General features: G+C 36.4%; 3 protein-coding genes across 6 annotated transcripts; 2 read left to right on the top strand and 1 right to left on the bottom strand.

The window, feature by feature from the left end:
- Window positions 1-14923: 14923 nt before the first annotated feature.
- Dhfr (dihydrofolate reductase) lies at window positions 14924-58685 on the bottom strand. 4 transcript variants are annotated; one of them, XM_081735818.1, is made up of 6 exons: window positions 58667-58685; window positions 32675-32792; window positions 28294-28449; window positions 23235-23358; window positions 22568-22677; window positions 14924-15050 (listed from the first exon to the last, which is right to left on the bottom strand). In XM_081735818.1, exons 2-6 carry the CDS (start codon window positions 32755-32757, stop codon window positions 14975-14977), a joined length of 549 nt encoding a protein of 182 aa, XP_081591944.1. In that variant the 5' UTR covers window positions 32758-32792; window positions 58667-58685; the 3' UTR covers window positions 14924-14974. The 4 variants fall into 4 exon arrangements, with proteins under 4 accessions (XP_081591944.1, XP_081591943.1, XP_081591945.1 ...); XM_081735817.1 differs by lacking the exon at window positions 58667-58685 and adding an exon at window positions 58169-58591; XM_081735819.1 differs by lacking the exon at window positions 58667-58685 and adding an exon at window positions 57912-57930.
- LOC145667626 (uncharacterized) lies at window positions 44396-45610 on the top strand. The gene has a single exon (XM_081735088.1). The coding sequence runs from the start codon at window positions 44396-44398 to the stop codon at window positions 45608-45610; it is 1215 nt and encodes a 404-aa protein (XP_081591214.1).
- LOC145667625 (uncharacterized) lies at window positions 45672-47514 on the top strand. The gene is made up of 2 exons (XM_081735087.1): window positions 45672-45768; window positions 46286-47514. The coding sequence occupies exons 1-2, from the start codon at window positions 45672-45674 to the stop codon at window positions 47512-47514; spliced, it is 1326 nt and encodes a 441-aa protein (XP_081591213.1).
- Window positions 58686-58937: the final 252 nt, after the last annotated feature.

The following is a 58937-nucleotide window of genomic DNA, read 5'->3' as shown; positions in this document are numbered from 1 at the left end:
TACATCAGAAATAATATGTAGGGGAGTGTGAAAAATAATTTTCATTTCAGTGTTCCATCGTTTTTCTTAAAAAAAAAAGAAAAAAAAGAAAAAGAAAAAAGATATAAATACAAAGAACAGTTGTCCTGTAGAATATACAGTTACATCTAAATATAGTAGGTTGCAATAAAAGAAATTCTAATGTAGTTATAAGCCTTGTGTTGCAGTTTCATGATAGGACGATCGTAACGATTGGTGAAGCAGTTCTATAGTAAGGATTAGCATAAGTGATTCGTGGGGTTCCGAAACAGTGTGTATTTAGAAGTAGTGATAACTGACTCGGCTCGGTTCAACTGAGCCAACAGCTTGAGTCGGCTCGATTGGAATAAGCCATTGGCTTGGATCAGCTTAGGTGAGCCATCGACTCGGCTCAGATGAACCATCCTCTCGAGCCGGCTCGGTAGACATGATGTATGAGCGGTCTTTGAGCTCGGCTCTGTGGTGTACAAGCCGTAAGCCGACCCATTTAAACCAATTGCACCATTAGAGTCGGCACGTTTAAAATGGATTGAGTTTGGTCGATAGAGGTTTCATCGCTATAAATTTATTGTATAGTTATCCTGAAGAATTAATGGATTTAAAACAGTGTTTATTAGCTTTCATCGGTTCAGGTGAGTAGGGCCATGGTTTTTTTGCTCCTCCTTTGGTTATGACTCCAAATCATATCCTTAACTTTTAAGAGCTTTCTGAGCATACAGAAAACCAACTGAAAAAGTAATAAATTCCTGCTACCGCTTGTTGAAATTGAGGCAGGCAAGCTCGCCGAAAATAGTGATATCAACCAGATCGGCTCAGCTTGAGCTCCGACTCGATTCAACTGAGCCAACAGCTAGAACGAACTCGATTGGAATGAGCCATTAGCTCGGGTAAGATGAGCCACCGGGTTGGTTCGACCCAGCAACCGAGGGCTCGAGCTGGCTCGGTTGGGTGAGCTGTTGGCCTGACTCATTTGTCGATTAGGCTCGGTGGTGACTGAGCCGAGCCGTTGACAACACTATTTAGAAGTATAAGTCTTACAAAGATGGGTGATACATGAAAGGAAACATATACTCACAAAGTTTCAAGTAGGTACATACTACAGATGTTCAATGTGTGCACCACTGATCACACGTCCACATGTTAATCCAGTTCCTTCCATACGTTCAATAGCATGTTGCCATCCATGTTCGTCAAAGCAGTTATGATGCGTTACTTCAATTCTTATAGTGTTGTTGGCATTGAGGATAGATAAACTGTGCCCTTTAATCCTGGGGAGCCAGGTTAACAGAGGAAACTGCAGATCAGCACGCCCGTCATCTTGCAAACTACCATGACAGGTCTGCCATATAGCGTATGAACATGTGCCACCTAAACTTGGCGATTGGATGTATCACCATCTTTATAGGTCTTATACTTCTAAATACCCCGTGTTGTGCAACTACATGAATCATTTATGCTAACTTTATACATCATGCTATAACCGAGAAAGCCATTAACTTAACTGTCCAATGCCACAACAGAGACACGATTATATGACGTCTATAAAGCTGTACTTCATCAGCGAACTGCCTTGTAGCATAATTTTAACTGAATGTCGCTAAGCAGTAATAACCATGATTTTCATTGCTGTGACCTGTAAGATGTACTAATGCAACCGTTGATAGACTACAAGGTTCTCCGAAAAATCTTTCGATGGACTTTCAATCAGCCATAACCATAGGCTTATTTACTTCGAAAAGGTGGAAATAATTATTGCAATTATTTGCTACTTCATTGAATAACAAGTTTCGTGAGAGAGTCGGAGGAAGAGGTTTACTATTCTAGAATCGGGGATAGGAGGCTGGGTTTCAGTACTATTTATGCGTATAGTTGTGTGTATTTGATAATTATGAATCAAGGAAACAGAAAAAAAAGAGGAAAAAAAAAGGAAAAGTTGACAAGGGGATGAGGGGGCTGTATGGTTTATCATACAATATATACAGTGAAACCTCTCAATAACGGACACCAATGGGACATGAATTTTTGTCCGTTACTGAGAGGTGTCCGTTACAGAGAGGTTACAGTAATTTAATTTCTCGCAACGGTAGTTGTATGGAGTAATATACAGTAGATATATTATGTATGAGCGTAAATACGTAAAATTCAATATGAAAATACTCTATTTAGTACGTATTTGAATTACTGGAAGGGATGAAGGAGAAATTAATTTATGTTAAATAGTATTATTGCTGGGGGACGTGTTAATATATTCGTATATTGCAAAAGATAATGCATGTATGATCATTTTCTTCCTACATGGGAGGGGAAAGCGGGAGGGAAAGAGTTTTTCATTTATTTCAAATTTTCAGGACCTTCTCAACAAATGCGTTAGGAACCAACTAACCGGCTAAACTCATTAGCTAGTGTCCACTGAGAATCCTCAGTACGGTTGCGGAAAAAAATATCTGTGTGTGTGTGTGTTTGTGTACTGGCGTAATGGATGAAAAGGCAAGTTATTGAGAGTGCATATGTTTGTTGACTCGCCCCAATCGCAAAAAATATCATCTTAGAGAAAGTTGCTTTACTAAGAATGTAAGAGAGGAAACATTGTTCGTTGAAAATGTTATTGTAAATCAAACAACGTTTGTTTTGTTATCTATGAAATTGTCGGAAAGATGCAAGGTCCAGAGGAAAAAGGACTAAATTTGTTAGGGAAGGAAAGATCTTTCGTATAGAATTCTTGGCCATACGACTGACCCTGCATGAGTGTTATAGCTTATTGAAGGTTTTCTAGAATTTCCCCCAGAAAGCAATTTATTGAGGGTAGAATAAAAGAATTTGAAGTTCAGCTTGAAGGTGTCCTGTTTGATGGTTCACCGGTCTAGACTCATGATAGATACACTTGAGTGGAAAATACTTTTGTCTCCTGTAATATATCGCAGAATCGAGAAAAATTCCTGTCCGTTATGAAGAGGTTATTGAAACATTTGGGGGAAAAAAGGACTGTCCGCGTCCGTATCTGAGAGTGTCCGTAAAAGGGAGGGTTTTGTTCCATAAAAGAACATATATTTTTGCCGGGACAAAACAAAATGTCCGTATTATAGAGGTGTCCGTTATTGAGAGGTGTCCGTTAAGGGAGGTTTCACTGTAGTCGAAAGTCGAAGCCGATTCTACCGACTCAGGGGATCACCAATTTACGGTCGTCAGAGTAGATAGTCGTATAAACCGGATTTTTATTTCTTTGCTAAAAAAATCACATATGGAATTTCAGGTTGCAATACAGTACGTATTTACAATATAGTATTTGTGGAGGGGACTGAAGAGGACTTTTTTCCCCTCTAATGTTTATACAATATGTACAGCAATAATATGCCAGCAAAATATAAAAACCTATAATAAATGAGGAAAGAAGTAGCAACATTATAAATTGTTCAATAGTATTACACACGGTCTTGACTAATGAAAGATAAAATGTTGAGCATGTTTTAAAGTAACTTTATGTGCTGTATAGAACGTATAATAATCATGAATGACATATTCTTATCCCAGTATAAAAATTATACAGCAACTAGCTGAGTGCACGATGTTGTACGTGAAGAAAAGTTTATGGAAAATATCTGAAAGATATATTTGACCCCTCTCCCTTCTTAGGATGCATATTTGATCCGATGTGAAATGATATACACCAAGCTTGATCTAAGCTCTACTATGTTCAAAAAATCATTTCATGCAGTGATCATTATTCTTTGTGAAAAAATGATTCCCCTTAGCATACAAATTTTAACGAATGTGACATGATAAATACCAAGGCCAACCCAAGTGCTTTATTCAGAAATTCATTTCAAACGGATACACGGTGGGATTTTTATAAATTTTGAACGCCCATCATCTTAGGATACGCATTTTTATGAAAATGACGTGATAAAATCCTGACTTCCGTTTTCCTGCAATGATGAGAGAGACAACTTCCATGTTATGTTTAAATTTCGAGAAAAAATAAAATATTGCCCTCCTCTTCCCGCCTCAGAAACGGAATTTTCTAAATCGCTGGGACATAAATTGTTTTTAGCCTTCTGAGATACTTTATTTTTGGCATAAATTTTTAACCACCTTCGACCCTTTAAACTCTCTTTGCACCTACTTGTGATACGCAAAAAAATTCTCAATATGTTAGTCTCTTTTAGACTACGGTCTCTTCGACGTAACTACCTAGAAGTATACTAAGCCAACGGTATAGATTTATCTATATAAATAAAAATGAAAGTGACTATGTTTGTGACTTAATAACTCTTGAACCACGAGACCGATCTCGATCAAATTTTAAACATAGATGAAGTTCGAGCCTGGGATGATTTGTATCATTTCACTTTGACGATGCAACGTAGGGGAGGGGGGATATATAAAAATGATGGATATTAATGTCGAATCTAGTTCTCGGGATTGCTAAGATGAACAGTGACAATTCCGATGCCGCTTAAATCCATCTGTTCATAAAGTGAACTAAACAATCTGTGCCTAAACATATCAGTAATGTATCCAGTTAAAACCACCAATGGAAAGCAAGCGATTCTGAATAATTTCGATTGATACTAGAATGAACCTTTGTACAATTTATATCATGTGTATTTAGTTGATTTGTGATACTTTAGCAATACTATTATTTGTAAAATACAATAGATCCAGTTTTAGTGTGACCCTTGGTTCGACATAACGTAAATGCCCTTTGCTTTTGCTCACCTCGTCAAATGTGTTCTAGATTTGTCTCTCTTTAAGTCATTGCTAAATGCAATTTGTACTGTCCTAAACACCAATATTTTGTTGATCAGATACATCAAAATCATTACCACTTGTGGAACAAAATTTATGTATTTCAGCAATGTGTTCATGTCAACAATGTCTCAAATAACTAAAAGAAACGCTCGTTAAAATAAATTTTAAAAAATGTTATTCGCTATTTCATTGAAAACAAAATATTGGAAAGAATGCCTCTTAATAAAAATACTAACAATAAGCATTAAATCTATTTGAAGTTGACTAATTTAAAACTGAAAATTACTGGGGGAAATCTGGTATTTGGGGTGCTACTGCTACAGTATAATAGTAACAAACAAAAACGTGTTTACCTATGTTGTTTCAGGATCGGACGATCGTTTGGCGCTTTGAATTTTTTTATTTTATTATTATTATTGTACAGGGTTTGTCCGGGAAGTAATAGGACTGATTTTATTCCGCCATGACTGTACTTCGGAGCGTGCGCGCACCGACTGGATCCGGTAGAGGGCGTTCCTAGCTAACGAACGAGCGGCTGGTCAGTTGTCTCCGAGCACACGGAGAGTCAGGACAGGCTTTTTCGCGCGACGTGTTTCTGAGAGTGGTGCAAGCCGAAAATGCAGCGTTCGTTAGAGCAGAGGTACGCGATTAAATTCTGTGTTAAACTCGGTAAATCTGCGACAGAGACGTTTGATATGATCAAGCAGGCTTACCCAGATGATGCTTTAGCAAGAAGTGGTGTGTTTCGGTGGCACAAGGCCTTTTCGGAGGGCGGGGAAGAGGTCACCTATGAAGACCGTGCTGGAAGACCTTCGACTTCGACAAACACCGACAATGTGACTCGTATGCGCGAAGTTTTGAACTCAGACCGTCGACTAAGTATTCGTTTAATTGCCCAGATGTTAAATTTACCAAAAACTGTGGTCCATGAAATTGTGACGGAGCATTTGAACATGCGCAAGGTGTGCGCGAAGATTGTCCCAAAAGTGCTCATTGACGACCAGAAATTGCGGCGAGTGGAATTGTGCCAAGAAAATTTGAACATGTGTGAAAGTGACCCCCAATTTTTGAATAACGTAATCACAGGTGATGAATCATGGATCTTTGAGTATGATCCCGAGACAAAGAGGCAATCTTCCGAGTGGCACACGCCGGCGTCTCCTCGCCCAAAAAAGGGAAGAATGAGCAAATCCAAAGTGAAAACGATGCTCATTGTCTTTTTTGACATCAAAGACATCGTCCACCATGAATTTGTTCCTCCTGGACAAACCGTCAACGCCAAGTTTTACGTGGAAGTGCTCAAGAGACTCAAACGAAGGGTCAATCGGGTCCGACCAGACATCGGAGCCGACTGGAAGCTGCACCACGACAACGCCCCGGCTCACACCGCCTTTCTTGTGAACAGCTACCTGACCAAGGCCGGCATCCCAACGCTTCCGCAGCCGTCCTACAGCCCAGATGTGGCCCCCCGGACTTCTTTTTGTTTCCTCGCCTGAAACGCCCGATGAAAGGCAAGCATTTTGAGACGACAGAGGGGATCCAAGCAGCTTGCACCGCTGCTCTCAAGGCTATTCCGGAGAATAACTTCCGTGACGCCTGCATCGACGCAGAAGGAGCCTATTTTGAAAGTTTTTAAAGAATTGTAACGATTGGCTCAATATTTTTTTTTAAATCGACTCAGTCCTATTACTTTCCGGACAAACCCTGTATTGTCAGTGTTGGCTGGCTGGAAAAAAAGGAGTCAATTGTCCTTTTATTTGATGTCATTATGGTGGCCGATTACCCGATTTACTGATTCTACCAGTATGGCAGTATGCCGTCAATGTAGACGTAACGTCGTTGTCTAGAGCTAGACGTAATGTCGTATTCACTTTACGATAACTCATTGCTAGCATAGGGCAGCGGAATTTTGAAACAACAACAGAACACCGTACACAGCGACAGTGTAAAGTATTATCAGACAAACCATTCGTGGCTAAGCAGCTGGTAGCGCAATCTATACAGAAGCATTGAGAAAAGAAGGATCAAAATTTGTTATGTCTACACCAGTCTGTCCCTCTGCCCTCCACACTCAGTTTTCCTTTTTAGACAAAAAGAATGACCGCATCTCGTCCGGAAGCCTAAACAATCCTATTCACTGCACAGCTGATAAATAAGAACACGTAGATATATTTAATAACAAGACAAACAGCTTACTGCGTAGCTACGAGGCCTCGTTCAGCTCGTGTAACGAAACAATTCCCATATGCTGTTAATATTGAGTGAGTTCCGCTGTAACTTCTTTAATATAACGAATATTTTCATGATTCTTTTTGCTATTCATAAAAACAATTATGAAATTCTGTTATTTGCAGAAATATAAAGGATGTTGTGTTTATGTTATTTAACTTTGTAACACACATGTGGCTGCAGTTTATCAATAGTATCAATAGACGGAAGTACAAAGAGATTGTAAAATGTTAAACATGGAAATACTCAGTGGTTAGCCATACTCAGAAGAGCTTAATTAACTAGGGATCAGAACCAGCATTAAAAACACGTTAATGAACAAAGATAGCTTCTATGTCTATAAACATATCAATGGACAACAAAGATTTCAATGGCAAATTCTACAGCAGCAGTTAGTGATCATGAGTTCACTCGTTGTACACAGAAAACTAGGGGAGATGGGGAGCGAGAAAAAATATTGGGGTGGAGGTCGCCCCCCTGTAGCGCCGCCGCTGCAGCAAAAAGTCCCTAGCTTGTCAAACCAATCAGAATATAGAAACATGGAGTTTGCGGAGTCATCTGTTCGAAAAATATGAAACAATTTTACAAATTTCGAAATATTCCGAAACGAACATTCAACTATAGAATTTAAGAGACACAAAAATCATATTCTACGTAACTACGTACTACGAGTCATAAACGGGACTTTTTGAGACATTTCGTGTTTCGTTTGCAATTTTGTGTCTGGTGCAGTTTCCAGACACTAGACAACCTTCTGAAAAAACTGACAATTCCGTTACAAACGAGAAGTCTGGTTCCCTTAGCTTAGGGTACACATGGAATATTTTTATAGAATTTCAATATTCTATGCCTAATAGTTTTGGAAATCTAAGAACAGCAACAACACGTTCAAGAACCCTTTTCCCCCTTTGAGGGGTTGCATCTCTCAAAATTTCGACAGCCTAGGGTATAAGGATATTCTACAAAATTTCAAAGTTCTACTCTTAATAGTTTCGGAGATCTTGACAAAGCCAGAAAAAACCTTCAAGCCTTCTTTTCTCTCTTTAGGAGTGGAATCTCGCAAACTCTCGCCTTATCTGCATTCTAGGGTACAAGATTACTTCTACAAAATTTAAAGGCTCTACTCGTAACAGTTTCGGAGATACTGGATCAGCAGAATATTGTTATCGATCTGAAGATTGAATCGAGATCTATCTATCTGCATTCAGTGTCATTATTATTGGCTAGGAGCATTTCATCCATCATAATTGTCGCATTTGAAGCAGGGAATATTAAATTTTCAAGTTCATTAAAGGTAATGAAACAGCCTACAAATAAAATTTTGTTTAATTTTCCAATCTTTCCGAAAAAAGAAAAAAAAACTTTTTTTGCCGATTCAAAACTTTTGGAAACTTTACATTGTTAGTTGGCATATTATCAATAAGAGCTTGTGTGTCAATGTACATTTAGTTGTTTGTGTTCTTGATCGGGACGGGAGGAGTTGTCTTTCTTGCATGTAGTGTATTGATATAATTCTCTGTGGGAGCGTTATTTTGTATTTTCCCCTTTATTTGACTATTATTTTATAGCTGCGAAGGAAAATAAAAAAGTAACATTAAATTTTTCACAACAAAACAAAAATGTGATCCCCAAAATCAGAATCTCAAAGGGATCTACTATTAACTGGTGTCCGAACCACGACCAAGACTTAACTTCGGTGCAATTGGCGGATGCACAGACCATCATGTATCATAAACTCTCACAGTATAGGTCGTTTCTCTCCACACTCGCTCGCTTCCAAGAGAGTTAGATTATAGGACAAACAACCGGATCCAACTAAAATGTTGAATAGCCAATGAGGCACACACGGTTTTGTCAATTTGTCTGTAAAGGGTTATTAAGGAAAGTAAACAATAGATGGTTCAAAGTGGTCAATAATTCCACTTGGGATCACTGGTAACTATCTAGACCAGTCATTTCCAACTGGCTGGTGTATGTAGAAGCACATTTACATGATCTCAGAAACAACCGTGAGGAACAGGTACAGCAAAGGACGGGTGAGCTTGGAGGTAGGGGAATTGAACAAGTGTTGGCAGTGTAAGATTTTTCAGTTTATTGTATTTGCAAAGCCATCGATTATTGTTTATTTGTTACAACTGCCATTATCAATACCAGGTTTGCTGTCTCCTCCTCCTCTCCATGTGGTTTACTGGAAATCGGAGCAGCAAACTTTACGTCACAAATCATCCAGTTTTCGTTAGAAATGACATGTAGACAAAAATATTTATCAAATAATAATTAGAGATCTGTGCTGTAGCATTATCAGGGTTCATACACTACCTGGAAAACCTGGAAATCGATTTTGGAAGAAAAATCCTGGATAATTCAGGGAAATCGATCATATCTAGTAAAACACCTGGAAATATCAGGGAAATTGAGTTCAATATTTTTGTATATTTTGAATGTGTTCAAGTATAGAACATAGAACAAAGTTTAGGATATTTTAAATTTTATTTATTTTCTTGTGATTCAATATGTAATTGCAATCGTTCATTGGGGAGAAGGGTGGCCATTCTGAAGTATATAAATATATTATTCTTAAAATGTGTGTGTTTTCTTATTGTTAGTTTATTCCACCATACCTGCAAATTGCAAAATTAATATCTGGAAATTCAGGGAAATTGAGTTCAAAATTTTTGTATGAACCCTGATTATGTACGACACTGTGAATACTACTAAAAATGGTAGTGGATTTGAAGATAATAGTTTTACATTTTACCTTTAAAAAAGAAAAGAAAATCCTGGTGCAACGGCCCACAAAGAGCCAAGTTTGTGGTACTTACTGTATGCTTTGCGATAATGTGTGGTCAGCATATCGGCTGCTCTCGCCATCAATAGTGGTCGTCTAGAACGCTGCTGTTTTTGTTTCCAAGTTGTACTATACAGTTATAATCAGGAACAGCGGCAAACGTACTGTATTGAGGTCTGTTACACTGACGAAACAATGAACAAGGAGCAGAACGCTGCTCTTTTCCTGTCACAAATTGTATTTTGCACACGACACGTATGAAGATCGTAGCAGACGCCCGTTTCCAATGCCTTGGCAATGTTGCCAATGCAACGCCTTGCCTTCCTCATTTAATTACGATAAAAGAACATTAGGCCGTATACTTGGAAATCTACTATACATAAGTATTTACATAATTTCTATTAACATAACTTAATATTTCATTAATTCCAATTGGTAATATACCTCAATAATTTCAATTGTAAACAAATAAATCTGGTGATATTAGAAACCACGAAACTTAGAAAGCTAATTCGGTAACCGGTCTTTTCTTCCTTAAGAAATTTTGTTATTGATCTCGATAATACTATTTATGTGTTTCGGAGAAATTTACGAAGGGTGTTTCAAGATCGCTCTTCTCATTTGAATCCAATAATAAGTTCACTAAAAAAATTACTCCGATATATATATATATATATATATATATATATATATATATATATATATATATATATATATATATATACAGATGATGATCAGAAAAATGGAAACACCTGTAGTTGGCAACACGTCAGATATATGGGTTGGCAGTGGTGCCGTGGCGCCCGCAGCGCCGGACCGCTGGTGGTGGTGTGTTAGGTCGGTTTCCATACTACGTCAGGCGCAGTGGAACAGCAGTGTCCAGTGGCTGCAGCAGACGGAGTAAGTGTAAAATGGGAGACCTCTCAGATTTTCAAAGAGGGCAAATTGTTGGTGCACGGTTATGTGGAGTGAGTGTGACGGCAGTGGCTACTGTGTTAGGTGTGTCGCGGGGACAGTGTCGAAGGTGATGACGGCCTACACAACACACGGGAAAACCACATCGGGGAAGCGGAACAGTGGGCGGAAGAAAATCATGAGTGACAGGTCACGCCGGGTATTAAAGCGCATTGTCACGCAGAACCGTCGTGCCACTGCGGAGCAAGTGACGGAGGAACTCAATCAGCACCTCCCCCACCCTGTTTCGACAATCACAGTCCGCCGCGAATTACATGACATGAACTTACGGGGTCGTGTTGCACGGGCCAAACCGCTTATCAGGGACCATAACGCTTTCGCACGCCGCAAATGGTGCCGCGACCATGCAACTTGGACCGTTGAGGACTGGAAACGTGTGATATGGTCGGATGAGTCATCCTTCACCCTATTCCCAACCATGAGCCGTGTTTATGTGTGGAGAACGCCCAAAGAAGCTTATGATCTGCAGTGTCTCCGCCCAACTGTGAAACATGGCGGCGGTTCGGTGATGCTGTGGGCCGCCATATCATGGTTTTCATTGGGTCCTGTGGTCACACTTAGCGGACGAATCACTGCCAACGATTATGTCGCAATTTTAGGAGACCACATGCATCCTATGGTCCGGATGTTGTTCCCGGACAATGACGCCATCTTCCAGGATGATAATGCACCCATTCACACAGCTGGCATTGTTACAGCGTGATTTGAGGAACATCGGGATGAAGTTCAACACCTCCCCTGGCCCGCCCAATCCCCAGATCTCAACATAATTGAACATCTGTGGTCCGTCTTGGAAACAAGACTCCGGCGACGATTTCCACCTCCATCCTCTCTCACAGAACTGGCCGATGCCCTGCACGAGAAATGGTGTAAAATTCCACTTGCTACCACGACCTCTATGCCTCCATCCCACGTCGCATCAAGGCTGTTCTGAAGGCGAAAGGTGGCCCGACACCATATTAATATGGTAAGTTGCAATTTCGTTCAGGTGTTTCCATTTTTCTGATCACCATCTGTATATATTATATATATATAGGAGACATTCCATGTGAAATCAACCAATGAATCTTAGATTTTTGTAAAAATTGGTGCACAGCTTTATTACAGTCGGAGATGAAAATGTCCCAAATATTACCTCTCTCCTCCTGAAAGTGTTCCCATATAGGGTGTTCAAAAATGCCCAAAAACGGCATTTTTTGAGTTACAGTAATTATTAAAAATTGTCATAAAATGGTTAATATGTACACTAGAGACGTGGAACAAACACCATTGGAAAGCTTAAAGATTGCTCTACAACTTGTACTATATTAAAAAACCTGTAAAATAAAAAATAACACTTCAAAAATTCAAATTAAGATTTGAATTTTGAATTTCGCATAGAAATGTTCCTCTGAATTTGCTCAAAATTGTCCAGATTGTAGTCTCATATGTATACTAAAACACCACAAAGTTGCATTTTCGGATCCGATTCAAAATTAAAGGTAACCAAGCATTGCACGATATTGACCATGTGAATATATGGGTTCAGATCGATAACCATTTCCCTGGAGCTATTTACCTGCAACATCAAAGTAATTTATATTCAATTTCATTTGTTTCTTGATGTATTCATTTGAATTTACACAATTATCCACCTTTTGAGTTATTTAGAGAGGTATTACGTTTCCAAACAGTACTTAATACAGGTCATTATTCTTGTTAGTCAGTATGGATGTTTCTAAATTTATATTGGTTACATTGATGCGAGGGTCACTACGAAACTTGATTGATTTTTACGTCCCGTTCAGCAGCGAGGCTATATGAGACGTGGACCTACTGATTAACGTGGAATCCGAACCACATGAGCTCCCGCCGGGAATCGAACACTACGAAAGTTTTGAGATGTGAAATAACTTACATATTTAAAATCAATTTAACACTTACATTTTCTCAAAGTATTCATCATTACACTGTACACACTTTTGCATCCTCGAAAACCACTTTTGGGAGCAGTGTTGCCAGTCTTTTTCTTCAAGTGTTGAAAGTTCATTCTCGTAAGCCACTACAGCTTCTTCAGGGCTGCAAAATCTCTTCCCACACATGCGATCTTTGATCCTGGGGAACAGAAAAAAAATCACACGGGGCCAGGTCATGGTTATACGGCGGATGAGTCATAAGTTTGACCTCCGTAGATTCTAAAAACTGAATTGTGATGTTGGCCGTGTGTGCGGACGCGTTGTCATGAAGCAGGATCCCACGCAATCCAATTCTTGGACGCCGTTCCCGAAGCTTCTGGAACACTTTTGTTAGGCAAACAGTGGTGTACCACTGAGCAAAAACAGTCCTTTGTTCTTCAAGTGGAACAGTTGCAACATGGTCAGATTTGGAGAAGAAAGTTGCGACCATCTTCTTCCCCACACTTCGCGGTCGCTTCACTTTCGTGGGTGGATTTTCGTCTGGAAAGATCCAATCTGTAGACTGGCGTTTATTTTCAGGGTCAAATTGATAGATCCAAGTCTCATCACCAGTAACAATGTCAGAGACGCGTCGAGAATTGCCTCTATCAAACCTTGCAAGCATTTCTTCACACCATTCCACACGCATGCGCTTCTGCTGTTCATTCAAAGTGTGAGGCCCCCAACGAGATGAAACCTTCCTGAGCCGAAGATGATCATGAAGAATTTTTGTTACTGCTGGCAATCCAATGTTCACTGTAGATTCAATGTCCTTGAAAGTTGTTCGAGGATTTTCTCGAATCATTTGCTTCACAGCGGCAATGTTTTCATCTGACACAGCTGTTGCCGGACGTCCAGCTCTCTCTTCATCTTTAAGCGATATCCAGCCTCTTCTGAATTCACCAAACCACCAAAAAATTGTAGCACGGGAAGGAGCAAGGTCCCTAAATGCCCCCTACAAACGGTCAAGGCTTTGTGTCTCATTCAAACCACTTTTGAAATCGTAAAGGATCATTGTCGAAAATGTTCCCTTTCGAGCTCCATTCTAGACAGCCGAATACTGCTCACATCAACAAACAAGTGAAGGCGATACGGCCACGCCGATAAGCAAGGCGAGTTGAAACTTGTTTCGCTTCTTCGCTCTCGATACCACTACCGAACGCAATTATTGGAATTCAAATACTGTGCCACAACAATGCGTATCTCAAAACTTTCGTAGTGACCCTCGTACATGTTATTTTCATTCCTTTGTTTCAGGATTGCTATTACAGAACATATGAAAGGGAGGGATATATTTTCCTCCCTTTCACAATATTTGTATTAAATGTGTTATAAAACACAGAGAGACTGCTCACAATTACTTCACACACTTTTAGCACAAACAATTAGTCAATAAATTATTTTTCCTATTTCAATTATACACTTTCACATATCTGTGACAGCAATCCTGAAACAAAGGAATGAAAATAACATGTATCAATGTAGCCAATATAAATTTAGAAACATCCATACTGACTAACAAGAATAATGACTTGTATTGAGTACTGTTCGGAAACGTAATACCTCTCTAAATAACTCGAAAGGTGAATAATTGTGTAAATCCAAATGAATACATCAAGAAACAAATGAAATTGAATATAAATTACTTTGATGTTGCAGGTAAATAGCTCCAGGGAAATGGTTATCGATCTGAACCCATATATTCACATGGTCAATATCGTACAATGCTTGGTTACCTTTAATTTTGAATCGGATCCGAAAATGCAACTTTGTGGTGTTTTAGTATACATATGAGACTACAATTTGAACAATTTTGAGCAAATTCAGAGGGACATTTCTATGCGAAATTCAAAATTCAAATCTTAATTTGAATTTTTGAAGTGTTATTTTTTATTTTACAGGTTTTTTTTAATATAGTACAACTTGTAAAGCAATCTTTAAGCTTTCCAATGGTGTTTGTTTCACGTCTCTAGTGTACATATTAACCATTTTATGACAATTTTTAATAATCACTGTAACTGAAAAAATGCAATTTTTTGATATTTTTGAACACCCTGTATGGAGACATTTTCAGAGGGGGAGAAGTAATATTTGGAATTTTTTCATCTCCCACTGTAATAAAGCTGTACACCAATTTTTACAAATTCCGTAAGTTTATACAGCTTAAGGTTCCCTCTGGCCATTACTTAATACCATACTAATGTTTGGAATGATAAAACAAAGTACACAGTACGTAAAAAAATATATTTTATTGTTAGAACTTGAGTACACGTGATAAATCTCATACTTTTTCGTACACTTCGTATTGGAATTTAATACCATTTTCCTCTTGCACTTCCTCGGGAACCGCAGGATCTCTGTAAAACAAACAAATAATTAAATTCAATTATTGGCAATAAGAGTACAGTTGAAAAAATTAATACACCTCAATTTGTGGGCAAAACTGTAACTCGTTTTCTATATTTTCTACTACACGCTTTTGTAAGCATTGTATCAGCCTGCATTTATAAGCTTATAATTGGTATATCATATAAATTGAAATCACAGTGATTCCATGCGGGTAATTGATGGTAATATCTTATAAAAATCTGAGTGTATTTAATAGACATTGACAAAAATTATCTATAAAAATGAAGAGCATATGCTCCCTCATTACTGGACCATTTCAACTTTAAGCAATTGAAATGATTGGAAATTTTCAAAAAACATAGATTATATTCGACAAAATTGTATTTCTTTACGAAAACTATCACTGAGTTTTTATTTAAACCTGGGGGAGGGAAGGGAGCAAGTGAGTCCTTATATTCGATTGACTTCAACTGCAAGAATGGGAATTATGTGAAAACCTTATCATATTGTGTTATAATCGAACAAAGTTTACCGAGTTATAATAGAAAATTTTCTTTTTAAACCTAGGAGGGAGGAAAGTTCACTTTCTCGTTCTATATTGATTTTAAATCTAAAAAGTGGGAATGATTGTGAAACCTCAAAAAGTGTAAGCAGAATTCCACGAAAATCCAATATGTTTTTATGAAAGATACCTCGAATTATATGTTTTCATTTTTAATTTGAGGGAGTGGGGGCAATTTATACCACATTAAGGTGCTGCATTCACCTCTCATTCATGGCTGATTTTAATTCAAGCACAGGGGATTACAGAAATGAGTCAAAGAAAATATACGTAATATTGTATCTAAACCAAATGAATTTCTGTGTAAGTTACCGCTGAACTATATATTAAAAAAGGGGGAATAAAAGCTACTACTTTAGTCTCTACTGATTTCAGATCCATGCAAAGTGGAAGTTTTGTGAAGTCTTCGGAAATTTGGGACTTTATATAATGAGTGAGTGTGAGTGTGTGTGTGTGTGTGTGTGTGTGAGAGAGAGAGAGAGAGAGAATCTATCTCACATAAGGGGATTGAATTTAACGCTCATTATGAACTGATTTTAATTCCAACTACGGGAATTACGGAAAACAGTCAACTTAAGTCAACTAAATGAATTTTAGAAATTTATCGTGGAGCTCTACAAGAAATCGGAAATGGGGAGATGGGACGACGATAGAACGGTAAATCTACTACTTTATTCTTAAGTAATTTTAACTCCCTGCAACTGATGATTAGGAAGCCTCAAAATATGCGACATATTACGCCAAAATCGAACATTTTTGTAACAAAAATTATCGTGGAACACATTCTTAAAATTCAGAAGAGGGGGAGTGCGAATTCACCCTTTCATTCTTGGCAGATTTTAAACCCAAGCTGTAGGCGTATTCACAATGCCATAACGAAAATATACACCAAATTTTGTCACAATCGAATAATTTCTAGGTAGATTATTTTGGAAAGTCGTCTTGCATATATATGTGTAAACTTGCAACATTATGGATTTTACCCTCTTTACTCCCTCACACTTAATGCATTGCAACCCAAAACAACCAAGTTATTTAACAAAAAATTGGTTACTTACCAACAAATCCTCCCGTGGGGACTCATACGTGTAAACATTCTCCACACGTATCAGAACAACAAACTATTTCCGTTTTCAGTGGTAAGGTAACAAGGATAAAAATAGAAGAGAAAAAAAAAAGTATGGAAAAAGGAATACATACTACAGAATAGATAAATATAACGTGGAAGAATGTTAAACTACCACGGGCAAAGCATAGTGCAAATGAATGAGCTGAGTTGAAGGAAGCGCCATGTCTATGTTACGTCACTATTGCCAGATCCAAAATATACATCAAAGGTAGGTAACCAGATTCTATCAATGTTGCCAAAATCCAGATTTAAACCGGTTTATATTTGTGAATAAAGAATGATTCTTTAATCTCCCGTTGTTTCTTTGTTTTTGCCGAACCTATCACATTAACCTGCTTTATATTGTGTGAATGTTGTTTTAAGTGAAGGCCAATTAACAAGGTTATTTCTTCAAATGAAAGGAAGGTACACACCAAGTTTCATCAAAATCGGACATGTTTTACGAAAATTATCGTGAAGCAGATGGACAGACACAAAAAATGCTAATCGAATCGAATAGTAGAAGCTTCGCTAACCTCGCGTCATTAACACATTCGTCACTCTTTCTTCGTCTACCTAATTAAATTTTATTCAACCCTAGTCTAAATCTATCACCAGCAACTATGTCTTCCTTCAAACCTTAAACAAGTGGAAGTGAATTAGTCACTAGTTCTTAAACTGACCATTCATATTCTTCCTATTTGTATGACCAGAATACATGTTTAACTTGTCTAGTTCTAAACCGGCTCTTATCCATGTACAGTAAATCCTGGAAAACTGAGAAAAACTGTAGGCTCAATATGTTTTGTAGAACTGGAAATATCTGAAGATGTTCAAGTATTTCAAGTTTGGAGTTATTTTTATGAACTCAATTAATCATATGCTGCTGTTTATTTGCCAAAATATTCTCCATTCAGTGACTCACTGTTGAAAATACAAGACGTGGAGTGGCATTAGCGTTCAGTCGCTTTCTGTATTTTGTCTTAATTGTACAGACAGCAGAATAAGTTTTTTTTTTTTTTCTCACAAAATACATAATTGAAAAAGTCACTATCAATTTTAAAGTTTTTCTGCTCAGATGGGGATATTCCTCACTCACAAATAACTAAACTGATTTAGGACTTGTTTTCGAATCAAGAGTTGATAGTGACATCAGGAGAAAGTTTCATGGATGACACGGCACTATGTCGTAAGACAAAGCTGACCACTCACGCGGACCAGTAGCTGAAAACCATTGGTCTAGACTGGCTTAATCTCCGAGAAGGCTCTGATTTATCTTTCTTTAGGGAGACGGTGATGACGATAATGAAATGTGTAATGAAGACAATAGAAGAATCTCAAGAAACCCACCATACGGTGTTTGTCTACCACAATGCCTGCTCAAGGCAAGTTAGGATCGAACCAGGAACCCCAAGCACCAAAGGTGAGTGTTCTATCATTAAGCCACTACAGTCCCGTGATTTCTTCATGAGGAAGTTAGAATATCTTATAGTCCAGAATGTTAATCGACGTTTGAAGGGGAATATTTGTGTAACAAAGCCACAACTACTCAGTTTTTCTCTACTTGGTATTCGTAATCCTAATTCTCAATGTATCCCTTCCCTTCAGCTTTCCAATTTCCCGTTTTCCATATCTCTCTGAATCACAGCAGAGAAGAATTGAATCGGCACATGCTATAAGGGCCTCAGTCACTAAAATGCATAAATTGAGTTTTTGTTAAAAATCCGATATTTAAGGATAGCTCTACCAATATGTACTATAGGGATCTCAGTTGCATGCATTGTTGACATTGAAACCAGGGACAGAAATATTTTGAATGTGCTAGAAGGGACTCAGTCAGTGACTGAAACCCTTGTTGCACGTGATCTGGGACCTGTGTCCCTTTCTCTCCTAATGCACACGGCACACGGTCAGCTGTCTGGCATCATTGCTGGTTGTTCTGCCAGTTGTGAATCAGTCACTCTCGTATTCTAACCATTGGCTTTAGACACGTCTAGTTTTGATTGTTATGACCTTGTGTAGTATTATGGAGAATAGTGAAGACCATGTTTTGGGTTTTAAAAAAAAAAAAAAAAAACCGAAAGGGAAACAAGGATAGATGGAAGAGAAATGTCCTCAAAAAAGCAAGAGCAAAAGGCCGAGAGTTTGTTGATGGCAGAGGAAACATTGTTCCTAAAAAAAACAACAGGAACCGCATGCAGGTAAGAATTCTAGATTAGAGTAGTTTTTCACTTTCAGTAAATGAGTTAAGCGTAAGAATCTAGTTCCAAATTTTGGAACTAGAATTGTCACAGGTCAGAACATGTATACCGCTGATTTTTGCTCAAAGGAGTTCAAGGATACAGGTCCCATTTTTTTGCATGAAATAACTGTATTGCAATATTGTTAAAGCAACCAAACTTACTGTACGCCTAACCAACCTGAAGTCCGAAATAGCAAGTGATCTTTCCTTTCTCAAGTCAGAAGTAATATACACACTTATAAAACTATGGCCATTATAAAGAATTCGGGGGCCATTTTCTTTATTTGGTGGTTTTTAGCTACGTTATGTTAGGTTAGGTTACGTTACGTATCTCATTGTACTCAACCCATAAGTCAAAAACGGTTAAACCGCCTTTAAGTGTCATCTGTTTACACTTTGGTAATTTCCCCGTACATACCTTGAAATTCTAATCACACTTCACTCACATTGATTAGAATTCAAAACAATTAACTCCTTTCTCCTGTAAATCTTTTGATTTTTGGCTAATTTGGCCACCCAATTCTCAATAAACACCCGTTTTTTTAGAATAATGTTCTACATCCTTGTACTCGAGAGTGGTGTTTTCACCTCTGCCTCCTCACCCAGTTTCTTTGACCAACGATCCTGGCCTCTACTTTGAACCAATAAACAATCTGTGAAGATTTCGTTTGTATCCGTTCGAATCTGTGCCTATTGTGTGTTTCTCCTGTAGCTCTAATCCTACTTTTATCGATCTTTTTCAGTTGCAAGAGAAAGAATTGCTTTGAAGTTGTACCAGAGGATGTACAGAATGAGATCTTGACACATTTTTATGATTTGCCCTCAAAAGATTAACAGGATTTGTACCTACAACACCTCATTGACGTTCATGACGTGAAGCAGCGTCAGTCCCGAAAAGATGCAGAGGCAAGAATTAAAAGCAATTCCTTTAAATACTATGTGCTGGTAGGATCAAGAGTTCAGGTATGTTTCAAAGCATTCCTTGCTTTACACTCTATCACTGTTAAAAGAGTGAAACGAATACGAGCCCTTAAACGCTTGGGGAAAAGTCCTATTGATCAACGTGGAAAGCATGTTAAAAAGGCCCATCCTGTTGAAACTAGGCAGCTTTTGAGACATGTACAAAGCTTCCCTTATAAAGAAACGAAATATGCATCAAAGCCATACAATTAGATGCTCGGTTAAACAAGAAGTTGTTATGGTCTTTGTACAATGAAAAAAAAAAAAAAAAAAAAAAAAAAGACGACAACAAAGTAAATTGAGACGTATTTTTCAACTTTCTTCTATGAAAATTTTGACTTACATTTCTGTAGACTGCAAAGCGACTGTTGCTGCACTTGCGAAGAGTTGAAAACCAAATTGAAAAGCGCTACTTTAAACGAGGCTGCTAAGCATGCAGCAGCTGCTGAACTGGTTATGCACAAAAGCAAAGCAGCAAAATTTTACAACCGTCTTGACAGGAAATAGGGAAGTGAAGGAGAAACAACAACCACATGTCTTATCTATTGTTTCGATTACATGCAAAATGTCCAACTGCCTCTGATCCCGGTGCAAGACACTTTTTACCTGAGGCAATTGACTACTACTGTTTTTAGCATTCATGATATCAAGCGGAATACGGCGGTCATTTACCTGTACCATGAAGGGATTGCCAAAAAAGGAGCAAATGAGGTTTGCTCGTTAGTTTGTGACTACTTAAAGAGTTTACCAGCTCACTACACAGAACTTCATGTGTTCTCAGACAATTGTGGCGGACAAAATAAAAATCACGCTTTAACAAGGTTGTTTCTAGCGTTAACAGACATGAAACGATTTGTAAAAACAGAACACTTTTTTCCTGTACGAGGGTATTCATTCTTGTCCTGTGACCGAAATTTCGGTATATTAAAACGAGCTTTAAGGCATCGCGACAGGATTTACAGCCCCCATGAAATAACCAGCATTGTTATTCAGGCAAGCAGACATCAAAAGTTCAGGGTTAAAGAAGTAGCTTCGCACGAAATTTTTTATTCCAAAACGTGGTGGCTAAACTTGTACAAAAAGCAGGTAATCTCTGAAAGAACCAAACTCAGAACTGTACCAAAAGACAAAAAAGTACATTTTTTGATAAGTACATTCATGCACTTTACCTACGACTCAAAGTTTCCATCACAAGTAGTTGCTAGACATTTCATTGACTCTCTGGTGAGACACACATTCAGCCTTAAACAACCTGGGGTTCGTGCTATACGTTTACCTGCCAAAATCGCTTAACCACATGATAAAGTGCCAATTAAAAACGAAACAATCAGGGACATCAAAAAATTGTTACCATACATTCCTGCTGACCACCTTCAGTTCTACAACGAAATCTTGGATTGGAACAGGAACATTGAAGAAGGGGAAGCTGCGAACAACACCAGTGACGATAATGACTGAAACTTTTGATCCCCACAACACAGAGTGTACTGTGTACAATATTCAAAGATGTAGCAAGTCGTCTAATAAAGTATTCTTTGTTGCATTTAACAATGTTTCATTGAAATTCCTGCAACATGCTAAAAGGGCCTCAGTCGAGCACTTTCAATTTTTTTTACATGATAACGGAATGGTTTAAAACCTGAAGACTATAATATGATGTGCAAGCTATTTTAGTGCTACCTTTCCATATTTTTTGCAATTTTCTTTCATTGCGTTACATTTTGGTTACAACTTTTTTTTTTTTCAAAACTATAACGTTTTGACTGATGCCCTTTTAGCATGTGCCGATTCAATTGGAATACTAATTAAATATTTAATTGGTTTAGTGCTCCCTTCTTAACTATGTTATGTACCTAAATAGATAGAACCTGCCTTCTGACATAGATAGAAAATTCAGATAAAACTAGACACCTTTAAACCTGTTTATTCTTACCTGTCTCGCAACGAAGAAAACAATGTATCTCACAAATACTCTTTTCTGCGAGAGTAGGATGGGTATATTATCTATTGCCAATGTTAATAACACCACTATCGTTTTAACAGTCTATGTGAAGTAAAAAAAGTAAAAAATCTAAACTTGAACATAACTTGAATTTAAAAAAAAAAACTAATAAAGACATTCATACTATATAGACCATATGGTTTTAACAGACAACCTGCATCATCTTCAGTGGTGGTGAAGAAAGAAAGAAAGAAAGAAAGAAAAAAAAAAGCTACCAGAAACCTCACATTATCGAATGTTACCTTCAACATCCTTAGTATTTTAGCTAACAGTAGTTTTAATATTGGGTGTATATAATGTTCACACTTTCAAATTTTCAACAAATGGCTCTTTTCACTTCACTTCATCATAATTCATGGGGCTCAAGATTTCATCCATATCAGTAGTACATTTGTACTCTAAGGAAATTGAATATAATATTTCATACTGTGAAGTGTCGTCCATTCATTTCTTTAAGTTATAGTTCGAATTCACTTGGGCCTCCTCATTATCAAATTTACAGGTAGCGTCGTTAGTTGCTACGAAACGCAGATTGGAATATTTTTTTAAAAAAAAGTTTCATTTTAATCAATTTTTAACATACGAGTACTTTTTTTTTCGTATTCTCCAATTAATCGAATATAATTGAAATCAAACAGTACTAATACTTACTTTACAAGGGTAAAACTGGACCCCAATGGTGGCAAAAATGTATCACAGTCGTAGGTTTTCTTAATTCTGGTCAAGTATATTCTGTAACAGTGTTCAGATTCCATGGCTTCCTGTCATAGAGAAATAAATAAAAAAGCAGATGATAAGTAATTTGTAAGACAACACCTAAGTATTTTTTTTTTGTCAGTGATTAAAAAAAATACGAATAATTAAGAATCTGCTTCGCAATAAACCATTATTATATCCCTCTTTTATCAGACAAAAATTATTGAACATACAATTAAACTTTATTCTTACTCCTGTCGTATAGTTGCTGGTAGGTTATGTGGCACTAACTAGAACAAAGAAAATTCTCTAATCGCTGTAGAATTCAAGCGTAATTTGCCATTTGATCGAAATTTTAAATTTTGAGCACTTGTTATTGCTAATGCTCTAACACATAGCAAGTTTGAATTTGCTAAAGACCACTATTATAAACCAAAAGTTGTTCTCTACTATCAAATAACCCTTTCATCCATCAAGCACTAATTGTACGATATTTTTAACGTAAAAGGTACATCAATATTACGTTTAATAAGTCTTTGGTGCGCAAGTATACATTTTCTTATGATAGTTACTCATTCAATTGTTACATAAATATGGTTCCCTGTAAAAGGAATATCCATACCTTGTATACAACACCTCCTCCAATTATCCACACTTTTTCTATTGTTTCTTGTAAATGGGGTTTACTAAGTTCCTCAAGGGCCGCTTCCAAAGAGTTGCAAGTCAATACTCCATCTCCAAATGTTCTGAAAAAGTAACAATGAAGATTGCATGCAATATTAAAAGTTGACAAAAATTACTATTTGGATTTTTAAAACAGCTGTTTTCAACGTTTACTTTTGCAACATATTACTGATCTTAATGGTGTAGATTACAGAGTGTAATAAATCTAAGAAAATAAAAAGAAGAAATTGCAGTGTGCAAGGATATGTGGAAAGAACACTCCGAGAACCCTCATGTAAAACCGAGTTAACCGTAAAACTAGACTTCACCACTTTCATGGACTGCAAGCGAAGGTGGTGATGTTTTTTGTATCAACATTTCAAGTCAGTGCATTAAGTGACAAAGGCATATTTATGTAAATGAATTGTGATATAGTAACTTTTAATCAGTGATTTTAATATTAAAATCAGTGCACATACAAACGAAAATTTACCTTAAAAAGTCAAAACTGCCGATCATTTATTTCTGTGACTGTGAAAGACCTAGAGAAAAAAAAGACATTGACATTTTGGAGAAACGTAGTAGACTAGACTTGTAATCATAACCTAACAGACAATAACAAACATTATAGTAAAAACACGTGAAAACGAAATACACGTGTACTGATATAAATGAACTCTTTTGGTAGGAATAGCTGGAGTAGATATAATGTATGATTAGCTACAAGACCTGGCGGTTAAATAGGTAAATTCTATATCAATGGCCCCACTATTAGGAGTTCCTTCTCCCCTGTAAACGTTTTGGACTCAGCATTGGAAGATCAATATAAGTCAATGGGAAGAAAGAAGACCGTGAATTAGTTTTGGTAGTTATGAAGAGATGCTGGTGGCCAACCTAAATCAGCAACCACAAAAGAGAACGATGCTAGAAGAAAAGTTCCCCTCCCCCACATCATGAAGGTAAAGAAGAAACTCAAATAAATAAAGGTACTCGTGAAGCGCAGAGTGTAGAAGACAACTGCATTACAAGTATGAATAACTATCAAAAAGCACTGAAGTTTATTGATAATATACTAGATGTGAAAAAGTTGGAAGCGGCAAAACAGATGCAGTCAAAGAAGAACTTACAAAACAAAGTAACTCATTTATCAATCCAGAATAGATGGCATCATTGATTACATAAAGGAGGAAAATCTAAAACTACAAGATGAAAACAAGAAACTTAAGAGTAGACTAGCATATAATGTAGGTTTGGATATCTAATTTCCGTTGGATACTTTCGTCTCCTATTTTTTCCCCTTTATTTTTTTAATTGTACCTTAGTGTAACCTACTAATGTATTTAAATTTTGTTATATTACAGCATTATGGATTTCCACTGCTTGTTCAATGAATGCTGAGGAACTGAAAGTTCAGAATAATAATGTAGGTTGTTGTATATTTCCTTCTTTTATATTTTTTTTTTTCCCAACAAAACTGTCCCATTTAAGCAAGAGACCAAACAAACAACAAATGGATGAAGATTCGACTAAGGAACCTACTAACAAAGTCGGTATGAAAATCTCGTTACAGAAAGTGTAACGCAAGATATTTGATCGCTGATCTGCTGTACCTTCTGACCAACTCCTTAAGAATACTACAGAAGCTGAATTGCAGTAAGTGTTCATGCCATGTAATAAGTAAACATCGAAACCATACTTGTTCGGTGCCTCAATGTTTGATGAAAAACTTGCACTCATACCATAGTTGCTGTATGAGTTCATACCAGTCGATAGGTCAAGTAGGTCGTCTAGAAATGTTGAAGTTCATTCTCACGGTCACCTGATTAAAAATTAGTATGGTAGAATTGTAGACGATTGGCACAATGGCTAAATTGTAATAAACGTTCAGGAACTTTTGAAAATCCTCTCTATCCACTAAAGATTTGTTTGGCCACAGCGTCTGTAATAACCTGTTAGTTTTCCTCAACTGAGGTTAAATCATTGCTGGAGATTACTATTGTGAGCGGGAAATGAAACATGAACTTATGCTCAGACCACTGACATTGGTCAACCGATTCATAACTGTGACAAAGCGATGGCAAAAACGTATGAAGCAGCAGAACCACTTGAACTACTCAACTACTGTTGGTTGTTTCAGTTCCTCTACCGATTTCAAATGACACAAACCTATCAAATATATAAATCACATCACCTAATATACGTATTTGCAACACTGGAATTATAGCAACTTACTGAAATTATTATTTTAGCTGAATGTAACTCTTCTATTTCATATATAATTACTTTCTCGTGTCAATTTCTTCCCAATGAAGTTAGAAAATATAGACCTAAATGGAAACGAAGTAAAGGATTTTTTCCTTTCAAACTGACTAAATTAGAAATAACTTAAAATAATAACATAAATATGTTAGAACACTACTGAAACTCATGTTCACGTAACAATTATAAAACCATTCAGTAATCAACAGCTATATACGAGAGCAGTTTTGTTTTCAACATTCGTTAAGTCACCAGAGAAAAGATGACGAAACGCGAATAATCCAAATCTGTTCATTGGATGTCGCACATCCCCCATACCAAAAGGTAGACCGCTGTTCAATCATTGTAGAGCAGCGAGCGTGAAAACGTATGAAGTGGAATCGAAGAGTCCGCCAAACGTTAACTACTATGTGATGTGATTCGGTTTCTCCATGCAGAGGCACAATACAACCACAATTCATCGTCGAACGATTACGGATTACGACGGAAACTTTCTATAAGTGATTGCTACGTACATAAAGGTTAGAGAGTTTAAAGAAAGACATATCAACCCACGCGAAGAAAGTGGCCAAGTGACGACATGCTTTAATGGTACTGTTATAGGGTGGAAAGTAGAGCGTAAATACTACTATATTTAGTGCCATAAAGACACACGTACTTTACTAACCTTGTATTGGTAACCTTAGTCTTTTTATAGAAATGAATTGCCTGACACAGAAGTAAGTTTTATATTTGAGTTTAATAATCTTGTACCAAACATTTAGGAAATGTAGAGTGTTTAATGTAGTGCAGTGAATATGTAGATGCAAGGAACATATTTCTCTTTCACTAATCTGCTGCTGATGATGTAGAGGCTTCCCTCTTATGAACCTGGAAACGGCTTGTCCCTGTAGATGGATGAGACTGGACGCGAAGCCGATTAGATTTACTGTTTATTAAGTGCAACAGAAAATTAGGATAAATGGTAACTGATAGTGTTACTTCTCAGAGGATAGGTTGAGTTTAGAGTTAGTGTTGCGGACTCGGCTGTTCACCTCTGAAAGAATAAGGTGTTGATCTGCTAGTTACAGGTGACTATACTAGAGACCGACTTGAATGAAACTAGGAAATTTTCAGTTTATATACCACGGAAGAGGTAGTACTGCGACGTGGAAATGTGTTACCTGTGGGTGTATTAAATTTTAAGTTTTGACGTGTGCAGAAAAATGTCAGATTGAGAGAAATACGTTTATCAGCATAAGTAAATAGGAAGTTTTTATAGTTTGTTACAATTTGTTGCGTACTGAGTTTTACATGATATGGAAGTTATAAATAAATAAATCATCATTTACGCATGCAGAAATAACGCTACATTTTTCGGCTTCTTTGTACAATTTAACATGCGAATAGAAATTCAAGTGCAGGAAATAAACAAAGATTTTGATAAAATTAAAATATTGATTTTTATTTTTACTTCCTGTGTCCACACAAGGGTGGAAATTGTGGTGGAATACCTCATGAACGCGTGAATCACAGCTTCATGAAAGAGGTTGAATATGGTTACTGAACTGTCTGGTCTTGGACTTCCAAAGAACTCAGTAGATACCTGGAGAAATCTAATTGTAACACGTAGTTTACACTTGGCGGGCGCTTCGATTGTACTCAATACGGTACAGTTTTCACATTCGCGTTCCACTATGATTGAACGCCTCTTCCTTTCGTCTGCTTAGCTGAGAATTCTACAAAACATGTGCAAGAGACCAAAACTAGCATTCGTAATCATATCGCTCACACTTGACGAACATTCAGCAGGGACATAAGACAATAATGTAGGATATATATATATATATATATATATATATATATATATATATATATATATAAGCTTTCTTTGCAATGTGTGTTTCGTATCTACACTACATTAACATGATAATGTATGTCTGAAGATAAGCCTAGACGTAACTGCAATGTCGTAGTTAAAATTATATATTTTATTAAATGTTCAATTTTTTCTTGGTCGCTTGCTCAGAATAATTTTCATCCATACTTGTAATATATGTGTACTTGGAAGTAAAACATGGTACCAAAATTATCGTATACCTTCTCCTTACTAGTGCAGAGTGTAGAAACATCGATTCTTAGGAATCACTAATCCATCTGGTATTTTTAACGTTTAGAATGTGCAGTGGATTAAAAAACGCCAATCAACCTTTACTATATAAGGTGCATATTGCCGGAAATTACTCAGGAACAAACACACATAAGAGCATTCTGCTGTAGCTGTCCAGGATCGAGAGATAGTATCACAGAAAATTACTGTGTGGTGTGAAATATTTTCTTTATGAGACATGTTGGAAAAGACTTTCTAATAGTCGTTCTACTCTTTCTGACTTTGCGTTATTAAAAATCCGTTGCGATTTTTTTTATTATTTTTTAATATTTTTGGAAGGTAGTGATTTTATATTTGCTTCTTTTTATTTTACTATATACTTATAAACATCTCCTGCTCTGTTCTTCCCTTTCTTCTTTCTCTTTATAGCCTTCACCCACGTACCGCTGCCATTCTTCAGAGTATATAGCTTAAATCAACTACCGCCTAGAATCCTACGAGCACTGCGAGGGTCACATACAGAATATATTTAGAAACGCTCATATAAAATTTTACAGTTGCTCAACAGTGTGCAATAATTATGTCTTCCCATCACTAATAGTGCTATTAGTGTATACATTATTTATGAATACCATGTATTAATTAACTAAATAATTAGAGAAATACTTACAGATTTTGTCGTGTGAGAATTATATTCAAACGACCAGCAAGTGGTCTATTCTTTGCCGGAATGCAATCCCAGGTCTTTCTTCCCATTATAACAGCATTCTGTTTCTTAGGATCTTCTGTAGTTTTGGTCATCCGAGCAAAATAGGACAATTCACTCCTAGAACAAATAATGTTGTGTACATTACGTACACATATACATACGTAAGTTATACGGTTATATACATAAATAGCCACGCTCATAAACTTCGCTCATATTTTAAATAAACAGCAATGAAGAACGTGGTCACTTCTGCATATACCTACAACAGAATAAAGTAAATTTATTGATTGACAAATATCAAAAAGGTCAACTTTGCCGGTTGGTAGTACGGAATTCATATGAAGACAAAAATGATCAACAAGCTATTCTTTCACCCAAACTTTTGATTTTCATGAATTATATGTTTTCTTTCAAGCTTTGCATATCGCTATTGCTTGGATTTAAATGTCGAGGATAAAGTGAATTTACACTCATTCTCCATGGGGATGCTACAACAGGTTCTATGGTACTTGCATAAAAAAATTCTAATTTTCAGAAAATAATTTCTCTCTTATTTTTTCTTTCTTTGAAACTGAAGAAACATTCAATTTACCCCTCTTTCAGCTTGAAATTCGTAATTTTGTAAAAGTTTTCCGATTTTCATGAAATACCGTGCGTATTTTCTTAGAGGTTTAAAAATTAACTACTGCTTGAAATTGGAATAGATCATGATATGGAGGTTGTGCATTCACCCCTTATTTTAAACAGGATATATGGTACGATTACTCTTAAATATTTTATGATTTTCATAATAAATAGCGTATATTTTGTTCAAAGCACCAACCATCTTTATTGTTTGGGATAAAACCGATCAATGATAACAGGGTAAATTCCACCAAGCTAAAAATTAAAAACCTTGTTATAACTTTCGTTAAAATGCTCCAACTTTCATGGCATACTGCGTGGTTTTCTTAAATTTAAAAACTAACATTGTTGCTTGAACCTGAAATCCGTCAAAGGTAGGAAAATTACTCGTATGTAGTAGAAGGAATTCCATTTACTCACAAAAGAAACATTTACTAACATTCAGAGAATATAGTAGAGAAAGATTATTTTATTATTTTTGCATTCTCAGTGTGTATAAAGACAAAGCTAGAATCAACTCAGATCTTTATGAAACTTGGCATTTTTTTTTTTTTTTAACTTAAGTCATACGTTTATTGTTTGAAAATTGAAATTTGTCAAAGATTAGGAAATGAATGAATGACAATCTCGATGTTTGCACGACTGGCATAAAAATGGTACAATTTACATTTAATGGTATATTAAGTCTGAGACTCGTACTATCAAAGAGATTAAATATTGCAACAAACAAGTACCACTGTCATGTGTACACCACGTGAAGGAGTTTGGTTTGAATGGCATGCTATTTTTACAACACATAAACCAGAAATGGTAGTATATTTATATCATTTTCGGCTTTAGTAGAGAGATTAAGTTGCAGTTTGAATATATTCTTGGGACTCTTAATTGTAAACAGTAAAAACCTTCTCATTATCCATTACGGCTTTTATTCTATAGTAATCAGCGATAAACCGGATGTGGTTCATTTCTCCCACTTTCGATTTGAACAAAGGGCTAAGTGATAAGATGGTACGTAGCGTCATGAATCGATTCCAAAAAACGGCTTCTCACTATCTCGTATCACTTTGCTCTACGTAGAGCCTTATTGAAATCGAAAGTTATAGTTGATTTCTAATATTTCCGGTTTTAGTGCAGAGTTACTGACGGAAATAAAATATATTTTTGGGACGCTTAATCGATTGCAGAAAAACTATTTCTCTCTACCTATTACCGTTTTTACTCGATAGCGATCACCGTTAAAAACAGAAGTTGTTGATTTTCCGTTATAATGGACAGTTTGGAGTGGAGATGGAATATATCTTTGGGGCACTTAACTGACCACAGAGAATCCCTTCTCACTATCAATTACTGTTTTATTCTATAGCGATCAACATTAAAACCGGAAGGGGTTGACTTCTGCTATTTCCAGTTAGAATGCGAGGCAAGAGAGAAGATTGTACATAATCTTAAACATTAAATGGGGATTCCACAAAAAAGAAAAAAAAACTTCTCGCTTTCTCCTAGCGTTTTTGATCTGTAGATTAATATTAAAACTGGAAGTTGTAGGGGATTTCTATCACTTCCGGTTTTAGTATAGAGTTAACAGCTTTGAACTTATATATTTTTTTAACCATGCCAAAACAGTCTTTACTTTCTGGACGACCCTTCCAAATAAATAAATAAAAAATAATAATCACACTCTCGATACTGTTGAATTCGAAATTCAGCCCCCATCGGGATAGAGAGTGAGAAAGGGTGAAAAATAAAATGTTTACAGTCACAGAATTGGTGTAGAATCTTCAATTTTCAGGATCGATAAGCTGTTAGGTGCCAAACCCGATGACATTGAAGCCCCAGTTTAGGCAAGAATGGGCTCTCAGCTGAACTGGAATACGCACTGCTCATATATATATATATATATATATATATATATATATATACAGGGTGGTAGGTAACTCCACCGACAAACTTTGGGAGGCGATTTCTTATACGAAATGAAAGAAAAAAAGTCCTAATAAACATGGGCCGAAAAATGCCTCCTTTCAGAGTTATGATCCATTGAAAATTCGAAAAATCATTTTTCAAAACTCCCTAACTTAGAAACTATAGGACCAACTATAGGACTAGTATGTTCTCTATCTAAATATCCATGTTTTACCATCTTCCGTTATCGGTGAAAGGAACTGTGAAAAGGAAGTTAACCCTTTTCCGGCTGAATTTTTTTTTTTTACTATAATTTGATATGATGCTAAAATATAGTATATTGAGGGTACATTATACTATATGAAAATAAATCTTGCTTCTATTGTTGCTCAACAATGCTGAGGGGAAAGAGGACTCAGGAGTCTCATCAGGCGGTTCGGATTCGACATTATAACGCATACAGGAGAAATAATGTGTGATAAGAAGATGGGACTTAAAAGTACCGACAGTCGGAAAAGGGTTAAAGTATAGAGATACTCCTGTAAGTACTAATGGTGCGTTCGTTTCGCTGGTACTAGTGAATTTTGAAACATGGATATTTAGATAGAGCGTATACCAGTTCCTGTGTAATTCCTTAAATCGCTTGGGATAGGTCCTATAGTTTCTCAGCCAGAATGTTTTGAAACGTGAAATTTCGAATTTTCGGTAGTTCAGAACTCTGAAAGGAGACGTTTTTCGACCCATGTTTATCAGGACTTTTTTCTTTCATTTCGTATAAGGAACCGCCTCCAAAAGTTTGTCGGTGGAGTTACCTACCACACTGTATATATATATATATATTGGATGATTGTATATGAAAGTATATTTAGCGTTCACTGAAACCCCTGGAGCAATTTTAACCAAACTTGTAGACATATAACTTACAATCTGGAAATCAAAGAAAATATTGTGGGAGTAAGACATTCCAAGGAGTGGGAGTTGGAAGAGGTGGCATGCACAAATAATCCAAAATGTCCGATATTAGTATGCAGTCCATAATTTTCGAGGTCGCTGAAATGAATACTGATATTCTCAATGATTGAGTTGAGTTGATTTTGAGTTTAACGTCCCTTTTAGCAGCGAGATTATATGAGACGGGACTTACGGCTTAACGGGAATCCGAACCATATGAGCTCCCGCCGAGAATCGAACCCAGTTCTCCCACGCCAAATGCCCTTCTTAATGATGTTTAAATAAAAGTTAAAACCCATCGGAAAGGAGTTGTAAGATGTTTCAAAATTTATGCCAAAAGTGGAGTTCTCTGTCTTTATGATTACATTTTCATTGAAGTACGTATCCCAAAAGGAGAAAGAGGATGCAAATTAAAAAAAAAAGAAGAAGAAGGAAAACGTGCATTTCAGCTTGTTTATTAAAACAAACGAACTTATTTCTTAGAATACTAATAAAGTTTATTTCCTCTCTGAGATTAAATGAAATTATCCAGCAATGAGCAATATCTTCGTTAAATAATTTATTTCAAGAATTGAAGGGTTGATTTGGATAAGGCCTCATGTAACAGCTTTCAAGTTTTACAGGGAAGGTCCTTTTTAGTTTTTGCCTCATCTTTTAGAAATTTTATTTGTTTGTATCGCTATAGGCTTGTACATTGATAAACTTTGTGTGGACATAAGCTCTTATCCAAACATTTGCCACTTACAGAATAAAAACGCATTTTGAAAAAAAAAAAAAAAAAAAATGCTGCGTAAGCCTTTATTCAAACTAATCCTTCAATTGTAGTGCGATAAAATTGATTGTAACCAATAGAGTAAATACTTACTTCAACCTCCATGGCAATCCGCCATTGATACCAATTCCCATATTCTCACAAGCTGCTGCTATAAGATACAGTTTGGGGGCCATTTTTTATTCCTATTGATAGGTAATCGAAGTTCAATCTATGAAGCAAATAATACAAGATAGCTCATTAAAAAAGTAGTAGTTTTTTTATTGTAAGTTTAAATAAATATCTTGATCTGACAAGTACTTAGGCCATATATTGCGTTTTCTAAAACCCAATTTTTACATTACAGTATTTATTTATTTACTATTCTTTTCAGTAACAAGACTATATAAGACACGCAACTACAGTTTATTGTGGGATCACAAACACATACCGGTAAGTCTAGTGTAACAATCAGTTTCGAGAAACGTTTGTTGCTTAATGTTAACTTGAGAAATTAGTACCACAGTGCCATAATTTTAAAACTTCAATTTCGTTGAATTCGGGAACTCAGGCGGAAATCGCATAACAAGTACTTAAGATACTCTTGCCGTCATTTACAGTTCCAAACGGTTACACACGTTTTTAACAAAATTTAAATAGGGAGATTTTGCAGGACAGTCGAGGAACGACGTAATATTTAAGTACACTTCACATCATTCAAACTATTTTAGTCCCAATAATTATTTGGTATCTTCATTTTGTACGCTTGTTGGTAAATCTTTTGATATCTACAGTACAAATTAGTCTACTTCGTCTTATGCAACGTGAGGTTATGAAAGAGAAAATAAGCTAGTAAAATGGGATTTATGAAATAAACATTCATATTCGAAGTTCGTTAGTGGTTAGCCTTTAGCGTCATTCTTCAACACTAAGGCTACATGAGACGACCTACATTTTACGGTGGAATCTGAACCACTGTACTATGTTAGAAATAGTATCGTGGTCAATGCAGAGCTTTGCCATTAGCAAATGAACCGGGTCAAAGGTGCAATTCAGCTGAAGCGACCCAATAGACGCATGGAGAACTTCTTTACCACAATAAACCGTATGTAGTTAATAATAAAAAAGAAAAAAAGTAAACTACAAAACTCGGTTGGATAGATCCACTGCACCAACCGCATTCTCCTAACAGGGTTGACGAAAATCATGATTTTTTTAAAAAAATATTTTTTGTTGATTTTTTTATTTAAATCTTTTTTTTATTTAAATTAAATCCTTCTCCTCGTATAATAAAGTCGCGAACTGAAGAAAAACATTAGGAATTAGTATTAAATGTTAATTATGCTGTTTAAGTGAAAGTATTGGGGTTAAAGTTTGAATTAATCCCCAATCGTTAACCTATTTCAATCCCAAATAATGTTTCTTTAACATTAAAGAGAAAGTACAGCAACGTTTACCAACATGAATTTTTTTTTTTTTTTCAAAAAGTTACTGATATTTAGCAGGGGAATATTTTTAAAAAATTGGAACTAGCTTGCGGCACGAAATACATATAAAATACATCAATTTCGCCTAAAGTTGTAAAATTTAAAAAAAAAAGTTTCGGAGAGGGGATCGGACTTCTCTAAAGTATCTGGGAACAAACAGACGCACACACAAAAGAATTTTCGTCAATAATGTCGATGGTGATTTCTCCGATTTAATATTTAACTATTTACAAACTATATGTTATGAACAGAAGAAAGCAGGATTCCCCTGTTACCCGTTCAAAACGGGATTTTCACTAATCATCCTCTCCATGACATTAGTTTTCATACTGTGCTGTACATATATTTCAGTCTCACTGTATTATGATTATTATCTTCCATAATTGAAATAACAGAGAACGGAAACGGGATTTTACTTATTTTCACTTTAAATTAATTTATTTCGGAATTTGATTTAAATCAAAGATTTTTATTTAAAAAATCAAATCATCCTCTCTTCTGATCTAACGCTTCCAAAATTATTATATTTTCCGGCCATTACCCAACAATCTGCTTCTGACCATAAGAAAGGACAGCCGATTTGAGGTACAGTATTGCAACACAACCTCGTACAGCATATCCACTCGAGCACATGCTACACAAAGGCCTCTCCAACACTGTGATTGAGACACACCATCCATACACTAAGGGCTCTCTCTCTCCGCATCCTCTCCTGTTTCCCTCTGCCTCTGGTCAATATTCAGCCGGCCTTATGAATGACAGTTGCTGTAGTTCTGTGACCCAGCTCTCTTGAAGGTGAGATGGGGTGGTTGAGAACTGTTATGGTTGATCTTGTATATGGTCTGTGCACTCATAAACTGTATCGGATTCAAGACCTGCTCATAGTTCGGAGTTAACGTTAATAATAGTAGATTCCGTCGCAATACCTCAGTGCGTAAGGACAAGACACTAAAACTATAGTAATAATAATAATAATAATAATAATAATAATAGACGGTTGAATTAAATATTATATGATAAACGTAGGTTGCAGATGTTCCCAACCTCCACGATATCTTGTATAAATGCGAATTCAATCCCATTTAAAAACTGAAAATATGCGATCTCACCGATAATCGGACCCGGGTCTTCTCTTTACTAATAACTATGCTTCCCAGTCTGCTTTCTGGGAATTCTGATATACACATTCTTCCTTGAGATCAATATAGGCAATGGATTGTCCAAGTATAACGGGAGTTATAGTACACTCCATTTGGTTTGAGTCAGCACCAATCTCAAGAGTAAGAATGTAAATAAATAAATAAATTGGATCATTAATTTAACGTTATAAGGTTCTACCTTTTAAGCCCCACCTAGGCTTCTTTATAATCATAACCTCCCCCACTATAAAATTTTTCTTGCTTGCACTAGTTGTATTAGTTTTTGCTTTGACTGAAATAAATGTGAGAAAAACAAGATAGGGTGATGTGGGACAATCATGCCAGATAAACATGAACCTTAACTTGAACTGCTTATATCCCAAAATAAAATAGTTCATCTTAATTTTGACAAACAACAGCTACTTCTATGAGAAAAAGCGGAAACAGGGTTGGCAAAAATCATGGTCTTTATTGAAAAAAAAAAAAACTTTTTTTGTTTTTGTTTGTTTAAACCCGGTTTTTTAGGTTTAAATAATTTGCTTTATGTATTCATGTCACATATAGACAGAAATAAGTTTGTTTCGCCTTGGTGTTAAAATGCAACAACCAGGTTATGCTAGAAGGGGTTACATAAGCTTAAAGCGGAATCCAAACCGCTTCTCGGCTTACATCCAAGAAAAATGTCCTCCATTTGAACTCGGAACCGGAACTAATTGGCCACAAATGCGATACGTCTGCCGATTCATTCACGAAGGATTCCTGATTTAAAAAATAATAATAATAAAAGTTGTACTGATCTTTACATACTTGTTAATATAATTGTCAAGAGTCATTTCAGAAGGACACAAAGATAAACAACTGCACAAGTGAAACCATTATACAGAATTACGTATGAACAATTTCAAAATACTTCAGAGTACAGAAGAACTAATTTAGTCCAAGTTAGTTCACTACGACTTTTACTACTCCAAGTTAAAGAAATACAATAACTTAATTTGCATAATTAGTAAGAAAAGTGAATAATAAAGATACGAATTATTTGAGTCCACTTAGGTTCTGACCCATTTACACATAAATATATACCAAAGATACTTCTGGTTTCAATAAATGCCTCTCGTGGGGTTTGTATATCCCCTCACCCAAAAAAGTACGGCATTTCGATGTATGTTATCAATAGTAAACATTATTAAAACGAAATAATATTTAGAATTTTTCTTTGATTGCAATTGCATAATAATAATAATAATAAATTATAAAACAAGAATTTTAGGAGTGATCCAAAAAATGCATAAAAATATTGAGATCTTGGTCAATAATTAGATTTTGGATCAAGGACCACAAAAGATTTCAACTGCCCCTGTATCGACTTTTCGTATTTTTTACGAAATAAGCACATCATACTGAGTTAAGTGATAGTTTGAGTTTGGCTACACTATATGTAGTTCTCCAGATATAAGGCCTATTAGAAAATTTTTGCCTGAAATATATTGGATCTTTTGATCCAAAAATCACGAAAGAAACATTCATAAAAAAATTTGCTTTTGTAGTATAATCTCTTTGAGTAATGAATGGGAATTTAGGTCTGATTATAATACGAATAATATATGGGAGTAAAACGTGATAACCCACAAATGTGTGTTCATTAAGATTTTACGAACTTACACTATTACCAACATTATTCGTTTTTTGGTTTAAACCAGTTGGTTTCTTTGAAAAAACAAGCTGGTTTAAGGTTTAAACCAGCCAACCCTGAGCGGATAGGCTATTACTCACCGCAAAAAGCTTTTGTGGTGAGTAATAGTATAACCGCCACCAGGTTATAGAAGTATTTTTTGTGGACGCTCTGTATATTTCGTAAAGACAGTGATTATTTTTTCGATTTATACTTTATTCTGCGACGCAAATAAGTTCTTTCTTCAGTGGGAATTACTTCCTTCCCACGCAACTGGACAAAAACATCTTTCATTGTTATATATATATAAAACATTGCTTTTTGGTGATAACATTTCAGTGAGCCACAAACCTTTTCAGTGTTTTTCCCTGACTTATTAATATGCACAGTATATATTCTGCAGTTATTTGGAACTGAATTAAGTGCTTTCTTTAATCATTTATGGAAATACTAGCTGACCAGATGTTCAAGTGACCAGAGTGACGCCAGTCACATTGCTTTTCTAGTTCCTTATCTGTACTTTCACACGCCCGAGTTATCGCAATGTCTCGTGCATCGTAGCCAGTGGACTAAAATTATCATAATTTTTTCCGTATTCTGTTTGCATGTGCATACAGGTGATTTAACTGAGTGGTTTTTAGGATGAGCTGCTAACACTCTTTAGTCAACCATTGCAGCTGATATCTCGAACCTTTGTGCTCGAGGAGTTTTACTCCGGAATTGTGTGCAGCCACCACGCACGTTGCGTCGGGAATTAAGCATGACTTTGTGTTAAGGGGCACAAGCTATTAGCCGGCGAAGGACGTTTTCTTACGGCTAGCCCTAACTAGTGAAGTCCCAGGTTCACATAGCTTGTGCGCTAAAAAGTTATAAACGCGCCCTCCAACATTAGCATTCCACTTTGGAGACTTATTTTGCTGAAGACTCATCTTAACTCTTCAGGATTGTTTGGAGCAGCAACTAGACTGCTACGTGGGATTATCCCGGCAACCTTTCCCCCAGTGCTCTTCCCCCAAGTGCGTCAATAGTGTGAGAAAAGCATTTATAGTGAAATTTCAGTTATAATTTTCTATATATAAATCAAAGGGATAAAGGGCTACAGCGCATTGAAAAGTAAAGTGCAATTGTGACATTGGAAATAATTATATATATATATATATATATATATATATATATATATATATATATAATATATACGTAGTGTTAAGTGTTGTGATCATTTCTCTTCGTTCTTTTAATAGTATTTAATAAATAAGTATAGTGTAATTTAACCCAGTGTGTTTTCGTTATGTGTGAATATTTGTGTGCGTTATGATCTGGATGACCGTCCGTGAGGTTTTCGAGACGAGACATCCGAACCTCTCGGCGCCTAATGCTCATCTCATCGTTGAGACCGACGCGCGATTTGGAAACAATTTGTAATCCCTTCTTGGAGAGGGCCTTCATCGTGCTATTCAGGTAAGTTCGGTCTCAGGAGAATACTTATTAGCAGGACCACGGAGCACAGAACCACGAACAGTGACCCGATGCACGATTCGTTACAAAATAAATGGCCGCCTGAACAGATATCCCGGGTGGTTAAAAATAAATGGCAGCCCGAACAGCGACCCGACACCTGGTCTGTTACAAAAATGACGCCCGAACAGGGACCACGAATTGGTTATAAATAAATGCAACCCGAACAGCGACCCGATACCCCGGTCGGTTATAAATAAATGGCACCCGAACAGGGATCCGAATCGAGACCGTTGGTGTTCGAGTACTTACAACATCACTATTTTAATACATTATTTTTTTCCAGCTTAGAACCAGTAATCTGAAAAAAAAATCTCTTCAGATGATTCTAATCATATGCTTTAGTGATAGTTTAATCTATTTTGTTCAAGATGGCACACCAGGAACTTGCTAGAGGGATTTTACTTCTCGGAGAATATTAAAGCAAAGTAGAGAGTTCCGTGCTGAAAATAGAGAGAATTTTGCCAGGTTAGAGCAAAAACTAGATAAAAAACAATGAGAATCTCGCTGAGATTAAAGAGACTTTTGCTGAGGTAAAAAGCGAATTAGGTCAGAAGATAAACGCTTTACGGGATGTGTTTCGTGAAAATAACCAACGAATAGTGTAAACAAAACATTGGAATCGTACACCGAACTCAAGTTGGTTATAAATAAATGCAGCCCGAACAGCGACCCGATACCCCGGTCGGTTATAATAGCCTTTCCGCTTTTTCTCATTGAATATAATCACCGCTCGCAATATTGTGATAGCTACTTCTATATTATATGTATGAATTACGAAGAAATATCTTAAAATTCCTATAAGAGAAATTTAATATTTGGTTTTCAAAGTCCCAATTATCAGAATTGTCGCAACCCTGAGGGAATTATGACAAAGTATCCTGGCTTCTATTATATTTACATTGCCCTGACTTTTGGGCAATTATGTCACAGGACTGTTTAAACCACCTCAAATTGTATTTTCAATTTTTTTATATCTCTATGAGAGTTAGAGATAAAAACGCCAAACAGTACAAGTGATTGTTATTTATTTATATTTATTGTTCTACAGAAACAAACAAAAAGATCAATTTAAGTATGAAAAGTCACGAATAAGCTTTAAAACTCTTACGCCTAAATTTACAGTCCCTTCATATTTTGTTAAATATAAACAGCCTACAATGTCAGCTATATTAAGAGATTTGCTAAAGATACAACGTAACTAGCGACTTCTCAGTCAAAATCTCGAGTCCGAATCTATTCAAAAACGTATACTTAAAAAAAAAAAAAAAAAAAAAAAAAAGCATTTTTCCTGTCATTTCACTGTTTTCTACTATAAATGGTACATGCCCATTTCGGGGAAAACGAAAAAATCCATTTCACTACCTCAATTTCGAAAAAGAATTCTTCAGCTGTAATGTAGGTATCTATTTCATAGATGTACACAGTCATCCATTCAGCAGATCCTAAACCGAGTACCAATAAGCATTGTTTTCATACATATTCTTCAAACCCGATATTTTTACTAGAAGGGAAAGCTGTCATAACTGTCCCAATTTTATTTTATTATTTTATCTTTTATTTATTTATTTTTTGCCAAGTTTGTCCCGTAGCATAACAAAATGGGGTAATTATAGCACCCCTGTTAAATCATATCATTTATTGTAACAACTTATGTTAACTATTAGACTTCCAAACTATGCTATGCGTAAGTGTCGGACGTCCTATAGAACGGCTTTGTCCGATAGTCTGTCGACAGACATCAGAGCGAAAACGGTAAGAGATGTTGCGATATGATTTTTCAGCGTATCGAGAATAGGTTCCGTCTTCTCCGTTAACTTCCTATTCAAATCGAAAGTGGTTCAAATTAGTCAATTCCGGTTTCAGCGTTCATTGCTATATAACGAAAACTATAACATAGCGATTTTTTTCTTTTAAACAATTCAGCCTCTCAAGGGAACGTACCATGAATATCCCATAAGCTCTATAGAAACTAGAAGTAGTTCAAATTTAATATCAGTTCCGGTTTCAATACTGATTTCCTCAGAGCAAAAATGGTAAGAAATATCGAGATGTGGTTTTCTGCACTCGATTCATTGTTCCTCAAATAGCTTCCATCTTCTTCACCAGCCCTCTATTCAAACCGGAAGTGATTTAAATTAAGACATTTACGGCTTAACACTTATCGCCATAGAAAAATGGTAAGATAGTGACAAGCGGTTTTCTATAATCGATTCAGTGTCTCAAGAGAGTATATAGTCACAACCCACAACATTCCATTAACACCAGAAGTAATCTTGGGGCCATGAATAAAGACTATTTTTCATGCAAGAGGAAAGACTTTCCTCTATCCCCTGTGGCTTAGCAACCGCAAACTTCACTGCGGTTCGCGAAGGAGTAAATGCTGCCAGATCTCTGAATGACCTTGTTCCTCCCTGTTTGAAGGTTTTCATTCCAGACTGTCATGTGAGGACAGCATTCACACACCCTCAGTTTACCCTACACATCAACTTGCATAATGTTGGTGTTCAAAAGTTTTTGAAGTGACATATTTACGTATTGCCCATAAAAGATCTATACGGAAAAACGAACTAACGAAGGTCTCACTTTTTAAAAAGAATCCTCTTTCCTTCAGAATGACATTTAAAAAAAAAGCGACGCGTGTAAATGCCTCTAAAAGGGTAAATATTTATTCTCAATTCCTGCAATAAGAGATTTTACTTTTGGTGCTATAATTTACAACTTAAAGCAGGCAGTAGGGATATTGTCCTTTATTTCCTCTTGAGTTTTATAGTTTTCCGGATTTTGCAAATCATAATGAAATGAATCACATTCTTGTAAATTTAAAAAAATATTTTTTGAAGTTTATAAAGGAAAGAAAAAAAGACAGTTTTGTCTTAGGTATTTTTCATACACGAATGAGCAATAACATAAAAAAAAAGTTAAAACAGTTTTCTTCTACTGTTTTGAAACTTAAAGAAACGAATAGAAAGAAGGGAAAATTGTAACTTAGAATGCTTTCTCTATAAACTTAGTTTCTTATAGAACTCTTCAATTTATTGTTTATGGCCACTAGTGTTGTCAATAGTTGTCAGTTGGTAAATTTGAGTTCTCTAGTTTTCCTCGACACTTCGTTCAAAGTGATTATAGTGAGCTGGTGTCTTAGAATTTTCTCGCTGAGTGAAAATGTCCATTTCTTTCGGCCGTGGATAAGTAGTTCGGCGGTACCAAATGATCCGCAACCTGGCACTTTTGACCAAAGAAGTCCAAGTAACAGAAAGGATGATCGTGTAAGCTGAGGAAGCACAGCGTCCTTATAGTGCGAAATGTACAAAAGTTTTTGCGTCGTAAAGTTATTCGAAAAGGTGGAGTTTTATCCAGCAAAAACGTTATGAAAATAACAGCGGACGCTACGCGGATTGGACTCACAATAAAAAAAAAAAAGAAAAAAGAAAAATACAAATTCAGATCCCAGTGTTTATCGAACGCCAATAAAACGACACGTGAACAGAAAGCAGTTACCGTTCGGCAAAATAGATGATTTTACTCGCTATTTGCTGCGACGTACGGTATATGAGTGCTATAAGAAAGGAGTGTCACCTACAGCAAGAACGCTGCCTCAAATTATGTGTGAGAAGATATCCGGGACTAACTATGAATTTCCTTATTCGATTACAACATTACGTCGTCTGTTACATAGTATGGGGTTTTCGTATAAATCAGTGTCTAGAAAAAGCGCGAAATGTGAGTCCAATGAAGTTATTGCTTGGAGATACCTTTATCTCGAAGAAATTAAAGCTTACCGTTCCGCGGGATACTGTGACGTCTACCTAGACGAAACTTGGTACGATAGCAACACGTGTCAAATGAAAAATTGGTCCGACGACTCGGACAATAGCACAGTTGCAACTTCGGACAAAAAAGGAGAAAGGATTGTTCAGAACTGAGCGTTCTCCTCAATAAAAACTAACGCCAGTAAGTAAATGAAGAGGCAGCAACATAAAAACTAATACTTTTTCTCCCCAGCAGGGGTGAGTGTGTGTGTGTAAAAACATGAAAACAAGAAAGCAGCGGTAGCTATGTTTGTTGTGTTAATATCGCATTAATCCACATATAATAATGTTCATCTAGCAAGTTTGTTTGTATTTTTTGAATTCATATTGTCTTTTGTGTTATGAAATGCAAATATATTGAACAGTCTCAAAGCAACGTCGAAGAATTATTAAAAAACCAGCGCCTACACAAGGATTACAACGACCAAATGGTCCATTCACGCCGGGTCAGGATTCAACAGTGCAGTTAACAAGGTAGGTAGTGAGTGCATATTTGAATGTAATATTATCCTTGTATTACTTATACAAAATAAGCCTGTACTAGCAAAGCCTCATTTAGAACGTAAGTGTTAAAAGTGTATTTAATTTGAGTGAAGCATGACGGACAGAATGAAAGAATTAGTTTTCAAGAGAGGTCAAATTAAGGCCAAACTCACTCATTTTAAACCTTTTGTAGATAGCTTTACAGAAGATCAGAATATTACGCAGTTAGTGTTACGTTACGAGAAAAATAAAACAGTGCTATGATGAATTTGATGCAATACAATCCGAAATAGAAATGTTACAGGGTTCATCAGAAATCGATCAGGAAACGCAAGAAAGAGAGCAATTCGAGAGTACTTATTTTGATTTAGCAGCTAAGGCGCAAGTGTTCATAAATCAACACAGCTCCAGTGCAAAGAAAAATGAAAACAATGGAGAAAGCAATTCTAATCCATCAGTTAGGTTGCCAGTGATAAACCTTCCGACCTGTTCTGGAAGCTACGATGAGTGGTGGTCGTTCTATGACACGTTTCAGGCATTAATACATAACAATAGCACATTGCAGCCAGTCCAAAGGTTTCATTATTTGCGTTCTTCTCTACGTGGGGAGGCTCTTGAAGTAATACAAGCCTTGGAAATTTCTTCTGAAAACTATGACGTAGCATAGACTTTACTCAAAGAACGTTTTGAAAACAAAAAGTATATTGTTAACAAACACGTCAAAGCTTTATTTGAAATGCCAATGGTGGAACGTGAGTCGGCTGTTTTGCTTAAATCTCTTTTAGACAGCACGGTAAAACATTTGAGGGCTTTAAAATCATTAGGTCAACCGAGGAAAGCTGGGATGCATTACTTATTTATTTGATTGCGACCAAACTAGACAATACAACACATAAGGAGTGGGAGAAAACACAATCAACGAATGAATTACCGAGCATGTCACAGCTGACACAATTTTTACAACAGCGTTGCCAAGTTCTAGACGCAGTTGATAATAAGCGTAGACCTAAAGATACACCCTCAGTTCCAAGTAACAAATATCAACAAATAAGGCAGGCAAAAAGAGTTCTTACTCAACGACAGCACACGTAACGTGTTCCGACAACAATGCATGTCCCAGCTGTAAAGGCTCACACAAATTATTTCAATGCCAATCATTGTTGAGAAAATCTATAGGAGACAGAATTAGAGAAGTTAAACGTCTTTCTTTGTGTATAAATTGTTTCAAACGAGCGCATAAGGCAAATGAGTGCTTATCAGGTAATTGTAAAATATGCAATAAAAAGCACAACACATTACTGCACTACTCGCATTGTCCATCGCCCACTAGAGCGAATGAACCACATGATGAAAGGGAAATAGGTCAAGGTCAAAACACGCTCGCTGCAACCACATCAGTCGATAAGGAAAATGAAATCTTTGAGTCTTACGTTCTACGGTTATGCCGGTTAGGCTAAAGGAGACGGTGATGATGAGTAATGAATGAAATGGTGGAATGAAGAAAGTGGGAGGAAACGGGAGAACCCCGAGAAAACCCACGCACACGGTGTTTGTCCACCACAAAGTTCACTTGGCGGGGGTTGGGATCGAACCCTTGACCCCAAGCACCAGAGGTGAACGCTCTACCACTGAGCCACCGCGGCCCCACAGTCGATAAGGAATGTGAAGGTAAGAATATTCGTTCTACAAACAGCGTACCGCAGAATCTTAGGAGACCACCAAGCGTTATGCTATCCACAGCTGTAGTATATGTTAAAGATAAACAGGGTAATTTTCAAATGTGTCGAACACTTCTCGATTGTGCTTCTCAGTCCAACTTCCTAACAAACAGAATGGTTCAATTATTGGGACTAATAAAGAGTAATAATGTTGTACACATAAATGGTATAGGTAATGCTAATACAAGGTCATGCCATAGCGCTCAGGCTACAATTAAGTCAAGACATAACAATTATTCAACCACATTAGACTTCATCATATTGCCGCAAATATCACAAGACTTGCCTATGGTTCGTGTAGACACGTCATCGTGGGAAATACCTTCCAACATTGAATTAGCAGATCCTAACTTCAACATACCACAGCGTATTGACATGTTATTTGGGGCGGAAGTATTCTTTGATCTACTTTGTGAAGGGCAAATAAAATTCAAGGCAGGGTATCCAACCTTGCACAAAACATTGTTTGGCTGGATTGTAGCTGAAAAAATAGACAATCAACCACACATTTTGACAAATGTGTGTCACCTCTCCACAACAGAAAAAATACACGAGCAATTACAAAAATTCTGGACGATAGAAGAATGTTCAACGAAACATCCATTAAGTCAAGAGCAGGCAGAATGTGAAAGACACTTCAAAGAAACACACCGGAGAGACGAGACTGGGAGATTCATCGTCAGACTTCCCTTTAAAGAAAATGTGGGGAATCTTGGTAAATCCAAGGAGATTGCAACGAGAAGACTTTATTCAACGGAAAAAAGGCTTATGAAGGATACTGAGAAAAAAAGGGCATATATAGCGTTCATGAAAGAGTACGAAGATTTGGGCCATATGGAAGAAATAACTAGAGCAGAGAGCGATACAATGATGCCAGACTACTATCTTCCCCATCATTGCGTTATGAAGGAGACCAGTACTACTACCAAACTCAGGGTTGTATTTGATGCATCGTGCAAAACAACTTCTGGACTTTCATTAAATGACACGATGAGAGTCGGGCCTACAATACAAGAAGAATTATTTTCCATAACAGCAAGATTCAGGCAACATCAATACGTCATGACAGCTGATATAGAGAAGATGTATCGCAACATTAGGGTACATGATTCAGATGCTAACTACCAGAAAATACTGTGGAGAGAAAACCCTCAAGAAGCAATAAAGGTATCGACTCAAAACTGTAACATATGGTACCGCAGCAGCTCCTTTCCTAGCCACTAGATGTCTTCAGCAACTAGCCATAGAAGAGAAGAAGAATTTCCCTAAGGCAGCAGAAGTTATAATGAGGGATTTCTATATTGACGATCTTCAAACAGGAACAAACACGAAGAAGGAACTACATGAATTACAAGGTCAACTCACAACTCTTCTGCAAAGAGGTGGGTTTTGTTTGAGAAAATGGTGTAGCAACGACACTTCACTGCTTTCAAAAATACCCAGTGAACTTCAAGAATCAAATTTCACCATTCAACCAAATGAAGATTGCATCACAAGAAGTTTAGGATTGTTGTGGAATCCCATTAAAGACACATTTTCTTTCTCTGTCAAACCAAGAAACAACCGTCAGCAAATCACAAAAAGGACTATTCTTGCTACAGTAGCGAGCATATTTGATCCCTTAGGATTAATCGGACCAGTTATTCTTAAGGCAAAAATATTTCTGCAACGTTTGTGGGAATTAAAATTGAATTGGGATCAAGAAGTTCCAGCCCCATTGCATTCAGAGTGGGAAACTTTTGAGCAGCAACTTCAAGAGTGGAATCACTACATGTTCAGCGGAAGGTTATTCAAGAAACACAATCGCAGGTAGAAATTCACGGATTTGCGACGGATCTCAGAATGGATATGGAGCTTGTATATATGTAACATCTAGTACAAAAAATGGAAAATTCACAGCAAACTTACTATGTTCAAAATCTCGAGTAGCACCTTTAAAGAAGACAACTATTCCTCGCCTAGAACTTTGTGCAGCTTTGTTACTTGCACAGCTAACTCAGAAAGTAACACAAGCGTTACATTGCAAGATCGATAAGGTTGTTTTATGGTCAGATTCCACCATTGTATTAGCATGGATAAGAGGACCTTGTTCTCAATGGAAGACGTATGTTGCAAATCGTGTAGCGGAAATTCAACAATTGACTTGTAACTATGAATGGAGACACATCAGAACAGAGGAGAATCCAGCAGATCATATATCGAGAGGATTAACACCGTCAGAGATTCTTAATAATGAATTATGGTGGCATGGGCCTTCCTGGCTATCTGAGAAATTAGACTCACAGACGAGGGATGGTGTTTGCGACCTAGGCGATGTTCCCGAGCGACGAAAGAATACAGCAGCAATGGTTTCTACAACACCGTGTCAACTCTTAGACAGATATTCATCATTAAGAAGATTGCAACGTGTAACTGCTTATTGTCTACGATTTGCACACAACATGAGAAGATCTAATTGTGACAGACAGCATGGACATCTTACAGTAAGTGAATTACATGAAGCACTCGAATGTCTTATTAAACTATCACAGCAACAAGCATTTCACAAGGAATTAAATGCGTTGAGATCAGGAAAGGAAGTCGACAACCAAGGTCAACTGAGAAATTTGAACCCATACTTGGATGAAAGGCAAACCATCAGAGTCGGAGGAAGATTAAATGCAGCAGATCTTACTGAAGGACAGAAACATCCTATTGTACTTCCAGCTAACTACAATTTGACAAAGTTAATCGCCCAAGAAGAACATAAGAAGCTATTGCATGCCGGGCCTCAATTATTGTTATCATCCTTGCGACAATCATATTGGCCAATACGTGGACGAAACTTGGTTCGTCAAGTTGTGCATCAGTGTGTCACATGTTTCAAAAACAATCCTAAAGATGGTAAACAGATGATGGGAGATCTACCAGCTGACAGAGTTCAACCAACAAGACCATTTCTTCACAGCGGTGTTGACTACTGTGGGCCCATTTACCTCAAGTCGAGTAACCGAAGAGGAGCCAAACTTCATAAGGCATATATAGCACTTTTCGTGTGTTTTGCGACTAAGGCGGTTCACATTGAACTTGTAAGTGATCTAACTACAGAAGCGTTTATTGGAGCATTAAAGCGATTCATGGCTCGTTGAGGAAAATGCGCTAAACTGTATTCTGACAATGCAAGTAACTTCGTTGGTGCAAAAAGGGAACTACAAGAATTGAAGACTTTATATGAATCAGAACACCATAAAGAAAAATTACATAATTTTCTAGCAGCTGATAACATCACGTGGGTTTTTATTCCAGCAAGTTCACCAAACTTTGGAGGCTTATGGGAATCATCAATTAAATCTCTCAAATACCATTTAAAGAGAGTTGTGGGAAATGCTTCACTCACCTACGAAGAGATGAACACTATTTTGACACTGATTGAGGCTTGCTTAAACTCTAGACCCCTAACACCATTATCAAATGATCCAAACGACCTACATCCTTTAACACCTGGTCATTTCCTAATAGGCGACACACTCACTACCATGTCAGAACCTAACTTGAAAAATATTCCTGTCAACAGACTTTCGAGATGGCAATACATACAACAACTTCATCAGCAATTTTGGTCCAGATGGTCAAAGGAGTATCTATCAAGTCTTCTAGAACGATCCAAGTGGAGAAGAAAATTTCCCAATCTTGGTGCTCATCAAAGAAGATAACATTCCACCTCTAAAATGGAAAACTGGACGTATTGTGCAATTGTTTCCTGGGAAGGACGGAATAGTACGAGTGGCGACAGTGAAAACTACCAGAGGTACAACAACAAGATCTATTCGTCAATTGTGCCCGCTTCCTAAGGAGAGTTAATGTGTTGGTGTTATTCATAGTGTGTACATTGTGTGATTCATAGTGTTGTGTTGTGTGTGCGTTATTCTGTTTATGTTTATATCATTCATCACGTTTAACTTGTGTTATCTATTGTTGTGTATATTAAGTTCATGATCCAAATTAATCATTCATAGATTTGTAGAAGGAATTCCTTCAAGGCGGGCGGTATGTTCAGAACTGAGCGCTCTCCTCAATAAAAACTAACGCCAGTAAGTAAATGAAGAGGCAGCAACATAAAAACTAATACTTTTTCTCCCCAGCAGGGGTGAGTGTGTGTGTGTAAAAACATGAAAACAAGAAAGCAGCGGTAGCTATGTTTGTTGTGTTAATATCGCATTAATCCACATATAATAATGTTCATCTAGCAAGTTTGTTTGTATTTTTTGAATTCATATTGTCTTTTGTGTTATGAAATGCAAATATATATTGAACAGTCTCAAAGCAACGTCGAAGAATTATTAAAAAACCAGCGCCTACACAAGGATTACAAAGACCAAGGATCGTTATTATGCACTGTAGTGGCCGATTTGGTTTTGTGGATAGTGCTTTATTTATAACCCACAAGAAAAAATCTGATGCTCTTGCCGATTATCATGGGACAATAAACGCAGAAATTTTCGAGAATTGGTTTGAAAACTCCATACTAAAACGCTTAGAGGAGCCATCAGTTATAGTTTTGGATAATGCCCCTTACCATAGCCGTGTAATTAATGCGAAGCCTAATACATCGTGGAGAAAAGAAACTATTCTTAATTATATGCGAATCAACAATATCGCCATACTTAATCCGGTCCCGATAATACCTGTTCTTCTCCACATCATTGATGAATAACTGCCTGTAAACAAGAGAAGAAAAAGGTACGTTATAGAGGAACTGGAAGCATCATATGGGCATCCTTTTTTAAGATTACCTCCATATCATTCCATACTTAACCCAATTGAAATGATGTGTTCACAATTAAAACGAACGGTAGCATCCCAAAATTTGAAAGGTGAATCCCTACCGAAACTGATGTCTTTATTAAATAGTACGTTCAGTAGAATAAGTGTTGACAATTGGAAAAATTACATAAGACACGTGGAGGATATTGAAGACAGTTACAGAGATCTTCAGTCGGTTTTCAGTAACTCAAGCAGAGTTTTAGTGAAAATAACAGATTCGTCAACAGACGATTCTGACTTACAAGGAACCCTAGGTATCTATCAGAGCCCGATTTTCATGAAACTTTGTATATAGAGAGAGTGCCTTGGGAAACTCGCACAGGCAAAATTGTAGCTGCAGAGTCCAAGACATTGGGACACTAGGGCCCGAGAAAGATCAAAAATGGAACGTCAGTACATTAAGATCATTGTGAGAAAATGCACGTTTTTCTTTAAAACTAATCATTGTAGCGACACGAAATGAGCATACATCGATACGAGATGGTCGATATGATTTGTTAAAAGTTATAAAAAGAATATCCGCCATCTTGAAAGAGGCCATGTTGAAATTGGTGCGATTGGTGTAAATGAGAAGAGGGTCATGCAATGCACTAATTTGAACGTAAATAGCCACAAATACCTGTTGGTGAAGTCTGTTGTGGTATTATATTATTCATGTGCTTCTGGTAGAGTGGTTTAGGCACAAGATAAGCAAAGTGTATCCTGTGACACTCGAGCAGATGGAGGGTGGACTGATATGACGTTCTAATTTCGGATTGAATTAATTTAAGTCTAATAAAAAGTTACAAGTTAATGTCAACCATGATATTATTATGAAGATTGAACCCGTCATATCAGCACATCCACACCAATTACATGTTGACTCTGATACAAATGATGTAGTGCTAAAATTATATTTCGCTCGGTTTTCTAGTTCCACTGATCCCACTCATAGTGCTCCATAATCTGCATCTCCTCGAGTGTCATAAGATACATTTTGCTCATCTTATACCTAAACCACTCTACCAGAAGCACAGGAATAATATCATCCCACAACAGACTTCACCAACAGGTTTTTTTTTTTTTTTTTTCTATTTACGTTCAAATTAATGCATCGGGTAACCCTCTTCTCATTTGCACCAATCGCACCAGTTTCAACATGGCCTCTTTCAAGATGGCGGATATTCTTTTTATAACTTTTAACAGATCATATCGACCATCTCGTATCCATGTATGCTCATTTCGTGTCGTTACAAACTTTTAAAGAAAAACGTGCATTTTCTCACCATGTCCTTAATGTACTGACGTTCCACTTTTGATCTTTCTCGGGCCCTAGTGCCCCAACGTCTTATACTCTGCAGCTAGAATTTTGGCTGTGCGAGATTCCCAAGGTACTCTCTCTATATACAAAGTTTCATGAAAATCGGGCTCTGATAGATACCTAGGGTTCCTTATTAGATCAGGAGTAGCACTTTCCAAGGTAAGACAGTATTCCATACTTCTTAATATTCTCTTATTTTCGTACATCATGCACCTTATAACATTGGTGGCTGATTACTGTTCAATTGAATTTTTTCTTGTTCAAAATATTTGTATTCACGAACGGGCGAACACATAATCCCACGTTTTTACAAAATTCCCTATTTAAAAATAGCTTACTTACTGTGTTTTTCAGATGTAAAGCATCACGGGCAATAGCCAATGGTGCACGATATTCCGCGCGGTGTTGCCGGATCTTGGACTCCCCTTTCCCTTCTCGCTCTTCCTCCAGTTGAGATTATGACACATACATTGGCAACATTATTCGCAATGTAAATATACTATTCCAGCAAACTCAAGAATTTTGACTTTGCATCCTAGAAGTATATATAGCAATTAAATTATTTACGTATTAACTTTTCCAGTGGATATGCTAAACACTCGTCTTCAACACTACTTTCACTATCGTCTATGCCAGTTAATATTTCGTCATTGTCTGAATCTGAGTCTTGTAAATTTATTATCATGGGCTTAAAAAAAAAAAAAAAAAAGTAAACAAAAAATAATTCTTCGAGCCTGATTTCGTAGCACTTTATTTTTTATTTTTTTTAAAAGAAAACTCCGCACTTGTACTCGGTTTGCTTAAAGACATTGTCAACTATAATTTTGGAGAACAAACGAACTACCACGAAAGAAAGTAACCCAGACATTGATGAATTCTGTTTGTGCTAGAAGTTCCTACACAACTAGCCCCTTTGTCTCCTTCTCAGTTTTCATAACAAATAACATTCTTCGTTTTGGTCTAGGTCACACAAAAACAATCCGTTTGATTCCTAAGCAAGTCCATATGATCGAGTTTGTTTTGGGTTACGATAATTTACGACACCATTCAGACGCCTGGTGCTTTTTAATCCCTGCTGGAAGAGGAAAGAGGGAATAAGTGGTCGCATATATGTAAAGTAGTGAAACGTGAAGTAAAAAAAAAAAAAAAAAAAAAAAAAAAAAAAAAAAAAAAGAAAAACATACTGCGTTTTTTCTGTCGAATAAGGAAGAATTTATCCCGAAGTAAATTTCAAAACAATATCACGAACTTCCCATACTTTGTTCTTACGATGTTAGGCATATTATATATATATAAATGAATCAGATTCCAAAGGCGTGTAGCCACGGGGGAAAAAGGGGCCCTGTCTTTCCAAACTATTTCCAACTCCAAAATGAGGTTCGTCTGGTATATGTTTAATAAACTTATTTAATAGTTAATGCAAATGAGGGACGTTTATAATAAAAATATGAAAATTAAAAAAAAAATCAAACATTATCAATACGGTTTCTGTACCTAATTAAAACAACTAAAATTAACCATATGCTTTATATTCTCATTTCCCTAACTGGGAGCACACCGTATGAAGTCTCTACTAGATTATTGCATAATAATATCTGAGTTGATATGTTTTCGACTTTTTTTTTCATTTACTATTTTAACCCATATAAATACAAAGTTAGATACACAGACTGCTATAAACAACATTTATTTTATTATGAATAGCTTATTCATTCATCTACAATCCGGTTTTCAACTCAGTACTGTCAAGATCCGTCTTTTGATAAGGTAGCATCGTGAAAATATAACATGTGTATAGTAAGTATGGTGAGTTAAAATGCTTTCATATTCTGAGAGAGATCATTTGTTCTCTTTTAAATGTGTGAAAAGCTTTCCTCCCCCTGAAAGTAATGTTCCCCTAGAACAACCTGCTGATTACGCCCATGATTATTCTGTAATAAAAGTTGAGTTCTATTACCAAATTGAAGAAAAATCCACTGGAAATTAGACGCGGGACTCATCGCTCGTTTTACTAATTGTTTTATATGGAAACCTTGAAAAGCGTGTATCATAACAACCAGTTGACATAAAAAGATGTAGTTTTCACGTATGTGTTCGTAATTCTTTTCTCTACTTCGTAAAGTGAGTAGTTGATGTGCTAATACAACATTTCTAATAAGCGCCTCTGGTATTGTCCAGATTGCAGTAGCGCGAGAAGTCAGCGTGCAGGACTGTTTGTCGCAAATTGTCAACATTGCTCAAAGCCAATTGGACGCCGCGTGAAGCCAACTCAAGGCCATGCCGCTTATCATTTGAAATCTGCAATAGTTTATTTTTAATAACTATATAATAAATTAATATATTGATGTATTTTATTGCAAGTTTTTATTTTGTAATATGTTTAATAACGCTCGCTCTTGTAAAAGAATTCATATACAGTTAGAGCAGTGGTTCTTAACCTAATTTATATTACGACCCCATTTTATCACTTCCTCTTGCTAGCGATCCCCTTAAAATTTCTGGTTTGTAATAAGCTTGTATCGGATTTTTAATATACCTATAGTGTACATCTCACTATATCCATCTATTTCTGTAATAGTATAATCCATTTCTTGTATATAGTGGATACAGTAACTTCTTTAAAAGCGAATGAATTAAAACCAAATTTGGTCAGTTCATTCATATTACAAATATCGAATCCGATCTGCCATACTATTTTAAAATAGAGGCCGTTTGAAAATTTATGAACTTCATTACTCCCTTAATTTTGGGTCATATAAAAAATAAAGTGATTTTTAATTCTGGTTTAAAAAATCGGACAGTTGTTAAAAAGATTATTGAGTATTTTAAATGACTTGATAATGTGCATCACGAAGATTGAACTGGACATTGCCAAACTAGTGAAAATCACACCATGCTCAGGTATCTCATTAGCTTTCAATTTTCATTGTATTTCAATATGAAGGTTTTATTGCATTTGTATTTTTCTGGTGTTTCAATATGCAGTTCTCATTAGTTTCATATCATACCTCTTTCATTTAAATTGATTTTTAAACAACTCTGTACCTGTTGAAAATGTTTAGCAGACCTATTTTTTTCATGTTAACAGTAAGTATAAAAATAAAAATATGCCTATCAGAACAAAATTCAAAATAATATTTAAAAATATTTTTCCGATATTAGATTCTAATAATATTTATCTCTTCCGCTTATCTTCGCGACCCATATGACCCTGATTTAGAATAATACTAGCAGTTTTATTTTATTACCACTGGCACTTCAATATATTTTTCTTATCTTTTATGATTCATTACTCGAAGGCCGAAAATAATATAGAAGCAGTTATCTGATATACACACCAACAAAGAATTAAAAGTTTCAGAAGGGCTGAAGGTAGTCGAAGAGGAGGAAATCTCCCTGGCCATTCTAGCTACTGACCTGATATGAACATTGGTTAAAACACCTGGGCGATCTGTATCTTTTTAATTAATGCTAATTATTTAACACCTATCCCTATAAAGCAATTAAATTTCTTATCGCTAAATCCAAAAATTCACCGAAATTACTTTTAAAAGTGAAGAATATAAAATTACTGAACAAGATTTTTTTTTTAAGATGAGGCGGAAAAAAAATTCTTTGAGAATCGAGACGAGACTTCTCCAAACTTAACATGACGCACAGTGGGGCGAAAACGCAAAAAGCTGGCCAAAATATGATAACTATATTCAGATTGAATGAAATTTTATTAAGGGGTTATTGAGGTTGCTGATTATGATTCTGCAACTAACGTTGAAAAAAACAAAATGGCGGATCCAAAATGACGGAATAATAAGAATGTCAACATACTTCGTAATTTTCACAATGTATCTTTAACAACATTCACTTTTTTCACATATTTTGAAAAGAACAATTACTTGTTACTTACGTTCTTATTTATTAGAAATGTATTATTACTTAAATGACACAAATTATTGGTATTTGATTCGGTTATGATAACTGCAACGGCTTGTCACTGTAACATTAATGAGCAATAATTAACATCAACACGCTTCGTAATTGGCACGTTTTGGCAGCTACTTTTTTGTCGACAGCATTAATTAATTTTCAGACTACCATTCTACAAAATATGAACGTGGTGCACGAGGGTGCACATAATGTTTTCAACGCTTTAAGTTAATAAAATATATAAACAATGTGAAAATTTTGCCTGACTTGCGATTCAAATTATAAATTATTACATCATTATTATTAATTTTTCACTTCATACACTTATTCTACTTACCAGTACGATATAGGAAAACTACAGATTTAAAAACTATGAACGCGTTCGAAAGTTACAACCGTTTCAACGGACGCGTCACAATTCTTCTATTGTTCTCTACGCATTTGACCTGCTGAAGGGTCTACTTAAGAGTGGCTCAGTAGTCGGAATAAAGTAAAAACCCTATTCTAATTATGGAATTGGGCCCTTCTAACATCACTCTAGCCAACTACATAAAAAAATCCTATATTACTAACTTTGTTTTTTTTTCACTTTTGGCCAGCTGTTTGCGTTTTCGCCCCACTGTGTGACGTCTCTTCTTGTGGACAACACTAGTCAAGACTACGCGCCTTTGGCGTGGGAGACCCGGGTAAGATTCCCAGCGGGAGCTCATGTGGTTCGGATTACACGTCTCATATAACCTCGCTGCTGAACGGGACGTTAAACTCAAAATTAACTCGACTCAACTCAATTAGTCAAGACTAACAAGGGACATCACCCAATTGTCCAGCTCCGATTTTTTTTTTTTTTCTGATAGAGGACATGTATTCATTACTTGTGATGACAGAAATTTTTGCCATGGTGCATGTTTTCTATTTTTAAAAAATAATTTTTAAGAGTTGTGATGTGGTTAATAGAGATTACAGCAGAAGTCCCTTACTACCCTTTGTAAACAGAGTGTTAATGAAAGAACAACCATGTAGATACATATAAGGCTTAGGGGAAGTCGTATTGTACGTATGACCTTGACGGCAGCCATCTTGAAATCCGCCATTTTGAATTAAGGTCAAGTTTTTAAAATGGGAATAGGGTAATATAATATATAATTTCAAGCTAGAATTTAATCAGGAAGACAATGGTGAAGTTAGTTTTAAGATACGCCCATTTGGGAAAAAGTTACAGGCATATTAATTGTTTATACTTACTATGTGCGTAAGTCCCTTACCTCCGCTTCTAACCCGCGTATTAATGATAATAAGCAGATAAAAGCTTCGGTAATAATATTATGCCTAGGGGGAAGTGATACGATAAGGGTATCCTTGACGGCAGCCATCTTGAAATCCACCATTTTGAATTAAAGTGAAGTTTGAAAAATGAAAACCATAGTATGTGACACCTCATTTTAATAGCAAATTTTCCCAAAAAGTCAATGGTATGCTTATTTTTGTTCTATAGTTAACCGGTATGAATTTAAGACTGCTTCTAATGTGCACCAAACGTCCATTATTATATCTTTGTAATTGGCAACATTCCTAAATTTCACCGCATGTTTTAAGATTCCAACTGGCACTTTGCAATTGTTATTGCAATTGCAAGAATTATAATCAGTATGGCGCGATACACGAATCTCTTGCTGGTTTGTAGGGTTTTCAGGAGGTTGAAAATCTCACCTGCTGTCTTCCTGACCTTGAGTGGTGCAATTACTGCTACACGATTTTCGTAATCGCCCCACTCCACCAGAACTCAGTACAATATCAACGTATGTCATGAACAGTCAAACACACACTACATGCATCTTCCGCTTTATACACAGATGACAGCTCTGTGCCACTCCAGTTTCCTACAGCGCCACACCAAACTTTGTGCCAGTATTTATGATATAACTAGGTATATTGTACAATCTTATAGTCGATGTTACAATCCCCATTATTTAAGATTTAAAAAAAAAAAACTATTGCAAAGTAGAATAACTCAAACTGATTGTGAAATCATGAATTAAAAGGTTCCTACCTTTTTTTTTTTGTTTATATAAATTTCTTAGTACAAAATAATTGTCTATTATTTTTATATTTTAAAAATACATTAGATTTTAAAATTTATTTCATAAATTGTTTAACGATCCTAAATTACTGAATTGAGCCGCTAAAAAATAAAATTGCCCCACTCCGCACTTGGGCGTGCATCCCATTTTAAGAATCACAACTGTCCGACTAATAGCAAACATAATTGCAGGTCATCTTCTTCTAACATTATTAGACAACACAGGCCCTTCCCCTTGAGCTAAAGGGGACGGACGATGAAAGATTATGGAAGAATTGGTGAAATAAGAAAATGAAGAACTCCAAGAAAATACTCGTATACGAAGTGTTTCACCACAAGCTCATATGATAAGAGATCCAACCAGGAAATCTTGCACCAGAGGAACAATGTGAATGTGTGACTGATAAAGAAGAGGACTATGTAAATAATTAATTGGAATTTAACATCTTTTTCCAGTGGGGGCGCGGTGGCTTAGTAGTAGAGCGTTCACCTCCGGTGCTTGGGTTCCTGGTTCGATCCCAGCTCGCGCCGTGTGGGCTTTGTGGTAGACAAACACCGTGCTCGTGGGTTTTCTCGGAGTTCTCCCGTTTCCTCCCACTTTCTTCATTCCACCATTTCTCATTATCACCGTCTCCTTTAGATTAACCGGCATAATCGTGGGACGTTAAACTTAAAGATTTCATTTCATAATCGTGGGACGTTAAACTTAAAGATTTCATTTCATTTCATTTTCTTTTTCCAGTACCGCTCTGTGCGAGACGCAGACATACAGATTAATGTGCAATATAAAGTCCGTGAGTTCTCACACGAAATCAAACTTGGATCCTCCGCGACGCGTAGTAATTAATGTATCTACATGGTAAATGCAGATACCACGGGTTCGGTTCTCGATCCACTTGTATATTTTCATGCTTTGAAACTAATTAGATAAAAGTATATAATTCTTCCAACACATGCATTTCCTATTGACAATATTCAACTATATGAACTTTGCGAAATTTTGGCCAGCGACAATGTAATAGGAGCTACTGTCGTATTGGTACCGGTATTTGGTAAACAGTTTTCACTGATAAATTAATTATGGACATCATATAATTATGGTTACGTAATTAATTAGGCCGTCTTATGAATGAATTGATTCATTCGAAAACAATTACTGACTAGTCTTGGGAAATTCAGTCCAAGCAAGTGTGCTTACAGGTGGATTTTAGGGTATCCATGAGATACGAAGGGAGGTAATTTTTCACTGACAATGGTACAAACTAAGATGAAAAGTTTCGGGGATGAATGGTAAACTTGAGGGGAAGAAAGAATGATATGTGGGGAAGAATTAAAATTGGGGGATAAAGAATTATAAATTTTGGCGGAAGAAAGTTAAATTTGGGATCCGCTACTCCCAAGGTCTTCTTAGGAATGCATACCTGAGCGCGAGTAGCTTCCATCTTGAAGGAATAGTTGAATGAAATTTAACGTCCCGTTAAATGAGCAGTCACCTACAACAACCATCTACCAAACATTATACACAACAGTGGCTTTTTGTTATATAATCGTTATTAATTAGGATGTCCTGTTAAGTTTAGTACATAAGGAGTCATCATCAGACCACAACTATATGAAATCCTTACTTGAACAGTACTTAAACCTTCTTAACTTTAGAAAACAATCTATCAAAACTTACTCTGCAAGAACAGCTGAGGCCACAGGTGGCTGTTGCGGTGCTCTTTTCCAAAAACATCCCGCGCGCGCATAACACTATTACCAGATTCTTTTCTTTCCTTGTACAACCTTGCAACAGGTTTCCCTTAATGACTCAGAGAATGTCTATATGGCCTGAAATTATCTATATATTTATATGGGGCAGTCATTAATTGTTAAATGATTAAAGATATGTTGATTTGCCTCCTTCTTCTTCTTCTTTGGTATCTTATTGTTTCAGCGAAGATCGCTTTCCCTGCGAACGAGATAAATCTTTAAGAATGGTTATAAGATGTGAAATAGTGATGGGCCGAATCGAATACAGCGAATTCGATTCATTCGATCCACTCAAGAATTCGGATACCTCGAGTACTACGGAAAAGAATTCGAATTCTTTTTGTATTCGCTTTTGTTACTTTGTGCTGTACTCGTTTTTCCACAATTTATTTTCAAAAAAAAAGTGTTGTTTAATATTCCGTACCACGCTAAATCTCCATCATGAGAATATAACAAATAGCAAAGAAGTACACATTTCTCTCTCTCTTCCATTTCCTTGCCTCCAGCCCGAGAAAGCAACAGACTTCCGCTGCTAACGTTGACTACAATCACAATGCGAAAGCTGCAAGTGAAATATAGGTAATGAGTAGAGTTGCCAACTTTGGAAAATAAAAAAACCGGTACTCCCTAAAAATTCCCTATAAGTCTAATAGTAAGTGTGAAGTATCTCTGTTCGGACTCATCCATGGGAAGGA

This window comes from Thermobia domestica, chromosome 13 (assembly GCF_964235325.1).
Source record: "Thermobia domestica chromosome 13, izTheDome1.hap1.1, whole genome shotgun sequence".
In the NCBI taxonomy this organism is placed as follows: domain Eukaryota; kingdom Metazoa; phylum Arthropoda; class Insecta; order Zygentoma; family Lepismatidae; genus Thermobia; species Thermobia domestica.
Note: the sequence above shows the minus strand (reverse complement) of the source record. Positions and strands in the feature narration are given on the sequence as shown.

Coding starts and splice junctions, on each gene's coding strand:
- Dhfr (XM_081735818.1), bottom strand. CDS start 32,757: ATGGCCCCCAAACTGTATCTTATAGCAGCAGCTTGTGAGAATATGGGA. Junction 22,678..23,234: donor GAGGAGGTGTTGTATACAAG/GTATGGATATTC, acceptor TCTCTATGACAG/GAAGCCATGGAATCTGAACA. Junction 15,051..22,567: donor TCCAGTTTTACCCTTGTAAA/GTAAGTATTAGT, acceptor TTTGTTTTACAG/AGATCCTGCGGTTCCCGAGG.
- LOC145667626 (XM_081735088.1), top strand. CDS start 44,396: ATGCTATCCACAGCTGTAGTATATGTTAAAGATAAACAGGGTAATTTT.
- LOC145667625 (XM_081735087.1), top strand. CDS start 45,672: ATGAGGGATTTCTATATTGACGATCTTCAAACAGGAACAAACACGAAG. Junction 45,769..46,285: donor CACAACTCTTCTGCAAAGAG/GTGGGTTTTGTT, acceptor GAAAATTCACAG/CAAACTTACTATGTTCAAAA.